The following is a 72,089-nucleotide window of genomic DNA, read 5'->3' on the forward strand; positions in this document are numbered from 1 at the left end:
AGGGGAGACCTTCATGCAGCAATCCTTATTCTTAGCTGTTTATAATATTCTTTCATCCAGTACTCCTAGCAGTCTTTCTTTCATTTAGGCTCCTCTATTTACACTTGATTCCTGCAGAGGCCCTTGGAGTAGTTGGTTTATCCTCTCCCTCTTTCTCTAGTCCAGTTCCCTAAGGCATCACCTTCCTCCCTAGACAAGTAAATGCCTTGAGGCAAGCAGACGTCACTGTTGTAGTCTCCTTTGCATGGGAAGTTGTCAGGCCTGATCTGACCTGCCTTTCCATCAGGATTATAAAGGTGACGAATAGTCAATTTCAGGGATTCATGATCCATTTTAGCACAGCGCTTCACCTTGCAGCTAAGTAATACGGCTGTGATAAAATCAGCCATAATCACTGCATCTTACTCAGCACTGCCTTGGCTGTAAATATTGCCTTCATATATTAAAAGAAAGAGAGAAAGAAAACTCAAATGGAAGGAGAGGAAAAAAGGAGCTCTGAAGAGAAAAGCTGTGTTGATCGTGACTGACCAGCGTGGTATTTCCTTGTATGCTGCAGGCTTTCTGCAAGAGGGAAGCAGGGCTTGAAGCTGGTGGGCTCCTTGCAGTTCGAAGGAGACAGTGCAGGATGCATACCTGAAGCGTTCCCCATTCCTGTGGGGTGGTTCACTAGCAAAGCTAGGCCTGGTATGTACACTGCTTGAGAAGCTAATGAACTTTGAGGATGCCTTATGAACAATCATCAAATAATGAAAATTATCAAAACAATTTCCTTGCTTACCTGAAAGTTCAGTCTTTGATTTCCTGAAGGGAGCATAATGACTGTCTTTCCTCTTTCCCAGAACAGATTACGACTGAAATGGAAGCCCTTTTGGCTGCTGGGGGTGGGGGCATGAAATTTCTTTCTTCTTTGGTACATCATTGCCCTGTGCAGCTGTTTGTTCACTGTTGCCCCAGCATCACTGATCTTTGGAGTAAGATCTCTCTCTCATGGTTCATTTACACTGTATAACCACCCTGTGCCTCAGGGAGTCACTACCAGATATTAAATTCAGATCTTTCATTTTTTGGACTATGTTCCAAATTGCTGCTGTAGTTTTTTTCAGTGACTATAAAAATACCATGTTGGAAGCATTAAATAGGTGACGTATGAAAACTGTCGTAATGCTGTCCTGGTCTTGTAGCAAAAAACTATCATCACCAGAACATATGTGAAGTATTTATAGCATTGCAACAGACTCAGTAAGGTCTCTGTCTAGCCACTTGAGGTTTCCTGCCCCTTAGTTTACTCCGTGGTAAGGTCTGATGCTGGAAGAAGCATGATGAAACACTGGCTTCAGTAGCTTTGTCCATGTCTTTAATGGGAAACCAAAAAGTAGAAGGACTTTCAGGAGCTGTCTCTGAAAGAAGGATTGATAGAGGCTCAGCTGCAGGTATCAAAATGGTTATGATGCAGTGATTTGTGTAGAGCAGAGGTGAATGATGCTGTTACACTGCGATTCCCTGTAAAACTGATTAGAAGTTGGAGGGTAGAAGTGGTTGCTGTCCTCCTCTGTTTTTGCTATTCTTTCTCCTATCTAACTGTGTCATCTACCGTGTTCATTCTGTTTCTTTTTTCCCCATTAATTTGTCAGTCCTTGTTTTGCTCATTTCATTTTAGAAAATAGAAAATGGAGAGCAGGACAAGAAAAAGGGGCACATTGTCCTGACTTTAATCTGGAAAGGGCAAAAGGTGCAACATCACAGGCAAGTTAAGTTTGAGTTTACATTATCTGAGGGAATACCCTGTACACTGAACTCCAGGGCTGCCTTTTTTGATATCTCATGACAAAGCGTGTTACATGGTGGTCTTTCAGATTTGCTTAGTGAGTCTACTGTGTGGAACTGCCTCTGTGCTGAACTTCAGTTGAACTGCATTGATCATCAGCATGCATTCTATCTGCTCTGGAAATTAGAAGAGAGAGAAGGGAAGGAGAAGTCTAGCTTGCAGTAAGGTTGTCTTCAATAAGAATTTAATTTAGATATTGCACAGTTACACTGTGTTGGTCAAATCACAGACCATTATGAGAGAGAAAAAAAATTACTCAGGTTTCCTGTTCTGTAACCTCTGGATAAACCCAAACTGCTTTTTCAATAGCTGTGTTCCCACTCTTCCTTGCTTCTAAGAGCAAAATAGACTAGTACATCTAGTGAAGATTCTGTTGGATGCCTGTATCCGCTATGAAGTGTCTGCCCAGACAGTAAACATAAAATAGATTTCATATGGTATCGCATGCTGTCTACTGGGCTGGCTCCCCAGCCTTGCTCCTTCTTGTTTGTGCTGTCAGGAAACTAGCTTCAGCAACTGATGGAGCAATTGTCCTTCCTAGGAGAATTTTCAAGTAGCAGAAAGTCATCCACGCAAACCTACTTCCGCAGGGTGAGAGGAAGAGACAGAAGTGAACGTGGCAAGTCTACCTTGTGCTCCTTGAAATCAGGCCTCTGTCTCACCATGCACAGATAAGAAATCAAGGAGATTATGTGAAAACCTCAAGGTCTAAAGTAAGGGGAGGAATGCACACTCACAGTGTGAAATGACCTGTGGAAGAAAAAGGTGGTTCAAGCTGATGTTGCTGTGACAATGGTTATTTATGCAGGGCTGGGTATTATGTTGGTCAAAAGGTCAACACCTTAGTGACATCTCTGATACTTCCTGGGCAGTGGGTGCTCTAAGGACCGACTGCCCCCCTCCCCCAAAAAAATCTATGTGAGGAAATGGATTCTCAGAAGATTAATTATAGGATGTAGATCTCATTATCTTGGCTTCCTGAATATTTTCTTCTTTGCTTTTCTTTTCTATTTTTTTTAATTATTATTTCTACTTTGATACTTTTCACCTACTTTAACGTTTAGTTGAGCAAGTGAAATGAATCTTGCTAAGCCTTAGTCCACATTGCTAGTAACTATTTCCATATTTCTCAAAATAATTTGGCTTCTACTGCTGATTTAACACCATCCCTTGTCCAAGCACCGTGGCCAGGAATTGAACAGGGTAAGATACATAGCTGCTCTGACTCTACCAGAAACAATTCCTTCAAATGAGAGAGGAAACAGGATTTAGGGGTAATGTCTGGGAGCAGGTCTGTACCGTGACTATTTACTCTGTGTCTTTAGGGAAGAATTCAGTCCTCAAGGCAATGGAGCCAAAATCATGCCTACACTGCAATCGCTTTTAAAATTTAGAAATCCTTCACAGTTATAGAAGCAAAAAATTTCCTTCCTCTCTCACAATGTTTTCTTTTCTCCAGGAAAGACAAAAATAAATGAATGGGAAAATTAAACGCATGTTTATAGATGCCACAAGATTAAAATATTTGAATCTCTCTTTATTTCTGAAAAACTTTAGCTACCACTTTGCTGCTGGTTACACACATCTCCTTACCGGTTAACCTGCTTTTCCTATCCATCTCTGGTTGTCCGTTCCGCTTTCTAAAACACTCACCCCTTTTTCTCTAGGGGAAAGTTGAAGGAAAGTGCTGTGGTGGTAGAGTGAGCATCATATTGCAGCAGCTTTAGGTAGAAACTACTTCTACTGAGTAAAACACTGAAATTGAAATATCTAGCTGAAGGGATGGATCCCTGCCTGACCCTGGTTCTGTCTCAGGAAGCACTGGCACAGGTAATATCACCACATTCCTGTGCTGCCACACCATAATAAAGACCCCAGGACCAGAGAGAGCATTGATTTCAGAGTAGCACACAGTGCATCTCCATTGTTTTCACTGGGATGGTGCCCAGCATATAAAAGCCTAGATGAATACAGGCAAAGCTCACTCTTCTTGCTGTTTTGACAGAGGAATAGTGATGGCCCTGGAGGATTAAAAGGAACAGCATAGGTGGTGTGGGGCAGTTGTTTTCTTTGGGATCAAAGCTGGATGGAAAAACAGTCTTCAGTATTACCTGCATGTTGTCAGTCCTGATGTAGAGGTGAAAGGCTGTTTTCCCCTGTTGGGAAAAGCTGTGTATTTGAGATGTTTAGAAGAAAGACAGAACAGTGTCAACCCTTTGATTCACTGATGAGCTCACAGTCTTTGGAACTGCAGTGAGGAGCACCCTGCCCAGCCAGCAGAGCACAGCAAAGGAAACGCTGTGTACATGGGTTCTTACCTGGGGTTCTTCCTGAAATGAACTGGCTTGTTGTAGTTTCTTCCCTCTGTGCTCTACGTGGGTTGTATTGCAAACTATTTGTGCTCAGATGGCTTTGTTAAAGTAGATGCTATCATTTGATTTATTAAATGTTGTCTTTTGGTTCACCTCCTCCTCTTGGGAGAAGAGAGACTTTCCTCCTTAAGGGTGTACTGAATAGAAGCTTGGTTAACACGCTGGCTGTATTTTGCTTGGACCTCTTTTATCCTCCCTTCCCCCTTCTTTGATATCCAGATCAAACTCCTTCTAGGGAACTCCATCTATCACAAGGATGTTTCTGTCTGTGTTCTGCTCATTCACTGCCTGACCCCCACAGCAAGTGGTAATCAGCATGTTGCTGCTTTTAGTTTAGTATCTTTACAATCATCTTTACAATCCAGAGGCCTTCCGAATCAAATGCATCCCTGAGGAAGAACTGCTGTCTTGGCAAAGGGATCAGTGCCAGATACAGAGTATGAATTTAGTTCTCAGTCATTAGTTCAAATCCACTGCATGTTAGTTATGACCATAGAAGGTTTTTTGGGGTTTGGGTTTGGTTTTTTTTTTTTCGTTCCCCCTGATGGCCACTTGGTGGTTCATGCATGTTGAATGAATGATCCCCTTCCTTCTCCTTCTGGGAAATGAATGCTCATGCTTTGCAGCATGTCTGGTGGGTCCCAGCAGCAGCAGTGTAAGCTTTCAGAAAAGGGCCTGAAGACTTTTCGATGAGCTGATTTCTTAGTGCTAGATCTGCTGTGCGCAGTGGGTTGGGAGAATGCAGACTGAGCGTACAAGACTGTACTACTGATCACAATAAGACAGAAACAGAAATATGGCATTGTTAATGGCTCTGCTATTGCCAGAGAGATGTCTATGTAATAATCTTTGACAGTCTGGCATTTTTCCTCCATTCCTGGAGATTTAGCTAGTAATAGAGGAAGAGTGATCCAGTTACTAGTTCCTCAAAATTAGCAGTAGTACAGGCACTCTGATGGTGCAGATAGCAGCATTTGGCAACCATGTTTTCCATCAGGAGCAAGTTTCCTCACACATGGACTAGTTCAAACATTTCCATTCCATTCACTTGCAGTTGTTTTCTTGTGGGTCTGCATGCCCTACATTTCTTCTGCCAACAGTATGAACACACGCAGCACTGAGATACAATGAGCATCCAGCCCTTCAGAGGCAAGCTGCCTACAAAGCTTTCTGTCACAGAACATGTTTTGTGGGTGTTGTGCTGTTGTGGTGGTGGTGCCAGAGCTTCCAGGATACAACTTCTGCTAATGGTGCCAGAGATCTTCCCTAGGCAGCACCTGTAAACTGGATGTGCCTAGCCCTTTCTTGCTTGTGTTTCAAGTATGGTGACTTTTTTGACTATTGCTAATTCCTGCTGCCTTAACTATGTGCTTGAAATGCAGTGACCTAGTAGAAATCACTGGCATGACACGGATATGCTAAAGGAGCAAGGTTGATGGTGGGTTGGGGTTTTTTTTGCCTTCATTTCAGAAAATGTGTACATGCCTCTGTCTAGCCTCAGAAGTTCATGAGAAGTGTTTTGCTAGCAGTCTTAGCAAGCTCCTGTAACAAGGCTTCTCAGGGGATTTTGTAGCCATTTCTTATTATTGGTTGAGCATTAACAATGCAAAGCTCTACAAATCACATGGAAAGGACACAGTGTGCAATTACAGATGCAGAATTGTACAGCAGAAGTGTGACTGCTGAAGTCTGAACATATGACTACAAAGATGTAAGCTGTACTGTTTTTCCAGAGTTATTTAGCTGTCTTCCCTCCAATCTTCAATTTTCCATTGCACAGAAATAAAGCCACAGTCGAGGAGGCTTCCTTTGCTATGGGAATGCAGTTAATCACCTGAGCAGCCATGGTTCATGCAGTTTAGTGGCTGTATCTCTTAATAGTGACCTAAGGCCAGATGTACTAGAGGAAGGTAAGCCGTGAAATAGGAGCCAAAGGTAGGGATAGAGCTATATCATACAACTGTTTAGATTTCCTACACTGACTACAGTCAGAATGCTCCAGTAAGTAAAACTTTCTGGGTGAAAAGGTGGCTGCCCTGTGAATGACATTATAGATTCACAAAGTAGGATTTTCCTCTTGAGCACTAAAACTGGTGCTCCAATTTTGGTGTCTGGCATGAAATATAACACCTGTTTACGTGGGTATACTTTGGCTTTTCATCTGGTGTGGAAAAGAAAAATGTGTTGGGGACTAGAGTTTGTGGTGCTTTGTTGGTGTTTGAGTTACAGACTGAACAGACACACGACGAATGTCAAAGAATATTTAACCCTGTCTTTTTAGAGAGGTTGATCACCTGAGCAGCTGTCATTCATGCAGTCCACTTGGAGGAGACAGGAGAGGCTTCGGGGTTTTGAGGATTTTCTGTTTATTTCCCCAGAAAACTGTTCTGCTGACTTCCCATTCATTTCAGTTCAATGTGGTTTAAAACAAAACTAGCTCAATGTTTTTGCAGATCCCCCCTTCTCACTTTTTAAAAAGCAGATCCTTAGGTACAGAGTCAGAGTTACAACAACTTAATGCTATCTGTAGATGCGCCCCCCGGTCTCCTGGAATGCAGTTGTTTGAATTTTCCACTCATCAGAAGATGTCTAGGGTAAAAAGAATATAAATTTCAAATGTTGAATGGAAGCAGGAAAAGAACCCCTTAGGGCTTATTTTACACAGGGAAATGAACTAGTAGAAGTATAGTGGAATAATTATACCACTGTGGCATAGCCATAAATGAGGCAGAGTAATTGTATCAGAGGCATCTTACTTTTATTCTCAAATACAGTGCTCACATAGGGAGTTCTGCTAATGCTATAGCAGATGACTATTATTATCATTAGTGTTGTTATTTATTAACCAGTATTTAATTTAGCACTTTTTTGCTGCATATTTCAAAACGCTTGAAAATTAAAACCGTATTGTCGTTTCTGTTTGAAGTGACACAGTTGTCCTTCAGCCCAGCTTATATGAACTCTAAGAAAAATCTTCAGACCTTCTTTATTCATCTTAAAAATGAAAATAAAAAATTGGCACATACCCAAGTTTTTTTTCCTTTGCAGATCACCTTAAATATACATAGCTAAGAGCCAAAAAGATAGGTTTTATTCTCAGCTCTGCTACTGACTCTCTGTATGTGACCTTGGCCAAGTTATTTCACTTTTACAAATGAGCCTAATAGTGCTGACCTTGCAGAGGTATTATGAGGTTTTATTTCTAAAGCTTGCAAAGCCTTTTGAGATCTTAAAGTAGAAGCAGATAGCAAAGTTTAAAGTACAACTATTATTAAACACATTTATCATATGGGTCGGATACAAGCATTTCAGCCATCTGATCTCGGTCTTATTCATTTTTAAACATCAAAGCCTAATTGAGATTTAGATTCTGTAAGTTTCACTGGTTGCTTCATTTCCAATGTATGGATGATACTGTACACTCTCCCTTCCTGCAGCCCTGTAAAAGAAATCTATGGCCAGCCTCTATCTATCCACTTCCCTTGTGGCCCTTCACCAGTAGATGGAAGGTGATGTGGCAGAGCTGACAAAATCAAGTGTTGTTAGGTCAGAGTAATCTCTGCACTGAAGATTTTAATTAGACTTACCTTCTTGAGCCTTCAGTGGCCTAATTGTTGCTGGGGCTCTTGAATTTTCTTGAGAGACTGGGTTGCAGTCTTTGCAAGGTAATGCTTATGATACCTTATCTTTGCTGCTAAAGAAAAAATATCCTTTTTGTTATAGTTTCTGAATGCTGTGAAGTGATTCCATAATGGCATCTCAGTAGCATCTGTACTTTTTGCCTGGTTTCCATCTCTAATGGCCTCTGGTTGGATGCCTTTCCTGCACCCTGCAAAGCAAATACCATACAGTGGGGTCTTTTCCTAGCAGAATTTTCTGGTTTACGTACCAAGTATATCTTATGCATAAGGAGATGCTGGGGGAAAAAAAAAAAGCTCTACATCTTTTACTTGAGGCAATCTATCTATTTTACACGTCTCCTAAGCAAAGGAATGTTTAAGTGAACAGTACCTGGTAACCCTGAACTGCCAGCCCCCCGTGCATAGACTCACCAGTGATTTTGACAAAGCAAATGAAACATAATTCAGAAGGGGAGCACCTGACAGAAAGTATATTCACTATGCTGGGATCCATAGTCCCACTGGAAAATTTGGAGAAATAGTACAGGGAGAAAAAAATTGAAAAACGATGCGTTAGAAGGTCCCAGTGTTGTTTTTCCATAGCTGGTGATGGTGCCAGTCTGAAACATGGGAGTTTTGTCTGAATGAGGCGCTAATCCAAATTCTTTGCACCTTTCTGGACATATTCTCTGCAACACCTCAGAGATGATGCATTAACTGCAGCACCTGGGTCTGATGTCTGGCAGACGATGGCACTGATTCTCTCTAACTCCTTCTATTGGCAATTTCAGTTAGATGTGGATCAGCTCTATCGTATGGTGGCCACCAGTTTCTGTATGCCACAACAAATGCTTCAGTAGGCATCTCTAGCTGGTGGACATCACACCCCCTCCTCATGAAAAGCCCTGTTCTGTTTGTGTCAACCAAATCACCTGGCGGAGACAATTCTCTTCCTTTGCTTACGCCAGGATAAAAGATGCACATGGAGTTCTCTTTAGTTGAGGATTTCTTTACGCTGGTATATCTTTCAACCAAAGTCCAATACTTCTTGTACTCAAACAGAAAGGTGATTATTAAAAGTTGAAGGCCTCAGATTCTGGCCACACAGTTTGCTCTGCTGCATCATAGAAGACGCTAACTTTATTTGAAAGACAAGGAAAAATTAGGGAATTACTGTTGGCATAATGGTGTTGAGTGAAGTTTATAATAGCAATAATCCTCCATGAAAACAGTTGTTATCATAGTTAATGTCTGCTTTGTCAGTGTGTTAACCTTCCTAGGCTTTGCCTCAGGCCATTAAATGACCAACCATTCATTAAACACCCGAGAGCGACCGATTTCAGGGGGAATATTATAGAGTTCATTTGCTACGTGAAGCACTTGAAATAGCATGTATGTGTCACTTGCTACTGCTTACGCATGTGTACCTGTACCAGCTCTCATGCATGCATGAACGTGGCCATAGACACATATGTTCTCGCATGTGGCCTTGTTTATGCTCTGGAAGCACTGATACATGACCTTCCGTGTTAGGCCCGAATCCAGGTAATACAGGTGGGCTTCTACGAGGAAGAGGGAAGATGTGCATCTGTGAATTGTTCTGACAAACTGGGAGAGGCATTACCCCTGTTTTTTTTCTCACCTTTCTGTAGTTTTGGCTTTTTCTGAATTTCAGTTTCTTTTGTTACTTTTCCTAAAACGGTTGCGTTTTCACCTACATTTCAACAGAACAGTTATTTGGATGCAGTCTGATCCCTGCTGAACTGCACTGATATTGTCACTCCTCTTACTCTGACTTGCTTTTTTCCCCAGAGATCAACTCTTTTCCAGTGCTTTTTACAATGTGATGCTAACTTTCCTTGGTATTTTTCATGGCAACTGAACTTAAGTCTTAGTCTTTTACTTTTGAGCTTGAGAATTGCCACCTCTTCTATTGTTTTCCACTGTTCTTTTCCTTTTCTCAAACAGCTGAAGTCACTCACTTTCCAAAACTAATAGATGAACTATGTTAGAGACCTAAATGCATTTTCCCCGCTGAAGAATTCATGCTGTCATGTAGCACTGGGAGCTGTAGCCCTCCCATATATTCCTGTAGGCCAGGCGTATATGGACTGACTTTCTCCAGGCCAAGGATTCAACTACATACCAGAAGAGTTGCCGTTCACACACTATGGGGACTGTGGATCCCACTATGTGCTGCTTTGCCTCTTTATTTGTGCCTGTAAAATGTTATGTAAAAATATAGAGTTTTATACCCTTGCTTGCTGTATGTTGTGAGCGTAAATCTGTTTTCTCTCATATCAGTTTCAGAGAGATTTACTGGTTTGTATAAAAATGGCCTGTGTACATTCTCCTGCTGATAACCTGTGCTTGCATTTGAGTCTTTAAAAGTTCCCCAGGGTAGGGATCGTGTCTTTCCAAGTATCTGGAAAGCAGCTAGAATGTAGCAGTGCTGATTCCTGCAAAGAGGAAAGGGGGCATGGGGGTGGGGGGAAGTTCTGCTGTATCATTAGGATTGCAAAGGTTACAATGCACGCTCCTATTGTTGAAAATTGAAATCTATTTGAAAATACAATGCTACACAGCACACTATGGCAGAAGCAGCAAGAGGGCACACCCACGGTCCCTGGCACCCCTTTGCTTGTTAAGGAAACGGTACCTTGTGCTTCAGATATGCAAATGCAGGTGCTCTTTATACTTCCTCAGCACTTCAGAAATTAAAATGGAGAAAAAGGTTCTTTTTCAGTGCCAGCCGCTCCTAATTGCACCTCTCTGTCTCAGCATGAATTTTGTTACTTTTTAAGGGCTCCCCTGCTTTCCTCCCTGCCTTTCTGGAATAGCAAAGTGCTCTCACTTGGCTGCTTGGACACTCCCAAGTGCTGCTCACTGCAGGTGTCAGTCTGACAGTTTATAAGAGCACTTCATAATCCCATAAAGAGAGAGGAGAGCACTTTGCAATGCACAGCCAGAGATGCTGCTTAGCTTCATGTGCTCTTCACATGCAAATTAGGAAGGCTGCTTTCACTACACAGGCCCTTCAAGACACACAGAAGTGCAAACATTTTCAGAGTCTGTATCTGGTAAGCAAACATCTTTAACTTTCCACAAGTGCATCTCCCTTGTCCTCCTATCAAATAAAAAAGCAAGGAAACTAAGTAACTAAATAAATAGTTATTAGGAATAGTTATATTGACAAAACTAAGTAAACTAAATAGCTGAATAACAGGATTTCCATCTTGTCCTTCTGTGAGGTTCCAGCCATAGCAGGAAAGATCCAGAAAAGAAGCACATGCACAAGCAGAAGTTCAGACCATTGAAAAGTTGGTCATCCAAGGAACCGAGATGCAGTGAGCTTTGAGATGATGTGGTTTTAAAACACAATAAGCCTAAGGCTTATCTATGTGATTCCTAAACCATTAGGATGCACTTGGTTCATGTTGGTTTAGCTTTTTAAGAATTTGAAAGATTATTTCTTTCTTCTTTAAAAAAACAGCCAAAGACAGAAGGAAGAAAAACCTGGGGGCGTGGTTCTCATCTTTAGGAACTAGTGATTTAGAAGTAAAGAAGACATTGTTTATACGATGACTTGTGCAGAGCCTGGCAAGATGACTGCCTTCAGGACACTTCATTAAAGCACAAATAGCAAGGGGATGAAACGTTCAAATTGCAATTCCTTCTTGCCACTTTGGTACATTTAATTTACTTTTAATATCATTATTCATTACTTAAGACAGCCAAATGTTATTTACCTAAATATCTATGGTATTAAAAAGTGTTTATCCAAAGTGGGGTCATAACCCTCAGTAGTTTCTGACATACCAAACACAGCTCTGTTTGGCAGATCTTTTTTACAGACATGACTTACGTGACCTCCCATTCCTGTCAGATAAATAAAGTAAGGTGAGAGCATGTTATTAAATGCTGTCCTGCCTATCTCTGGATTTATAAAACACTGCTTCTAGAGTTCTGAGCAGTGTAATGAGCTGCTTGCTCAATAGCCACTCACACAGCATTCTGTCACCCAAGCACGGAGAGCGTTTTCCACAAGCAAAAAGAGATAGTGGGAGGGGGGTTAAAAATACAGAGGGCTTGCTTTCTCTTCTGACTGATGTTAGGTGTAAAACAAGAGCATGTCCCTTTGGTGTCAGTGGAGTTAGACCAATGTTTTAGCTGTAAAGAATAGGAATCAGGCCCAGGATGTGCAGAAGTTTTGTAACGCTGGGATGTGTTGAGTTCTGGTAACTGGGCTTCTGTGGGTGATAAAAGTTCCCACGGTTCTTGCCTCTAGTTAGCAACATACGCAAATGAAGCTGTTATAATTTGTACTTCTAAGGGTGTAAGCGGCAAATTAGCAACTGATAGTGCAGGAAGGTATTAGCCAGCTTTCCCACAGCTAGTGCTGGGCAGGGCATTAGGGATTAAAACAAGAGCTGGGGACTGGATGGTGTTAGGGCCTGTAATAAGAGAATGATGGCTTCTCACTTGTGTCACAGATTTGAGTGCAGCCTAGGAAATGAAAGCTGTTAGCTAATTTATGGTGGTGTCTCAAGAGAATATATAGGCTTTATATCAGTCCTTTGTTCTTAAATGAAGGAATGTTGAGCCAAACAGATATCCTTCCACTAATTTTGCTGACTTGTGTGAGTTTTGGGCAACATAACGGGCAGGTGTGTAAACTGCATATCCCCAAGTTGTGAAGTCTCTCTAGAAAAGTCCTGACAGAAGGGACAAGCCTGAAATCTAATCTGTGGCCTGGAGACAGTCCGTGTATAACAGGGATATGTCTGCGGAATAGGGTGTGAAAAGCAAGTGTTGTTCCCAGCCCTGTGGATTAATAGAGGATTTCCTGGGAATGGTAGTACAGCACATTAAAGCCACCCCCACCCCAAATCAAAACCACCACCACCAAAAATACCCTTTATTATAAATACCCATGTAAGCAGGGCTTATCTGAATTCACATAGTTAGTTTGTTGTACCAGCCTATATATAATGTCCCTGTGTGTCATTTGTCTCCCTGCTGATTCTTAGCACCTTTTATCCAAGATTCTCAAAGTCACTGTGAAGCAGTAATGAATTAAGCTGCACAGTACCCCTGCTAGTTAGGTAAATGCCATTTCTGTTTCCACAGATGGGGGGGAAATGAGGCACAAAGAGGTTAAGTGCTTCACCTAAGGTCATGCTCTAATGCATCCTTGTCCTTTCTCTGCATGGTGAGGGCTCAGTCCCCCCTGCTGGAAAAACTGCTCAGAACTGCTCTCTGACTCCAAGCATATCTGAAGAATCCCATTCATACAGACAAAAAATGGGAGCTGGAATTATACTCTTGTCCTTCAGCTACCTAAAGCAGACTTCTGAAACTTGAAATAAAGGACACCTTTATTAGCTATCTGTAGTGGTAGTAGTTAATTAATGACTTATTAATACCTCTCTGAGGGTCTATCCAGTATAGGGCAACATAATCATTGTGTGTTATGTCTATGTAATGGAGCACATGTTAGAACTGTCTTACAACTGCTTGTTCTGTGGTACAGAAAAGGCCTTACAGTGGCTTGAAGCTTTCTGCTCCATTTCTGGATGTTTTAGGGAGATTAGCGGCATTCCTGAACACAGTAATGCTTTGTTTCTGTATTGATTAAACTTGTACATACGCTGCCATCTTCACAAATTTGTCATTCCCCTCCTTTCTCTTAGCCCCGTAGTTTTGGGAATGGCTGTCATCACCATCTTGCTGATGAGGGCAAATGGCTGAAATGACAGAAATGTCATTCTGTTTGCAAATAAGATGAAAGAAAACCTGAAACTCGAATGCACTTTCAACCATCAAGTGGAAAAAACTGTCATCAGATAAAGAATTGACAGTAAAAGATTCCTCCTGTTCTTATTTTATATGCAGGCAGATACAGGGAATGATGAAGACTAGAAAAAACAAGTTTCAGAATCCAACACCCACAATTCCCAAAGGGATGGTAGTCTTTTTTCTTTATTTTTTTTCCCTCTGTTTTGCAAGACTATCCAGGACATGTGAATGATCATACTTCTTCCGTGCCCAAGTAGCTTCAAGTCTGTTCTTCAGCTCATGATCACAGTCCTTGTATCAAAGCACAGAACCTCTTAATATGACAGCTCTAGGGGACAAGTCTGAGCTGAAGAAACAAAGTTTTGTCGGGCAGGTGTCTTCTAAAGACTTTGCTATTAGTGGAAAGATGAGACTGTCTTCAGAAATACTTGCCAAAAGCTGCTTTTTTAAAATTTTTTTATGTCCTGTTTTCCTCCTTGTTACCTTTCTGGCCAGTCAGTAGTGAGGGATTGCTGGATTGTTGTCTTCTCACACCTCTGTGTACAGTGTGCCCGTTGCTCCCACCATCTCTGCTGTGGAGCTGTTACATATGGCAGGTTGCTATGTCGGTCCCAGCATGATGAAAAAGAGCTTCATCAGCTTTTGGGGTTGGATGCAACTAATTGGAAGGAGATCTCTTGTTCCTCACGTAAACAGAACGAAAGGAAAGGAAGGAAAAGAAAGGCTTATACTCATCCTCCTACTCTGTTTGTCAGAACATCTTATCCTGTCTCACTCGCTCATGCATGTGCACACATGGACATTTATTATTAATCTGTTCCTGACATCACTGCTTCTGAAATTTGGGAGGTTAAGATTAGCTCTTTTCCCTTCAGGTATCTGTTTAACTAAAACTCAGTCCTTCCAACTTTGTCCAGAAAACATAGTGTTTTGTAGTAATGTTTAGAGACCAGAAGCATAGTGTGAGAGCTTTTCCTATAGAATTTGGTCTCATGTTTTTGCAGACTGGGAGGAAGATCTGTGTGTTGTTCCTGCACTGGTGTTCTTACTTTTTCATATAGACCTGCCTCTGTCAAGGCCAGTTGGAGAAGCAGGGACAGAAGTCACACACCCTTTTTGAATCTGCAGGTCACATATCATCAATTACTTTTTGACAAGGTCAAGTAAGAATCCTGAGAAAAGTCAGACTCCTTAATTAAATGCCATCCCCCAGGCAGCTGATGTGTACTGAAGGACTATGAAAAATATTGCAACAAACAAGGTCTCTCTTTTTGATCCTCCAAGCAACAGTTTTATGGTGCCAATGAAGCAGCTTCAAGAACTCCTCAGACTTCTCAAAATAGAAGATGAAGTAAAATAGGTGCAAGCCTTTAAATTACTTACACTTAAAGGTACAAAGTTGACCCTTGTGCTTTACATAACATCTCTCTGATTGCAGGCAGTAGAACTTTCTGGCTATTGAATCCCAGCTTCTTGAAATAAAAGTAGTCACTTTAAAGCACATCAGATTTTCCTGGATAAGTGTATTCTGATACAGACATACCCATATCTCCAAGTACATGTATCCATCCTTGACTGTAGGAATCCCCCTCTTTCTTATTCACACACAAATAGAGACGCACATTCATGCCCCCTCCTACTTTTCCTAGGTTTTGGACTAGTGATTACTGTAAAAACATAGGAGGCTGCGCTTTTGCCTTGGTCCTGTAGATACTGGACTTTTGTTGATAGTGACCACAGTAATATAGTCAGCAATGCTGTGATGGTGTTTGTGAAGCTATAAATTGTAAATGCTAATCGGTGTCCTTATCTTTCAGGTTAAGTGCAAGCTTAGAGGTACAGGGATGAAGCTGCTTCCCATCTTCTAAAGTCATGTTTTTGCTTTATGTTCCTTAAGTAGCACTTTATTAGAAGTTGCTAGAGAAATTAAGAAAGTTTTTACAAATGTATATGTACTCTGATAATAAGGTTTTCAGAATCAAAGTACTGAGAATAAAGTCCTTCATAAATGTATCCAAAGGACAGTGTATGTATAGACTCTGTGGCCCAAAGTTATAGTAAATAACTTAAATAGGCACATAAGTCCTCATGGAAGTTGATGGGAAATAGATAGCTAAGTTCTTTTGAACACTTGCGCCTTAAGCAGTTGCAGCAAGCTGGGATCCTGAAGTGTAGAAAACCAAGAGCTGTAAGCTATGTTTGTATTATTTAGGTGAGTCCTAACAGGGAGGCTTACAGTGAGGATAGAATTTCTTTCTTCTGGTATACACAAGGGGAAGCTTAAGGCTCAATAACATTAAAACTTTTTTTTTTTGTTTAAGATGGTCTGTACAAAAAAGATAATTTCCTTCAATAGGCAGGGAAACTGAGGCAGTGCTCCAGTCACTCATTCTGACAATAGGAAGCAAAACCCCAATTCACTGAGTCCTACTACAATGCTAGAAACTTACCTTTTCACAGGAGTGCACACAAAGGTTTTGGTGTAGGGACAAGAATGGGCAGAGTAAAGAATGCATGTCCTTTCCACTGGTTCTTCAGGTGCTATTGACAACCCTCTTAAATATTTTAACGTTTTCTTCTCTTTACATAGACAGGCTTAGAAGTTTACCTGCTTAGGTAAACCTCTTGGGCTAGAAAACTAAATTAACTACTGTGTTGGCTACTGGTGGAGGGAGATAAACAGCAATGATTAATCAAGCTCAAGGAAATTCAAATCATGCAGTTCTGTGAATCTCAGGAAAGTTGCAGAGTTTGTTTTGAGGTCTGGGAAGTGGTTCCAGCCTTCTTTGCAATTATCCGGGCAGAATGTGTTTATTGACACTAGCCAAAGGCATAAACTAAGCAGATTTGCCAAGCACAGCAGATTGCCAAGGGCATCCAAACATGCACAACCCCAGCTGCCTACTTTGCAGAGCATGGCCACCACCAGCTTCGAGAAGGGATGTGTGCAGCAGCGATTACCTTGGTGGTTGGAGCAGGGTTGCCTCTGCCTTCCTCATCTTCCCTTCAGATGCTGCAAGCCTGACCCATCAGGCATCTCCTCCCCTTCCTGGGACAGGAGCGGTAAGGTCTCAGCCTTCATCCATTGGATGGCAACCTTCAGTTTCCCCTAGGCTGCTGACAAACTTGGAGCTAGTTATTCTGTTCGCTGGCGATGATCTGGGTTCCTGGGATACTGTGTATGCTGTGACCAGGTATTGATGTGGACTTGACTAAACCATTAATGGTCCTGACAAGCTGTCACTGGATAGGTATGTTAGTCCTGATATATTTAGCTTTCAAGTCACTGACACCAAATAAGCCTACTCTTGAGCATTTACTGGCTGAGCTGTTGCTACGTAACTTTAGAGTTGCATATCTTCAGTCTTTGCATTGTGGAGTAAAAAACTGCACTTTACTCCTTGTACATATGGTGACCTCACCATGCATCCAACATCATAAACTCTTGTGTAATCTCTGCAACATCTTCTACATTTAAAGTCTTATTTGGTTAGAATCCTTCCCTTCTGATTCTTGCTTATTCTTAAATTCCCAGAGGACAGAACATAGGTCAGGACAAAGGAAATCAAGAGTGAAGAGCCCCCTCCTGGTTGTTCTGGCCTCCATTCAATGTCAGTGTGTAGAATGTGAGAGAAAAACCCTGAAAGATTATCAGTATTGGTGGGACCATTCCTTTCTGCAGGGCTTCAAAGAGCAAATGAAGAGTTAACGAGAAAAATGTTGCACTACTGGCTCTTTTTTTGCTTCTTTGTAAAGTAGGGTTGCAGATGGACCTAAACCCCTGTGTATAGGAAACTGGCCCATCGAAAAGTTTGAAACCAGAATTAAAGTGATATTTCTCAATCACAATGAGGCCCAGTCATGTGTTGCTGGTAGCGTGATGGATCATACTCCATTCAGGGTCAAATGCTGAAAGGAGAAATATCACCCTAGTGAGATATCCTTTTGGTGGTACATCAAAGGACCTGGTGGCCCTCCTTGATGTACCCCTTCTTGGTATATCACTTAGGAACCTCTCCTTGTCATGACAATGAGTTGCGCGTGTGAAATGGCCCCAGCTTCCCTTTAGATGCAGGGCTATTTTTGCCTTTAGATACATAGCACTGGTAAAAAACATGTTTGTGTCATTTAAGGGATAAATGAATGCAGGAACAAAATGTTGCAAGCAGCAGAGACCTTTTCCTCTTTTATTTTCCTTTTCTTTGTTAATGGTGCTAGTCTTGAGGATCATGTAAAGATTTAAATTTCATTCTTTGCTCCTTTTAGAGGTGTTTAGGGGAGAAGTAGTGAAGCTGTGGAAGTTCTTCTAGTGCCTGACCAAATGCCATCAAACATGTAGGAAAATCTGCAGGTTTGCTGAAAACAGTTCAAGTATTGTCAACAGAAGTAATTAATTCATAGCAACACTCACAGTGGTCAGAAAAATGTTCTTTACAATTTATTCCATTAGACACTGATTTCTTTTCCTTAAAAAAAATAATTTTGAAGGATAATGGGGAGTTCCTTTTTAGATATTTTTGAATACAGCTTTGATGATTGTTCTTGTTTAGAGTGACTTTGTATCATGAGAACTCTACTGAATTATTTAAATATTGGGGGGGAGTGGGGGGGGGGGGAATGAAGGCTGGCCTAAAGGGGATTTTTAGCATGTTTACTTGGAAGAAATTCTGAAGTCTGGATTTTCTGGTTTTTATTATTATCCCTCACACCTGCCTGAACATCTAGGAAAAATCTGCAAGACATCTATTCCCTGTTATGGCTCTGCTCCTTGTATTCACTTTTCTGTCCTACTCAAGGCCATGTATAAGCTCGTGACATTCAAGGTTTGCTTGTAAGTGATTTTCAGAGCAACACCTTTCCACCAGTGAACCATGACAATGACAGCGTGTGATGGCATTCTGGATGTATGTTCTTCATCTCAGTGCTCCAGTGATATTAACCCTGTTGCAGATGGTCTGCATCCTGAATAAGCACTGTATCCCAAACCAGGTTATTTGTGTCCCTGTGCCTTTGAGCTTGGGCAGGAGAGTTGAACATCATCTCCATAGACATCTCTGGTAAAGTGGGTCATTAATTCTTTAAAATGCTTTGCTGTCAAAATAGCAACATTAAGGGATGTTTGTTTTTTTTTAACAACTTCCTGAAGCTTACAGGAAAATCTTTCTTTCTTTTTTTTTTTTTTTTCAGCTTCAAAAGTTTTCCTGATAGACATACTCACCCACTTTAGGCAACAGTAATAAGTTGGAAAGACAAATCGCACCGTCACTGTTGTAAATTTTTTCTTCACTAACATTAGGGCAACATTTCCATGCTGAGTGTCTGTGTACAGGTGGGGAAGGAGGGAATGTGGGTCTTTTAATTTGAATTTAGGTAGATGTTTTCAGTGGTATAAATGGAAAGAAAGACACAGCTTACTGCCGGATGGCCATACCTGGGTTTATTACTTAATTGCTACTTTTTATGTACCTTTTTTAAAAACAACTCTGATGATGATTTTCCAAGAATGACAGGTCCAGCTCACTCTGTATACTTCTTCTGACACACTGGGGCCGGTCAGAAGAAGGAGCGTTGACAGCTTTGGTCTGCAGAGACAACAAATTTGATTAAATCTTCTTGAAGGACAGGTCCATCATAAAAAAAAAACAAAAAAAACCAAAAAAAACCACCAAAGGAGCACATTTTGCACCCCCTTTTTTTCCCAGGATCTTTAACACACTTTAATTTCCAGGTAGCTCTAATTGGGAGATCTGTTGTTGCCCATAAGATTATTTTAGGGATATTAATCATTTCCTCTGTGGCCAGTAGGGGAAGGTGCAGAGACCTCTGCTGCCTGCCCAAGGTTTGAGATAACCTATCAACTCTTCAGTCGTATTGCAAGAAAGTTTTACTTAATGCTTTCAATGTTGCTGGGTTTTCCACTGCTATTTGTCCTGATCCTTACACAGCTTTTTCTCATTTGTTGGTGTACACATTTTTCTGTCTGTCTCTGTCTTTATCTCATTCTCACATACATCCTTTTTTGTTTTTTGTCCTCCTTGTGCTTCATCTTTGTCTTAACTCAGTCTCTATTCTTTCTCTCTTGTTTTTCCCTTTGTCAACATGTTTTCCTTTAGTCTTTTTTTTCATGCATGCGTCTGCCTCTTCCTCTGTGCTCTCCCTTCTCTACTCATCCTTTATCTCTTTCCCACTCTTTCTCTTTTTTCCAATTCCATTAGCGAAAGTAGATAATAACTTGTGAATTCAAGTGGAACTTCATTTCTGAAACCGTACACTCGTGCTGGAACCCATTAAGCTCGATAGCGAGAAATGAGAGAAATCATAATTATCAGGCCAGTAAAATACATGAAACATAAAATTTGTCAGGGAAAGTAATTGAAATTATTGGAGCAGTTGGGTCCTGGTGCTGTGCAGACCCTCAGTGATAATGGAAAGGTTACGGGCGATGTTTAGCAATGCTGATGAGGCCCAAGGTGACTCAACACCACCACAGTCAGCAACTTTATGCTCTGCTTACATTAATTTGCTAATCCATCTTTGGAAATGGCCAGTTCTGAGCAGCACATCGGGGTTCATAGAACCCCTGCCAAAGAGCTGGTGTAGCCAATGTTGCAAAACTTTTGCTTTCATTTTCCTGTTACTTTACCTCCCTCTCTTCTGCTCCTTTTCACATCTCTGTTTCTTTCCTCTTCTTTAGCCTTCCCATCCATTTCCCAGTGGAGCCATTTTAGAGCCTGCCTGTACAGTCACAATATGTTGATTATTTAAAGCTTGTACTAAGGCAGTCCCATCCATTTCTCTGGCTTTCCCCTCTGAGAAGCTGTATACACTTGTGCACTACTGGGGAAGTCCAGGAGCTGTTGCTGATGTTTCCATATTCTCTCTTTGTGGGTGGGGAAGCTAAATCAAAGGAAACTGAAGTTGTCAGGATCCAAGCTGGATATAATATATTTATGTCTTTGGTTACGCTCTCCCTCACCACTACATCAGCCCTCATCCATTTCTTGACTACAGAGGCTTCAAGGACTGTTGCAGAGCGGGTGCAGCCTTTAGTGCAACTAGCCAGGGGATTTGCACCGATGCTGATTCAGTGCATGCTAAGTATCCCTTTGGATCTGTGTTGTATAGTAAAATGTTATTGCATTGGCTCCAGCATAGCAGCCTTGAAAAATTGGCACGAACGTTGATCAGACAAGGTACAAAATCTATTTGCCCACTCTCATAAAGACAAACACTAATGAACTATTTGTTCTGCGCGGAGAGAATGATTTTGCAGGGCTCCTTGTTTTTGAAAGGGAAGGAGATGAGGAAGGAGAGAGAGGAAACAGCATCTGCTTCTCTTTAGAGCCTGAAACAGATTGTGAGAGTTACTGAATCATCCAGCTCCCACTTTCTTTCTGAAGGGTTAACGTGATCTGGAGAGAATGACATAGTGTTCTCTGCACTTTCTCCTTAGGATCATTGTGGGGGTGACACGTGTAAGCTGCCATCAAAGCAACCTGGTCTCCTCCTTTGTTTCTGTACCTGTCATCACCCTCTTCCTACTTGTCTTCTGCCTGATGTGTCTGTCCAGGGGCTTTTTCACTGCTCTGGAATATCAACGCAGCTATGTGCAGTTTGCAGATTATTCATGGGCCATTTTCAGGGAGACTGAAATGCTCTCTGCAGGGCGCTTGCTTTAGTCCCATCTAGCACAGGTATCATCTCCCCAGTCCAGCAGCCTGCTGTCAGGCCTTTATGGTACAGGTTGAGGCTCTTCATTCTGAAAAGACCAGAAAGTCTAACAGGGCCCATCTACACAGCATAGGCATAAAAATAATCATACTGTTGCAATCCCTGTGGAAAGAGTGGTAGGTTCTGTTACATTGCCCGTAGCTTTCTTTGCCTCTCTTCAGCTCGGTGCTTTCCCTGCTAACTGGTTGCTGCCATGGAAGCAACCGCATTTCTGTAGCGTTGTGCAATAAACAGTTTTGTGGGCTGCTTTGACAGGAGGACTGGCTTATCCAACTAGGTGCACTATTTAAAAAAGAAAACCAGATAAAACAAAAACCACATTTTAATGAAATGAAACCCTCTCCAACAATTCTTCCCCAGATGTAGTGCTGAGCCTGTCATTTTCACGGCAAATACATTTAGTACTGCTAGATTTCAAACCGCAGAAAAAAATGGTGTTTAACGAACTGTCCGAACAGCTTCTTAGCAGCAGCAGTAGGAGTAGCGTAGCTTATTAAGGTTGATGCCTCGGTTCTAAGCAGAGCTCCTTATTATAGGGAATATGTTACACATAGTTTGTCTGAGAGGGCCAATTGTAGATATCTCTTTTATTACCATTAATACTTTGCTGATGGCAGTTACAAAACCACTGGGTAGGACTTTGCAGCTGCAATTTAAGAATAATCTATGGTCATTTATTCTGGCAGTACCCTCCGAAACTCTTGTTGGGCCCTGGATTTAAAAAGTCCCAGCACAGTCCCATCAGAGAACACAAGAAATCAACAGCTGTAATGCCAGTAGATAATAGAGAAGTTATATGGCATTGGAAGAAAATGAGGCATCATTACAAATAGCCTGGGAGCAAAAATTACCACCAACTCCTGAAATGGCTGGAAAGCTCTTTCTCCCCCCGACACTTGGGCAGATAGTCTTTACATTTAAGGGACTGAAGATTATATTGGTATTTCTGTCCCTGGGAGCCTGGTTTCTCCAAGTCGTTGAGAGAAGTTGTAAGGAAGCCCGAGGGAAGATGGAAGAGAAGGGATCATTTTCTTCCTCGCTGAATTGTTTTTTGCTTCTGGCAAAATCTGGCCCTGCTGTTCTCTGGCAGTGTAACCACTGCTCCTTCTGCATTGGCTCAGACCTAGGGGGTGAAAAATAGCTTACCAAGAAAAATGTATTGTCCAGATTCCTATATTTCCACCACCCCCTTAGAGGCAGGATTTTTACCCTAAGGGGTGTCTCAGAAGCATGTCCAATGGTGCCAAATATAGTTCTCCTTATTCCTAGGAAGCAGTGTCTGTCAAGCAGCATGCTTTCTGTTGGCGTCATGTTGCCAACTCGTGAATTTATGACGAGCCTTGTGAGCATCCTTCTTCCCTAAAAGACCCCAACAGCTGAAATGTATTTGTGAGAACTTCTGCTTTATTTTTTTAAATATGCAAAGTAGGTGGAAACAGTTTTCTGCTGTTCTGGTTGCAGAAAAATATAGAGAAATATTACATGTGTATAGTCTCAACCTTGATCTCAAAAATCTGAAAAAATGTTACTATTATTAATAGTGATTATTTATAGGGGGTGGTTTATATATATTTTTTTTAACTTGACAATAATTTGTCATATGAGTTTCAAAAGGATTGCTTCAAAATACAGATCTCAGATTATGGTACTTACTTCCTTAAATTCATTATGGGAACTGAAATCTAATGTTCTCTCTAAACTTTTGCTGTCAATGTAGGTTTTGTTAAGGTACTCAACTAGGGTAGTAGAAGTAGATTAATTTGTTTCACTGTAGCAAGCTATTTTCTCTCCTGTTATGAGACTTCATGCAGCAGCGCAGCTGAGAACTGTGTAGGTTGAAAATACTACAAAGTAAAGTTTAAATCCAAGAAAAGATCATTATTTTTGTGATGAAGAGATTAAGGGACAAATAGTTCTGAAGCTGTCTTTTTTTTTTCCAAAGGTAATCAAAAGCAGTTTTGGTGGTTAGCAGTGAAGTTGCCTGGTCTCAAAACTTTTTTTTTGTTCTTTTTTTTTTTCCAGTTTTGCACTTTTAAAATTAAAATCAAAGCTGCAGAAAAGAATACTCTCAAGTGGCTTAATCTGCGTATTTTCTCATTAAAAAGGAAAACATATAGTGGATTTTCATGCGATAATATGAATAGTCCAGATTTTTTTTAATGGACTTTAATTTTTAATGAGACTGATCCTGCAGTCTGGTTATTTATAACTTCCACAGCTTAATTAAGTCCAGTGAGAAGGACTGAATAAATGGAAGCATCTCAACCTGGCAATCAGAAAATATAAGTGATGACATTTGCCTGTAAAGGGATGTTTGATGCTTTAAATGTTTCCTTGTCCCTTTAAATCCATAAACTCCATGAAGACAGAGATAAGGCACTCCAAGCTGGACTCCTGCTTCTGGTGCTCTGTTAAAATGTCAGCTTTAAGAAAAAAATATCTCTGGGTCAGTCTTTTGAGGCCTGGAAATGTTTCTGCTTGCGTGGGTGCTGCTGGCAAGTTGTTCGTAGACACCAGTGCATCAAAGTGTCTAAACAATGAGGCATTGCTGGGAGCAAGCAGGAAAATGAATTGCAAAAGAGCGACTGTTTAGTGCATATTAAAACAACTCACAGGCAAGAAGAGAGAACAGGGCCTCGTTATGATCCACTTCAGCTTTCTCTAGTGCACGTGGAACAAGGGGGTGTGGATTAGAGAAGTGTGTTTTATCTATTTGAAGAAAAGTGATCCAAGCTGAAAGAGCATCTAGGCTCCAAGTATGCTGAGCCAGGCAAGATGGCAGGTGGTTTTGGACTTGCTGCCATCCCTACCCTTCCTTTTTAGTTGGTACTTAATGGGCCTTGCTGGTATTTTTTCAGCCTTCAGCATTGTATAGTAATTAAAACTCCGAAGGACTGTAACACTGGGAGACCTGGATTGTACATCAGCTCCTCTAGTTGTCCTCTTTAAATTTGTCAAGCTGCTTATCACTCTGTTCCTTAAGCTCTCTGATGGGCAGGTGAAGATGCTGAGGTAACTGTAGTGCTTTGGGACTCTCACTTCTCAGTTTACTAGAAAGTCCTGTTAAAACAATGTGGTGATTACCAGTGCAAGTGCATATTACAATCTTATTGCTGACTCTTTCCACAGAAAATCAGTATTTCACCCCAAGGTAAAACAAAAAAATAACTTTTAGGTATTTGTAGTGAACCCAATCGTTCTTGTATGGCAGAAGTAGACACAGCTAGTTAGCATAGGCAAACCAAATCATGTGGATTACTGATTTCTGGAGTACCTGGATCCCTGCACCTCAGTGCTTTCCATCCTTCTGGTGTTGCTGAATGGGTAACTATAAAGAAGCTCAAGGTCTCCGGAGTGGTGTGGTCACGGGAAGCTCCTAAAAAGGAAATCTGGGAAGGGATTTGCTCAGACCTTACTATCTGGGTCACACTGGAATAGGTCCTCCATCACTCATCTTTGAACACTAGCACAACTGACACTTGAGCATCAGTGGAATGCAAGTCTGCTGATGGCATGGATACTTTAGTAATAATCTTGTTTTCTGCAGGCTAAGAGTTTGTGTTCAGTAATATTTGAGTTTGTGCAGTCTTCCTACGCAAAGGTTCTGTATATCCACTTTCTTGTGAAAACTCTTTGTGGCCCTGGCACAGCTCTGTCCATGCCTTAAGAGCAGCAGAGGCTGGTCCCAGGAGGTGAATGAGCTACATTGTAAAGCTAACAGCAGCAAACAGTTCCTAGGATTGGGATGAAGTTTGGGATCTTTCCCTTGTTGATTTTTTCTTCTCTCCTCTTTGAGAATATAGCAGTATGAGGTAGGGTAAAGTCCCTGCTACTCTTTCAGGAGTAATTCCTTGTATTATTATGCTCCTCCTTCTACCGCTATACCATGCTATTACATTTAAATCAGTTTAAGCAGTGGTATGACAAAAGCTGTTCCCATACTGATGAACCAGACACATACCAAGGAAAATAACTGTATGTTGCAGAGTACTGACAGCTTGAAAGTTAATCAGTGGCTGAGTCTTAAGCCTATTCGAGCTGAGACAAATCCTGATAGCTTTCAGTGGACCATCAATATGCTTCTAAATATGATTTTGCTGTTATTACTTGATTTCAGAAGGCTGGGAAGGCTTGTGAGGATCTGCCTTTTAGAGAGAGATGACTAGTGGTATGATGACCTCTCCACGTCTATCATTGTTACCTCTTCCGTTTCGGAGTTGTGTGAACCACTGGAGGAGGAGAATTGATTTGACAAGTTTAAGATTTCCTCAGTTACTTGTCATTCAGAGTTACTTGCTAGCATAAAGACATTTCTGGATTTTGAATACTCTGTAACTAATAACATGTTTTCCATCAGTTCACTAAGTTACCGTGTGACCCTGATCTTAGCAGGGGATATTGCATTTCCTTAATATGGTTTTTAATTAATTTTAAAAAATCCTGTATTCTCTTGAAGTCACTGTTTTTATGAAGGTTCTTGGCAAGAAATTCACTAGCAGGTGAGTTTCTTGAAAGTGACTAGACAAATGAAGTTGTCTTACATAACATTTGTGGAATAATGTTTTAGCCATAATTGCTTAAATGTATTAGTTCTCTTGCATAGTTATGTCAGTCCTGCATGTCTGAAGCATCTGTGTAATACATTGTAATCACATGGCTTTGTGTACGGAAGCTGCATTGTTGAGCATCTAAGCTGTGTAATGTTGAGCTATTGGATCTTACGCTTGAGTACAAGTGCAGAGGCATATGTTTTCAAAGAAATAAAACTTGTGTTCCATCCTTGCAGATGTGTCAGACTTTTGAGAGGCAAAAATAAGCATCAATAAGTAAGCAGTTGTGTTGCATGATGAAAACGAGATACCCTCATTCTTCTGGAAGCATTGAAACATAGAATTGAAATATCTCACATGTAGGCTTTTCTCCGCCAAAGGTCTCTTTCACCTTAGGAGTTGTTTGAGTCTTTAGGTAACACATATCTATGTAGAATATACCAGTACCTATGGCACTGTGAGCTTTATGTTCTGTATACACCTGCTACTTACTGATGTACCAAAAAATCCACCGCAGAACTGCAGAACAGTTGTTAAGATGCTTTTACAGCATTTTACATGGCCCAGTGTAGGGGTATTTATTCCTTAGCTCACAATAATATGTACTCACCTCAAGCAACCTGGAAAGTTCTTTTTCTAGGTGCTGTCCAAGTATTGTGATTTAATGTATTTGAGAACTACACTAGGGGTGGGGAACAACCAACACAGGGGAAATGAAAGACTTCTGAATGCACAGGGAGATCTGCAGACCTTGATGAGAAAGCATCAGGCAAATTCTCTGAGACCTAGTTTCCAGGCAAGATAGATGGAAGTCAGTTGATACAAGAAGCTCAGGGAAGGTGAGGTGTAGGAGCCCTTCCTGCACACAGGATTCAGGATATGTCTTCGTACAAGCAAAGCCAAGGACAAGATAAAGGACACGGAAGAATGGTATTCTTGTGGGAAATTTCATTTGCTTTCTGTCGAGTTGAATAATTAAATGTAGGGGTCTGCCTAACTGAAACTACACTGTTCCTGGTAACAAGCTAGTTTTGATGGATATTGAAGGGCATGCACCTTCTAGTGTGATAGCATGTGGTACTTCCATTCATTTAGGTTTTGTGTGTTGAACGATGTGTTAGTGATAGCATCCATTACAGGAGGATGCTAATTATGTAATTAAGGTAATAGAAGCCAGGACTTACGGGTTCAATTTCAGTTGCAGGCATGTACTTTATCTGAGACCTTGGGAAATTTGCCTCTTGGATAAGAAAGATACAACCATATAAAGTAAAACCAAATTATTCTTCCCATCCACCTTTTCACTGTCTTGTCATCTTAAAGCTTTTTGAGGCAGGCGTTAGTGTCCTTCTTACTGTGCTCACGTTACAATATCTAGCACAGTGGAGTTCAGCTTCTTGAAACACGAGTTTCATGTAGCGCTAGACATTATCTGTAGAAGTGCACAGCTTCAGTTCTCAGTAATGAAGATGATCTGTCTGGACACTGAAAATGTCTATGGATTCTGGTGAGGAAGTAGAAAATTCCCATTATTGGGTGGGAGAAGGGGAGGAAATGCATGGAGTATCAGGGCACAAAAAACTTGCAAGCTGTTGTGCCTTTCCAATTTCCCAATACTATGTTACTTAAAAATTTTCCAATGAAGTAACATGCCAGTGCTGCCTACCCCCACATGACATCTCTTAGCAACATGTGGGTTGCGAACACCTGCTTGTACCTTATGCTGCACCATCCCGAGAACATGACATTCCATTTGGAACAGAATCAGCCCAAACATCTCAGAAGTATTGCTGCCCTGCAGCCCCCTTAGCACTCCCAGCCTGGGGCTGTCCTGGGAACCAACAGTATTCCATACCTCTTTAAGCCAGTATGAGATTTTGAAAGTGCTTGTGAATTCCTTTTGTGGACAGACATGAGCTGTTCTTTACGCAACTGCTCTGAACTGTTGCTGTTACATCTGTTTAACATTCCTGACTTGTTTCAGATTCCAAAGTTTTAGATATTTGATGCAAAACAATAAGGGGGAGAGGAGACAGCACCCTCTCACCAGTCATTTGTCTTAATCACAAGAGGTGCTCATCCCTCGTTTCCATGGTGATCATGAAACTCTGTGATTTGTTGAAGTTCACACCTCTCTCTCAGCTATAAGAGAGGAGATGCTAAAGGAAAGGCCAATGTAATTACTAACCTTCCAGCTATCCAGAAGCCCTAGGGCTTATCTACTTTCATCAAGGGAGGATTGTGCCTAAAATGTAAGGACCTGACAGTGAAAGGAGTTGTGCTTTATGGAAGGGTAAGGAAGAGAGGGCCAGGGGAAGCTGAGGGTGAAAGGTCTGCTTACCTCTTGAAGATACCAGACATGAGGTACACGTGGGACATTTTGTACAGCATTAAGCGCTGCAGTTGGAAAGGTCTAAAATCTGATCCTACACATATATTCTGCCTCACACACATAGGTACTCACATAGAGAATCTGGAATAGCTCTACTTAAATAAGCACAATTATACTTCTATAAAGCAGGAGAAGGTGGGAGGAAAATTGGTCTTTTTTGATGGTAGTTTGCAGCAATACTGCATTTTCATTTCCCTTCCTGAGAGGGTGTTTCTAGAGCGAGGAAATGAGAAGTTAAAGGTGAATTAAGAAAGCATTTAACCTCTGTGAGCCCGAGCACTATCTTAGATCAAAATGGAAAGGTGACTGGTCACTCCACCTTGCAAACGAGGGCTGGATCCAGAAATCAACATGAACCTCAGGTACCTATTTAACATGCAAGAAGCCAGGCATGTTCTGGGAGTGACAGGACCTTCCCTTTGAATGTAAGCAGCAAAGTGAGACATTTGGTATTAGTGTGATCACTGATGGGTATGCAAAATAAGCAACAATACATAGTTTGGGGACCACAGTCAGCTATGGAAGAAGTGATCACAGCTCTTGAGAAAATTCCTGGTTCTGTTTCATTCCTCAGATGGTGTGAGTGATGTTGCATAATAATTGAAGGGAAATATCTGGAAGGGGAGGTTATTACATATTCTAGCCTACTAGCAGTTTCTTTTTTTTTTTTTTCTTTCCCTTGCTGCTATGTGTCAAAATAAATAAAAATAAATTAGGAGAAAAGGAGTTCAGTAAATCCTTCAGTGGGCAAAAAACAGTGGGTGGGACAGGAAGGACTACAACCTGGACTCCCCTTGAGCTCTCTAGGAGCTGCTAGGCACTGTGAATTCACCTCACCATTAAGGCCCCTGTCTGGACTTGTTTCTGTCTCCTCTTCCCATGATGTGGGGGAATGCTGAATGACTCCCAAGATCTCAGCCTCTTAATAAGATTTGACATCCTTTTCTGTTCTCGCTGTCTTTTCAAAGTGGTTATTTGTCTACAGCAGTAATAAGTGTTTGTATTTGGTTTCTGCAGTTCAGAGATTTTAAGAAGGGCCAAAAAATCTTCATAAATTCATTGGGTGTCAACGACTTGATATTTGCTTTACATCTCTTAACAATCCTGCTCCACTTCCCCCTCTCCCTCTGTATTCTCTATTCAGCTTGGAAAAAAAAAAAATCATGTTTGAGCCACAGGGGATTTACATGGTAAAAGTTCACTTCAGCCAGATATTTTTGTTGTTGTTCTTCAAGTGTTTTGAGAAAGTAAATTCATAGAATGAGAAAGCTCTGGGGAATTTTACTAGATTCAGAAGGGCTTGAGGTAGATGAACAATGCTGGAAATAAGAAAATTTTCAGAAAGGAACCCGCGCAGTACCAAAGACTGGAAATTTCATGTGAATAATGTCCGTGGTGTGGCCCTTTTTAGGCCCAAAGAGGAGCCACTGGCTGAGCAAACTAATGGGAGTAGAAGCGAGTTTCACATACCTAGACCAAAGTATTCAAATGCCTATAAGCTTCTTATATTGTTATATATATATATAAAAAATATCTAGATATTTTGTGTTTCCTACCTTCAAAATGAAAAATACACGGCCCCAAGTCCTGTACTAAAAGCTAAAATTAGAGACATCATTTTTAATAGGTTATGTCTTTTTATTTTTTCAGTTTATTTTCTCAGCCCTTCTTATCCCAACTAACATCTTGGATTTTTATCTGCCAGGTAAACCTGAAGAGAGCAGAATAACTCATTTTGCTGCAGTGAATGCATCTTCTTAGCTCTTAGGCCTTTTAACAACTGTGCTTTTCATTTAGCAGAGGCTGATGCAGGGCCTTACGTGACTGTAGGACAATTCAGAGGTCATTGCCAGCTGGGCTAGGTACACGTTCCAGAACTGACAGCAGGAAAAATTTCAATCTCAATGTAGTTCAAGATGGATAGATGAGTCTTACTGTGTACCCAGTCCAGCCACAGTGGATCACTGAGGCTCCCTGTGTGTCACTTGCACGTTTCAAATCTTCATTGCTGCTGAGGTGTTGTTTCTTTCCCAAACCTTCAGCTTGAGGTCATTTGAAGTTCTTGGAGTGTTGCTGGTAGGAACATTCCAGTGAATTCTAAGTTGGCTGCAAAATACCTGGGCCTGACAGGTGTGCTAAGAGCAGAAGTGCATTGCTTGTCAGGTATTAATATCAATAAAACTTTCCCAAGATCTTACATATAAATCATTATCTCCTTTCTCCCCTCTCCTCCCCTACACACCAGCTTGTTTGTAGATGTGGACAGTCACATAGTGACAGGGAAAGACTGCTTCTGGCTTTTGTTTCTGGAACACAGTTAATTAGATATGAATGTTATTTTAGGAATACTATTTCCTTCCAGCTTCCTGTAACTTCACCTACAAAACTGGTAGAAAAGCATGCAAGTTTTATCAGCGATTCCGTAACTATTGTGGCATCAAACCTTTTCACCCAGAAGTCATTGCACTAGTCATCATGTGATCACAACATTGAAGTGTTGACCTATTGTCCACAGCAATTTTCCTCAAAGTACTATAGAAACTATAATTTTTTTAGGGAAAATAATGTTTTACCCATTGGACCTGGAAGCACTCGGTAGTGTTGTCCACAGCAGTGTCAACTTTTACAGGAAAATTGCTACTAGTTCAATTTAACTTGATATTGATGCAGGTGGGAGACTGAGCAGACAAGGTCATGGTAGCCAGACTTGGTTTTTACAACCATTTCATACAGTTTGTACAGTATTGGTTTCAACAAATGTAAGTGAAAATGGCAGGGTGAAATCCTTAGCTCTATCAAGAGTAGGACACTTGGGTTTTGAAGTGCAGTCAGCTGTGTTGTACCTGACTGACTGGGAATAGTAGAGTTGGTCTAACAAGCTTCTTGCTTATATGATAAATAAAAAATAACTGACTTACACTAGGTCTGAAAATCAAAACCTAAAGTTAAAAGCCTGAGGAATACAGGAATTGATTTGTGGAGATGATCTGTCTCTACATCCTTATTTTTTCCACGTTACTCCTATGGATTTTTTGCTTGAATCACTGCCTGGAACTGGTAGTGGGTGACAGAAGGTGCAATTGGGGAGACAGAGAAAAAAACAAATGCTTTGTTTCTGTGAGCATCCATTTCCAGTTTTACAGAAGCAGCATTTGACTCATGCAGACACAAGACAGGAACTCTCATCTGTAGGAATTCAGGAAGAACAGCTATTTCATACAGAGGCAGAATACCTCTGACCCAAGGCAGAGTTGGTCAGAAGTATAGTGCTCATCTGCGAGCCCTCATGGGCTGTGTGATTTCACTTCTAACACTCTTTGTAAGACAGGACACACTTATTCACATGTGAGGTTGGAAATTTTTAGAGAACATCCTGTGAGAGGCACGGTGATGACACTTGTTTGCTTGCATTTAAAGCATTATGGGCAAAATCTAGAGGAGTAAATGGTTATGAGAAGGAAGATATTTTTGTGTAGTATAGAGTTCCAGGCTTGGACACATTTCCTCTTTGTTCAATATAATAATTTGAATTTAACATTTTTGTTGATTGTGCTTTATTTTACCTTTACTAGCCCTGTGGTCTTCGAGCTGACATCCCCAAAATCTGAAACACTAACCACACATGTGTGCATAAATAACAAATAAGAAGAGGTTGAGATATGACCAAAATGAAGAAAAGTTGCAAACACGAATAAATCCTTGTGGGTTGCATTTCCTAGAATGTATAAAACATTTGGTTGTGTCTTGGAGGAACAGAAGAGTTTCAGAATGCAGGTAAGGTAGACATGGTGCTTTTCTTCATGAGTATGCAAGTGGATTAAAAAATAGTAGAGCATGGGAGGGACAAAACCTGAGAACTTGGAGCTCTGTTTGTCTTCTAGACTGGAGAGCATTGACTTACCCAGATTTGCAAAAGGAAAAAGGTTTAAAAAACGGTGTTCTGGTGAGTAGAAAAACAGCATGTCACGTTACCTTGGAAACCTGAGATGCTCTGTGTTCAAAGAGAGATAAGGAGAGTTTTTAAAAGTCTTGAGAAAAGTCTTCACTACAGCTGGTGTGTTGGTGAATGGCTCTTCAGAGCAGCAGTCACCTGCATGCAGGCGTGATAAGACTTTGAAAGGCAGCTGCAGTATGTCTGGAGTCTCTTGTGTGTGTCAGCAATTAAATCTGTGCAAAAAAAAATTTGCAAAAGTACATGTGAGTTGCAATCTTTCATTCTCTTTAGTTTAATCATCTTTCTTCCTGGGGTCTAAGGTATTTCTGTTCATTGATTTGGTGAGGAACGAATAGGTGCTTCTATAAAACATCCTTTTATTTCCAGTCACGCAAAATTTACATATAAAGCATACTGCAGATAAATATAATTCATCTTCAAATTCTGTGGTGGGCATATTTCTTGTCAGTAGCAAGGTGACCCTTTGCATTGCATCTGAAAACAGCACTCCTTACAGTAAGACAAAGTAGACAGAAATGGCACCATTTGGGTGTGGAGAGGGGGGACTAAAACATTCTTGGTTTGGACTATGACAATACTCTTAAGTTCTCTACCCACTGTGGAACAGTCCCCATGCTTATGGAGGGGGGTATAGTTTTGGGTACTTCAAGGGGTCTCCTGAAAATCAGGCTGAGACCTTTATGAGAGCAGAGCTTAGAGAGCGCATGAGTGTGTTGGACTCTCAAGAAGTTTTCTAGTCCATCCTGAAGCTCAGGAGAAGGTCAGGTTGCTAAGGCCATTCTGACAAGTTTGTCAAACCTTGCCTTAAAAGAAAAACCTGTTAGAGATATTGTATAGCTGTCCAAGGTAGTGAGCTTCGGGTTCTTACTCTTAAAGGTAGAAATTTCTTTTGAACATCTAATCTTATTCTGTTCATTTGCACAATAAATTATGTCCTATTCCATCCTCAGCAGACATGGAGAAAAGAACTGATCATTTTTTGATCATCTTTGCTGCATTTTACATAATGAGAGAGTGTTACCGTGTCATACCTCAGATTTTTCTAGACTAAACAAGTCATTCTTGTTCTTTTTTTTTTTTTCTCTCTTCTGTATCCTTATGTCCCATTTCTTAAACTTTTTACTTTTCTCAGTGCTGTGCTCATGACTCTTGTTCATCAAAGTCTTTGGGTGCAGAGCCCAGTACCGAACAGGTGATGCTCAGAAATCTGAATACAGTTGTGGTATGATGCTAGGGGTGATATGTTTTCAAAAAAATAATGACAATAAACATAAAATGAGAGTTTCTGTCACCTGTAACTTATTTGGAATAGCATTCTTCACAGCCAGTAGAGGGTTTAAACCCACATATTAATATGTAGTCTACTTCCTTGAATGCCCCACTATATTAGCTGGAAAGATTATTTTTCATTTCTTTATAAATAAAAAAAACCAAACCCACAACATTACTGTGCTCTTCAGGAGGACTAGCAGCCAAGTTCTTTCTCAGAAATGAATACTTATTAATGATGAGTGGGGTAACCAGATCTTTTTTTGCCCTGCTGGAAGGAATGGTAACGTGTGGGCAGAGGACTGGGAAGTGAGTAGAATAATCTGTCCAGCCTCTGTCAAACTAGTTGCTAAAGTCAAACACCAGCAGAAATGGCTCTGGGTCACTGAAGAGCTTATCAGTGTCACAGATTGTTTGAACAGATAGTAATGGCATTAATTCTAGCCAGCATCCTTCACAGATCCACATTCCTCTTGCTCCGTGAAATGATGCTGGAGGAGGATGTTTGGCTGGTTGCAACTTGGGCACCCCAAAATCAGTGCTGCCTCCAGAGAAGTGGCCATTCAAATATTCATGGTTTAGAAATAACTATGAGAGGCTGAGGGTAACTTTTATTCACCAGGGTGTTTTGAGCAGCCGTAGATGAAGAATCCATCATGAACTTATAAAACAAATTTCACCCTTCTTTCTGGGAATTGTCTGTGAACAACGAACGTGTGATCTTCTCGAATTATTCAGCATTCAGAATAATTTGTTAAATAATTTCTATGAATAATTTTTTACTTGCAGCTTGTCCATGATCTGTTTATGGCGACTATTTGAAATCAGATCTGACTGATTAGCTCTGATTGCACACATTGGTTACCTAGGGCAGTGCTAGTCCCTGATGGGATGAGCCCAGGCCTTTGAAGCACATTTGCACAGTGAATGCTTATGATTAAGAATTTTAAATTCACTCTTCACAAATAATCTCCAATGGCCACTAAAATTTGCTGTTTCTGTGAACATTTCTGCCAGTAAACTCATTAGCTAGAATAATTGCACCAAAAGAACACAAAAGGGGGAGCAAAGCGAGGCAGACCAATTTGTTTTCAAATCAGAATGCTGAACTATTCCACGCTTCCCCAGTCCTTTGAGACTTAGCTATGTAAGAGTATTTTGTGATCTTGATAGGCTTTTATTCCTGAAGGTTTAACAACCCCTGTCTCTGGCAGGAAGGGTCTTTTGTATGCAGTGTTGTCATGTCCATGTTTCGCACCCCCCCCCCCCCGCCCACCTCATACTAAGCAGATAGAAAGACAGAAATGGATGATTTACAAGCTGGTTAAGCAACAGTATATATTTTCTGTATAACCAGAGAAAAGCAGAGGGTTAAACATGGCATTAATGGATATAGTTACCCTAGATAATTTGTGCCTGATTATTCCACAGTGCTTTAAGAGTCTTTGGTAAACATACAGAGCAGATACTTGCCATTCCAGGGATTCGATGGGTTTTGATTTTATTGCTTTTGGTTTCTTTTACTTTTCTGCACAAGAGGAGAGGATAAGACTCTTCTTTAATTTCCTTCAGAACCAGAAGCCTGTTTTGGTGTTGGCTGATTAGCTTTTGGAATCATGCATAAGTAGATGCCGGGCTGTAAATTTGCCATCATTCTGTCAGCTTTGGTTCCCTTTGGTTTGGTCTCTTTCCTTCTTTTTCTCTTTTCCCCACTCACTCAGGACATAAACTTTAATGATGAGATTTCATGCTCAGTCAAGTTTTTGAAAGCCACTTATGTGAAGCATCAATCAGATTATATACCTGCCCTGGCTGGGTGGCTGCTTTTCCCTCCCTACAAGGGGCTGATGGTCAAAAATACATAATAAGCTACCACTGACAGCCTATCAGACTGCCACCTCTCCCTCCCTTCCTGCCTCAAAAGCCTTTGCAAGTGGTGGCTTAGCCTGTCACCATGGAAATTGTTACTGCTTGACATTACTTGAGAAAGTATAATTGTGTTTCCTTTGCTTCTTAACGCATCCACTGACACATTGGCTACCTTGCAAGTCTTTACAGAGATGGCCTGGTAAATCTGCTTTTTTTTCCCCTGTACTTCCACCACTGACTTGGCATTGGATCTCATGTTTCTCAGTACATTTTTACCGCTCTTTAGGTCAAGAGTCTTGTTTCTGTTAGCCTTACTGCATGGCCTCTGGTACTCTGAAGAAATTAGGAGACTATTTCTACAAAAAATAAAATTAATTCTGTCCTACCAGTGGTGTTGATGATTAAGGATAGACCCTAATACCTTCCAGTTCATGTTAGGTAAATATGGTTTCTAAACTGTAGTAAAAAATTTTGGAAGCTGCTGAAGACTTGCCTGTGCAAGGGCTTAAAGCATCAAGGTTTTTACTGTCCTAGCGGCATGACCTGCAGAAAAAAGTCTTTGTTCTTTCTGTGCCTTTTCTTCCTGTGCTGGACTTCGGTGCTATGCATCCTGTTCTCAGTTGACAGGAAGAAAAAGACCATGTTTGTGTGCGTGCTTGCGAGCTGCCTGGCAATAAGCTCTAGCTATAGGTTGAAGTCATCTATATAAAGGGGTCTTGCCACATGAGCACTTCTGTCGGACTGCAGTGCAACGTTTCACAGCCATTTAAGTCACCAATGACTGCTAAGAATGTGTGGCATTGTGGCACTCGCCCCTTGCCACATGGTTAGTTGTTGCCAGTGGAAAAGGATGTAAAACAGGAGACTAAATGCTACTACATTTACTGAACTTTGTCTTTTTAATCCTGATGGCCCAGGAACAGCATTCCCTAACTTTAATCAGCTATGGATCTCTAAGGTCAGCCTTATCTCCTGCACTGTGCTGCTTCACTCATTACAGTGTACTGAATATTGGTGTTTGGTCAACTTTTTCTGCCCACTCCATTTCCTGCTCAGCATTATTGTTTGTAACATACTGCTGTTTAAATGACCTTTCTAAATGTAAAAACAATAAAACATAAATATCTTCTACTTAATAAGGAAGTACAGATATTAGATAAAAGTCTCATTACCTTGCTCTGAATTAGAACACAGCAGCTATGTCATAGCCCATTTTGACTTCTGATAACAATATAGAACAGGAACTAAAAAAAAAAAAATAGTTGCCATTTCAAATCATTGAGAGATTTCACAGAGGGAAAAACCCAATTATCAACATTTATGTCTGGTCAGGACACCATGGCAAGCAACCATAACTCTTGCAAACACTGTCTCAAAATGTATTAGTTCTATAGCTGATATAAGCAAATCCTCACAAACATCACATGTAGTGTTGGACCAACGCCTGATGATTTTGAAGATTAATTTTGTTCCACTAAATACTAAGCATTCTCTTTGACAAATGAATGTGGATATTTTTTTGTGTGTAAGATTTGATTCTTTGAGGTAAGCAAATTTTATTTTATTTGTAATCTGTTATATCCTTGGAGTATCACTAATCTGTAAGGTCTGCTCTAAATGAGTTGCTGATAGCTTAAATTGTCTGGGCCTCTGCTTTGCTGCTTTAACAAGTTGCAGAGTAGAATTAAGCTCATTAAGGCCTCCCACTCCAGAGAGGAAACATGAAAAAGAAGCAGCATGATGAAGGCCTGTTTAGCATTGCTCACCAGCTGAAGGTTTATTGCACGACCGACTAAGAATTGGGCTATGAGCTCGCTTCTACCCTTCTGCTGGGAATGAATTCTGTGGCAGTGTTTGTTTCTGGAAATAAACGGTAGCCCTTGCTCTGTAAGTACTTCATCACACCAGTAACTTATGTTCAGATTCATCAACAACATCAGAAGAGTCTCTTCTTCCCACACTGTTGTGTGCAAGCCTATATTCTGTAACATCCCCCTAGCTGAGCAAACAGAATCCCTCTGACAAACAGCTTGTGCTTTACACAAGAAAGAACAAGATGGGACTTCCAACCTGCATAATATAAAGCTTGTGCCATGAACTGTTCGGCACAGGCTTGCCCCTGCTTCAAGTCCTGAAATCAGAAATGGTTTTATTCATCAGAGGCTGCAGTCTTGTTCTCAGCTAATCCCATGCTTCTGTCCCTACCACCAACTCTGCTTTGCCTTTCACAGTTCTGCTGTGTAATGGACCTCTATTTAATGAGTTGATGAGCTGTTTTCAGAGATCAAATACCCTCTTCAGTACACATGTGCCTTCATCTACTAAAGCAAATTCTATTGGCTTCAAGAAGAGAAGGGTTGGCAGTGTAGAAAAAAAGACTGATAAAGGGAAAGGCTGTGTGATTGCTGAGCATTCAGATTTGGGAGACAAGAAGGGCTAGTATTTTATTCCTCCAGTGTTCTGTGTATCCATCACTCGGACAGAATCCCTGTTAGTGGAAATCTAATTCTTCAGTGACTAGCCAAAGTTAATTAATTTTTAAATATATTTCATCTTCTAAGCAACAGAATTTTCCAAGAGAGGAGCTGATAGAAAGAGCAAAGGGGTTACAATGTCATGTAATACTGCGTTCATCCCAGGAGACTGAGGTGACATCAGCTAGTTCCATCTCCTCCACCAACAACCCTTCATAGCATGGAAATACTGTGATTAAAGTGAGGTGTAAAGGCTCTTGCATTGCTCCTAGTGCTTTGTTCCTGAGAGAGTCCATCTAGAGCTGTGTTTGTCTAGCTTTGCCATTTTTTTTAATGGCAGTGTCTCCTCCCAGAGGTCACATGTACCTTCTACCTTGTACTGCTCTCCCTGCCCCTTGGTTTCCTGATTAGTAAGAAGTGATCTGGTTGTCTGAAAAATGTTGCCTTCAGGGGCACTGGATACATGTATGTGGTTCTGAGATGCCAGTGCTTCCATTGAAAGACCCTCTGAAACTTGAGAACAGGGCTAACAGGAGTGTCATTAAGTTCAGCAAGGACATGTTCTGCATCTGTGGCAGAATAATCCATTGTCAGTACAGACCAGGAACCATTTCTTTCAGTATCAGCCCATCTGAGAAGGACCTAGGGGTTAAGGAAACAAACTCAAAGCTGAACACGAGCCAGCAGAATAGACAGTCATCTTAATGTAACCCAGTATGCGAAGTGTAGCTAACAGACTGAGGGATGCTCTTATTTCCCTTTGTGCAGCCATCCTGAAGCTGCATGAGGATATTGTGTCCACTTCAGGCTTCCTAGTTATACAGGGCTGGGGAGAAACTTGAAGAAACTGGGGAGGGTACAGTGGAGGGCAACCATGATGGTCAGCAACCAAGAAAGCATGGATGATGAGGAAAAATCGAGGGAATTTTGTTCATTTTGTCTGCTGAAGAGGAGACAGTGGAGTGAACAAATAGTAGCCAACAGCTACTTGTGGAGTGGCAAAGACAACAGAGCCAGACTCCTCCCAGTAACGGCAAATGACAAAACAAGGCACAGTGAACACAAGTTACAGGGTTCAGATGAGACATAAAGAAAAACTTATTCATTGGGAGGGAAGTGTTGCATAGGGAAAGGTATCTTGGTTGTTGCAGTATCTCCATCCCTGGAGATTTTTAAGACTTGGCTGAACAAATCCACAGCTGATTTGATCTAGTTTTGAGCGGGACATTAGACTAAATGACCTCCAGGGTTCCCTTCCGAGAAGCATTTCTGTCATTCTGTCTGCTGAAATTGTTCGTTTTGATATTAATAAAAACAAAATCAAAACCCTTTTAAGTTGAAGTTGCCAACATATAAAATGACCATCAAACCAAAGGTCTGCTCTTCTGGAAAAATGACCTTCCTGCAGCAGAAATAACGGTGTCTCTGTACAGCAATTGTAGGTTGTCTAGGACTCAGTCCTGGTCCATTTGCATTGTGAAAATCTGTTTTGACAGAGAGGAAACCATGGTTCAGCTTCACTTAAATAAGAAGTTTTATGAATTAGATATACAATTAATGTATTATGGGCGTTACCTCTCCTTATGTTGTTTATTTTGCTGTGCCATTTCTTAACTGATGATCTGGGACTACAAAAGAAGCTGACACCACTAAAGTAACCCAACAGTGAAGTAGTTGGCAAAGTGGGCATTTAAATCATCATAATTAACTTTGGTAGTCAACATAACTTTTAAATCAGAGTTGTTCATTGCTTTGGAAAATAGCAAAACAGATGATCAGAAGAACCTCACTGAGCTGACCTGCACTTTGTTCACTTTTTCTTTTGAAAGGTAGAAGGGTGAGAAACACTGTTTAAAAATCAAAGTCCAGATTCCAGTTCTTAAGACTCATGAGCTGCATGAATTCTGACCATGCCAATCAATATTTCCATATCTTCTTTCTTTCCCTCTCTCTTTTTCAAAAAGTCTAAACATTGGTTTAGGTGTCTCTGGTTTTATTTTTGATGTTACTTACTGATATTTTAACACGTCATTAGGGCATTTATTTTGAGCAGTGGATAAATTCTTTATGCAGTGATGAAATACGTATTTCTTTCTCTCTGGCATAATGCAGTGCTTATACTGTAGATAGTATAAAATTTATGGCACCTTAAATTGTTTACTTTGAGGCTTCTCAGTGCTTGTAAACAAAGGGAACAGGAGGTACTTCTCTTAGCAACTTTAACTAGCTTTAAAATATAAGGGTTTTGTTCTAGAACTTCTCGGTTTATTTCACTTTCAGTTTTTCCTCTTCTGTTAATAAGTGATGACATAATTTGTTAAATTCTTAGTAAGTGGGAATGAAGGGTCACCAGATTGCTAAATTAAAGAAACAAATTAAATATCAATATTAAATTAAGGTGTTGGCCAGGCTAGAGAGAACCGAAAAACAATATCTGTACTCCATTAGCAGCTTGGAAATTGTGGAAAACTATCTGTCAGCCAAAAATCCACTGTCTTCCATATATCATCCACTGTCTTTGATGTGGCGTGCAAAAGAATTCACCAATGACAGGTGCTGTCACAGAATATATTTATTCCACAAGTTTTTATTTTATCCATCATCTACAATGATGGACAATCATGTCTTGTTTCCTGAACGGTGGCAATTTCTTAGGGATTCCACAATTGCTGCCCTTGAAGACTGCCTGTTTCGTGAACCAATGTCAAAATCTATCTATATGCCTGTATAAAACACTTATCACTGTGGTATTTAAGCACTCTACATGGATTAAAAATGAACAGTGAAGCTGCCTGGAGGATAGTCAGTAAAATCTACTTAAGTTTTGGATTCTGTGATATAATGTGATTTCATTGGGTTGACAGAGGGACACAAAGAAACATCAGACACTTCACAAAAAATTTGGAAAAGAGCTGTTCATATTTTTTACCTCAAAAAGAGATTAATGTATTGAAAAATCTGAGAACAAATTCTACTTGTCAATGTAACTTAAACCTTGACATGCAAAAGAATAAGAGGTTTTCACTTGTTTGTATGACGATGAGAGGTGGGTTTGTAATCAGCCTATAATGGGTTTTGCCACTAAAATGATACCTCAGGAGAGAGAAACCTCTCCCTGTCCTGTCCTGTTTTTCACCTCATCAGTACATTAGTTGTATTAAGAAAAAAATATGGCAGCAGGTTAAATGATGGCTTCAGAATGCAAGTTCTTTGATTTTCAAGACTTCATTAAGCATACTGCTTCCAAAGGCAAGGTGCGTGTCCTCTCAGATGGTGGTCCAGCAGCATATTTGGCTCAACAAAGTATAAAGCCTGCAGTGTAGGAAAAGGGACTTTCAGCTAATGACTCAGCCGTATTCCCGTTAACTCAGAACCCCAAATTTTGCCCTACTACGCCAAACAGTTTATAATTTAAGAATTGTTTAGAAAATCTTCTAAGGATTGTACCTGTTCTGAACAATCCAGGACACCCTAGCTATATACCGTGCATGTATGATACATTTGATGTTATATACCTCTGGTATCTTTCTGTCAAGGTATGAATGCCCATTTTGTTTTCAGAGCATTTTTTTAACCACAAAACTGTTCTGCACCTTTGCCTTGACTGTGTAGGCTCCATACTCAGTTGAGACACACAGGAAGAGGCAGGAGAAATTAATGCACCTGGCCAACATTTAAAATACAGGGACGCTGATCCTTGTTGGGTAAAAAGCACTGAGGAAAAGATAAAATTTGTAATAGTGACAGAGGATTGCTCGTCATTGTAGAATAAAACTTTGTCAGGCTGTTGGCTGAATCAAGATGATGGAGTTATTGGAGTGAAGCAAAATAATTAAGGATAAACTTGAGGGTGTTCCTTTAGAATTAAAGAAGGCCTCTGTGGATGGTGGTGGCAAAGGCATGTAGTTCTTACCACTCCTTTGAGAAGTTTCTTTTCTGTTAAAGAACAGATATAAAGAGGGAGCTGAACAGGCTCTGGGAGTTATGCAGGAACTGGAAGAATCAACAGTGGCAGATGGCTCCCTACACCTGTGTCTAGGGCACACATAATTAAAGCAATATGTGAAAAGCAAAAATTTCCATTACCTTACAAGAATTATTGACTAATTCCAAGTATGTGCCGATGATTAAAGCATCAGAAAAATTCTGGCTTGTCCTTTTGAGAAAAGAAAATTTGTATATGCCTTCAACCACCTCCTTGGCAGTTTGAAGAAATAACACCAATTTGTGTTGTGTTTGGCATCTGCTAAAGAATTGTGTTTTGGGGTGGTGCTGGAGATGCTAATAGGGATGCTTGCCACAGTGAGGGAGTATGTAAATTCCTTGGGATAGACAGTAACTGGGAGCATGTACGGACAGATCTGAAGAAGAATCGGGCTGTCAATAGCAAGCCTACGCTGACAGACCAAGGATGCATGCAGCTTGGTAAATATATGGCATTGTATCGGTGTTCAGATCAGCAACTGGAGATCATATTAATGCAAAGATGCCCAGTAGAGATAGGATACATGTTCTCATGAAGAGTTAGAGAAATAAATGGCAACTAACGACCAAGGTCTTAACAGAGGGCTAGTAGAAGCTACCAGAGCAGGTACTAGAGCGTTTATCTCTATGAAGCGTTCAAAATTGAAGGTCAAAGGATTGTGTATCACAGCTGCAGCAAAACCTGAATCTCAGTATACACAACTGAAGAAAGATGTCCTAGCTTAGCTCATGGTTATGAAAAATTTCCAGAATGTATTTGTTGGAGGCTGGCATTAGCTGAAACTGACTGCAAGTCATTCATTGCAGTTCCCAGGAAGGACTGGGCAGACACCTGCCAGGCATAGAGGAATTATTTTTTCTGTCCAGCTGCAAATGTATGATTTGCAAACTGAAAAGTAGAGGAAGAGGTCTGGTGACTGCAGTTAAACTCTTGAGCATTTGCAAGAAAAAATTATAGGAAAGCACACAGCCAACCAGGGGTATGTCAATCTGAATAAAGAAAAAAAAAAAACCAAACCAAAACCAAACCAAACCACCTTCCTAATATCAAGAAAATATGAAGAGTTGTCTTGATAAAACAATTAAGTAATAGACTTTTTTAGAAAATCATTGAAACTATTAGCCAGACGTTTGTGCCCAATCTTTTTTTAGGGTTAAGAAGTTCTCAGTGCTGCAAAGGATTTTGTTTAAGGGCACCAGAATGATGGTCTGAAACATGTTACAGGGGAATATGATTAAAATGATACATGAAGGTCATTTAGGGCTTGAAAACTCAGAGAGAGGTCAGAGGTATTTTCCACTGTTCCTCAAATGAACAGTGATTCTGAGGAAACTACTAAAGTGTCAGAAATAGAGGTCAATGCACTAAAAGAGACCAGGTTGGCAGCACAGGAAAAATTTGTCCTTGAGCAAAAGAGGCATAGATTTGCAGAAAAATGTACTCATTTCCTTTGAAAACTTATGTGAGAATGCCACAGCCAAGCAGGTGTTTCATCTGTCAATCAATTTTTGCTGCAAATAGCACGTGATAGATTCTGAAAATGGTGAATTGCTTATGACTGTGAAATGTATTGCTCGCCACTTACAAAATAGAGGAAAACATACTTGTATGTTCATCCGGTGAGGCAACACGAATATCTGCTGTGACCCTGGTCCTCAAAAGTGTTCTAACCTCCATTACTTATGCAAGTTGGATGTGGTCTCAGGGCATTGCTAGCAGGGACTTTTCGGTTAGCTTCAGGTCTGGAGTGGAAATGCTGTTAAAGACTTTAATGGAGCAAATAGGCCACACGTGCATCTATCTACTGGAAGAAGGTCTTTGGAGGTAGAGTGTCCTGAGGGGGCACCTTAATGAGATTTTGGAGTTCCCCTTAACTTTAGGGTGTATAGGCTGAATTAAGACAGCAGCACAGATGCAACTCATGAGTCTGGTGAGATTTTGTTTTTCTTTTCAGAATTAGATGAATACATTGAAAATTACATTTCATTTTCAAACCCCAAGGATCTCTGTAATGCTGTTTACAATGTTGAAGCCCAGGTCTTGCAGAAGTACAGTAATGATCTATATCTATTTGTACTTTTGTGTGAAATGTGATTTCATTAAACATGTAAAATAACACTAAGGAATATCATACAGGAAAAGAGCTGGAAAATGATGGGGAAAATCTTCGTGTGTGGTTTGTTGGGGATGTTTTTAATATATTTTGTCTGCATGTGGCTTTTTTGAGTCTCCACAAGTGCACAAAATACAGAATTTTGAGACCAGTGCCAATGAAATCGAGGGCCTTACCTTTTCAGGAAACGCTCAGGGCAGAGGCAGCCTTCATGGGGGAGGCTGTACCACACCTCTGCAGCACTAGCCAGGGTAGGACCAGGTTGTTCAGCCCTTTAGCTCTCTGCCCATTTTAAATCCACTCCTGATATTATCTAGATTAGCCATTTTATACTTTTCCCACTTGTCAACTTACAGTCTCATTTCAGGTCTTATCTCTGATTATCCCTCTGATTCTTTCCTGCCTGTGCCACTTTGTCTTTTCCCTTCTATAGTCATTTATTATTTAATACTCTTTTGGAGTTGTGTTTTGTTTTTAAACCCTGGAAAGCTCTGCAGAATGGTGTGCATGAAAGGAGTGGTGCAAGCACACTGTGTTGTAGCTGTTTCACCCAGGTATGGGTTTTTCCACAGCTGGATTATGTCACACAAGTTTAGTCACTTCTGCATCAGAGAACTGGAGGCAAAGTATCCAGCGTAGCACCCATGAAGGCAAGTTGTAAAAGCTTCTGTAGCTGCAGATGAGCAGTAGAAACATGCTAGCACGTTTATGGCCTGCAGTTTATTGATGGAACAAAATAGGGGTGACATCAATTCAGACTTTCATTTCTGGGAAGGAGTTATTAGCTTGGAATTAGTGTGGAATATATGTATTAGATCTTTGTAGAAAGCCTGCCAGTTTTCATTATTTCAGTCCAAAATGTCCACTCCTGGGGTATTCAATATAGCTCCTGCATCTATGTTCTTTGTATACTTTAATTATGTAAATTACATGTCAGTAATATGAAATCCCAGGTGGTGGGGAACAGCACAGCATAGGCAGTCTCGTAACATTAAGAGAGAACAAATGTTCCTTTGTATGTGTGCTTTCAAAAGCTGGCAATATTAGTGCTCACAGAAACTGAAACGGACAGGGGAGAACAAAAAGTATTCACTGTTTCTAGAAAGTCTCTATCTACCCTAAGTCAGGAAACAAGAGTTGATAGACAGCTGAACAGACAAGGTAGCACGAGATAGCACTCCCAGCGTACTCTACTGGTCTTCAGGCCTACCCAGTTTGTTTCCCTTTATACTTAAGGAGTAACTATTATTTAAGAAAGCAATACAGGGATGCTGAACACTGTAGGAATTCTTCATACTGTCTTGGTGGTCTTGGAGGGAGGGAGATCACAATTTCTCCTTTTGTGTAAAGGCTTGGAGAAATCATGCTCTGCAATAAAAGTCTGAACAGCCGTTGCATTAGGATATCAAAGGCATGAACTGTACAGTATGGGTGTATAAGCAGTTTCCATGCCTGTCTGTCCTTTGTGCTGACTGGGTTTAGAGGTGCATGTATCTGAGACACGCGGAGGATTTTTCCCCCTCATTCACTTCTGTGGTCTGCATACAATATTGACATAGCTATGGCAGGGTGGTGTAGATTCAGATCCTTGTTCAAATGAAAGCCGTTGCTAGTGATGGATGGTATGGTCAGCTTCTCAGAAAAATATGTTTCCAAATATTTTATCGACTGCTCTGTTAAACATTTGCTACAAAGCAAGTTTGAAACTGAAGTTAGAAGAGTCTAAATTTGTTCATAAACCTTATCTTTTAACAGAAGTTTCCTCCCCTCCCACCTAACAGCTCCTTCAGGGGTCAGTGTGTGAGTAACCAAGTCTAAGCACGTAGAAAGGAGCCAGGGTCATTTCTTCTGCATCTGCCATAGACTTCTTTGTCCTTCTGCCTCTCCATCAGCTGTGAGATACTGTCAGCATCCCGATAGCACCTGTATCTATCTTCAGGGTTGTTGTGCCTGCCTGCGTAGCCACCCCCACACACACCCCCCCCCCCCCCCATTTCCTCAAAGTGCTTCTGGCTTGCAGGTGCAAGGAGAGGGACATTGCTTGAAACTTCTGTGGAGATCTTAAAGGAGCAGGGAGAAGCTGTGGGAGACATCTCCATTCCAAAAGGTTTAGGCATATACCCCCCATTTTAATTTCCTCCTAATTTCTATTTTCCGGGAAAAGAAAAAAAAAAGAAAAAAAAAGAAGAAGAAGAAAAGAAAAGACAAGGACTCAATTGCTTGCTTTGCCACAGACTTCCATTGTGGCTATAATGCAAGTTGCTTTGTTTCTCTGTGTTTTCTACCTGTATAGGATGATAGTAATGTTCTTTCCTTCATAAGGATTTTCTAAGGTAACATACAAGACTTTGGAAAGGTAAAATGATGTGGTGATAGGTATGTAAGCTTTAAAATCATCTAGAATTATGTACGGTGATTAAAGCATAAGAAAAATTGGCATGCCACTTCCCTGCCCCCCCCCGCCTTTTTCTTTTTAAAAAAAAGTGGCCTAAATTTACAAATAGATTGTAAAATTTGAGATAAATTAAAAGGCTCTCCATCCTCTATGGACAAACCACTGTCTTGATTTGTTTACTCTGTGAACTCTACAGGGGAAAATGAAAGAAAATTATTTAAAAAAAAATAAAAATTAAACCTTCAGCAGTGACTGGACATTGTATCTTGAAGCTGTTGTTTGATGAGCCATCTGTTTGCAGAAGTTTGTAGTCTCTTAAAGTTGTAGATAAAACTACTAACTTCTGGTCCGAGAGTCCAGAGAATATGGGGGTGGGGTGGGGAGAGGGTGGTATTTTATTTTTTTTTAGTAGTATTTTAGCTACAAGACATACATTTTTAATGGTTACATGGACTCCAGTGATCAGTACTATATTGCAGGGAGTTGCAGTGGCTATTTTCTGTATTGTTGGGAATGGTCCAAGGGAATGATTTTCTGGGAAAAGATTTTTTACAAAATTGAAACTTTCTGTTGGGAAATCAAAATGAAAGACTTCATTTTATTGTCAGTTCATCCTAAATCATAAAACTTAATTTTATAGAAGTGAGCCAAATGTTTTATTTTGACACGGTTCAATACGTGTTTAATTTCAACTTTTCAGTTAGCTGGGGGACCAGAATGAATGTTGAAATGTCAATATTTTTGACTGGATGAGAATGTTACCCACCTGTACTCAAAGTGTAGTTGAAAAACTCTTCTACAGGTATCATAGGCCAAAACTGCTAATTCTGAGGCTATTTTCAGTATATGCTTTATTGGCTGGGTGGTGAAGGAAGCAAGTCAATCTAACAGTTCTCTTCCTTAGTTGTAAATCAACAGGGGAACTTAAGCCTGTGACACTTAAAGCATAGGACCTTTAAGCAGCACCTTAAAGCTCAGGCCCATACTGTGTGATTTAAAATGTCTTTTTCACAGACAAAACTGCAGCAGAATCATTTTTTCTAAATTTTACCCAGGCGTTGCTGGCAGGGAAGGGTTGTCCCTGCTAAGCTGGTCCAAGTCATCTTCTGTGCCAGGCATTTCTCCATTTCTGCTGTCAGTGGCTCAGCTCCATAGATAGTGGTAATTGGGAATGCTCATCCACTCAGCATAACATGTAACTGCTCGTTGTTCTAAGCAGGGAAAAGGCCAGTGGCCATCAGCATCAGAACCAGAGCTCACACCAGCCTGGGGAGGCAGAAGAGGCTGTAAAACTAACTGAATGGTTCCCAAGCCAGCTCTAAAATCAGTGCACCCTGCTATTGCTGTCTTCCCCCCAGGAGCAGCACTGCCTGGGTTCCTGCCTGCTTTTCCTCCTTTTTTCCCTGCCTGCGCATGGTTTGTCCCCTGCAGTCCCAAATGTGGCATCAGACTGTTGTTGCAAACACAGAAGTGAACCTTTACGTGTGCCACCAATAATTTTGAAAGATTAAATGGCATCTTATTTAACACAGCTTTTAAGAGTTGTTTGTGATCCATTCAAGCTGGTTTCCTTACATTTCTCTATGGGGTGTGTGTGTGACTGGTTTTTCCAAGCCCTTCTGCTGTTGTCTTGCCTGCCGAGCCAGGAGTTGTGTTACTTCAGTCTGTGGGAGCCTGTCATCATTTGGCATTTGGTAAGGAAAAGAGAGGGTGAAGAAGCAGTTTTTCCCTGTACTTTTCCCTCAGCCATTACTGACTCATTAAAAGCATTTACTTCTTGATAATGCAACATGGGCAGTGTCTGAGCTGTAGCTGTGATGGGAACTAGAAAAATGAAGGCTCACATATTTGAACAGAGTAGCCTGCAGGAGGGAAGATACCCTCTGCCTTTCATGTTGTCTTAACACATGCAAGTCAAGGTGTTATTAAACAAATGCATCTGCTTCAATAGGCTGTCGAGGGTGTCAGCCTCTTCCTTTTTCTTTGTGATTGTCCTAAAAGCAGGTGTTTGATCAAGATCCTATACTTTGTCAGGGGAGATCCTACATTACCCCCCCACCTCCTCCTCCCACCCCCGAAAAAAAGGTCCCTTTAATCAGCTGCTAGAGTGCTGTACCAATTACCTCCCTACAGGGTGACCTTTTTATCTCGTAATGGCATTTTGGAATCCAGTCGCCCTAACCACACTGGGAGTGTATGCATGTCACATTTCCAATTCGCTCTCTCTTTTTCCCCTGCTGTTGTTGGCACTGAATACAGCCTAATATATTCATGACCTAATTAGAGTAATTTTTGCATAATAACGACCTCCCAGGGGAAACTTTTTTTGGGTGATTTTCGCATGTGCATGTGTGTGTGTGCACGCTCAGACTGTTCAGACACATTAACTGGAACAAGTGTTTTTTAATTTTTAAGTGTTTCTCTGGTTATTAGAAGTATTTTTATGTCATTTAAAATGGAAATGATGCAACAGGAGACCCCAAAGGAGGCAGAGATTATTTGTTTTCTTTTTCTGCTGTGTATTTCTCTGTTACTGTGAAGCTTGTGTCCTCTCTTCTGAATGTCCAAGACAGCATCATGCTGCCTCGTCGTCATTATTGGATCTCAGTGCTTTCAAGGCTTCCTCTCATCTTTGCCAGCTTCATCCTTCCCCTCTGTCACTCAGCTTCTTTGCCTCATGTCCTTATTTGACCTTCAGTTTTCAAAGGAGTCCTTCATTTGCTGCGATGGTCACTTACTTGACCTTATCTTCACTGAAGAGCTGTGTTCTCTCTCTCTGTCTCTGATATCTCAGTCCAAGCCTGTATTAACTGCTGTAGTGGTAGCCCATCTTTGCAGGCTGTCTCAGCCCATAATAACCCTTATTGCATTACTGTCCAACTTACCCTGGTACTTGGTGTCTCCTCCATTCCTTGCTGGCCTGTTTTCCCTCACTCTGTGGGTTCCATTTCTGCTGGTCATCTTTCCCAGAACACAGCTTCCACTCCCAGCCCTCTTTCCTCTAGCCTCCAGTTCTTCCTTCTTTTCTAGTCCTTGCTGTTTCTTAGCTACTGTTTTCCATTTTCAGTTCTCTAAAGAATGTAAGTGCAGCCCTTTCTGGCGGAGATCATGGGCCACATTCCTCAGTGTTTCATTGGTATAAATAAAGTTAAGTCTATTGACCTTGACAGTGTTAGTGGAGATTTATACCAGCAGGACGTGTTTATTTTCATAAGCATATTAATCGTATTTTCCCTAAACCGCTGTTTAAAGAGCATTAAGGGGTAGTGTTCAGAGCGCTTACTTGCTCTAAAATGACAGTACACGATGGGTTTACTGAAAAATTTATTTTATTTGTTCTCTGTTTTCCTATATGTTTATTTTAGGTGTAGTAAGTAGTTCAAGGTTTACATCAATAAGGAAAAGACAGGCTTTCCATAGTCAGATGTTTTGTAGTGTTGAAAAAACTCATGCCTTGCTGCACTCTTGTTCTTCCAGCTCTGGGCTCTCCAAGCCCAGCTCTGCTGACTTTGTCCTGTATCGCTTCCTACAATTCCAGGTTTTGTCCACTTCCTTCCTTTGAACACATGCATCCAGAAGCCTTACAAATGCATGCTGTTCTTGACCTGAGCATACCACCGTTTAATAGTCAGGATGAGCCTTGCCTGGATCTGCAGATCCATCTCCTGCTTCTGTTACAGTTCTTCATCCCATACTGAACTCTGCCACCTCGCATCATGCCTGGCTGACAGCATCCCCTGTCATTTGCAGTGTAGGTACATGTGCCAGCAGAGGATGGAGAATTAAATAAGCATACTCCAAAACACTTGTTACCAGGTATTTTATTTTATTTTTTTTTTCCAAAGGCTGCAGGGATGTATTGGTCCACATGAAAAAGCTCCATGAAACATTCTTCAGTGCTGCTCACTGTAACACGAATGTTTTTTGGGATAACTTCAAGATACATTATGCAAAACTGGGGCATCCATAAGATTGCTTCACACAGTGGCATCTCTGTGTTTTGATGTTGGTTCTTGCATTGCTTTCTCATGTACCCAGGCCTTCGCATGTTCAAGGGAACATGCATATGATAAATGGGAAGCACTGCAAATGTATGATGCAGTTGGAGAATTGCTGTCATCTCTTGAAAGCTGTAGTTCAAATGCACCTTACATTTCATCATCCTCATCTGCAGTTTCAAGCTAGACACATGGACTGTGTATTAATACCTACAGATTGTGGGCTAATGGGCTTAGGAGCGAATAAGAAGGTGCAGATGTCGAGGCTCCCAAAGCTGCTTGATTAGCGTATAAAACTGAAGGTACTGCAGGAACAGGTGGGCTTGGGTGTGGGGAAGGAAGAGAGAAAAGGAGGTGTAGATAGATTTGAGGCAATTCTGAATATTTTCACAGCAGTTCTGCCTAATGCTCCATCTGTGCTTGTGCGCTGCACACAGAAGGGATGATGGCATATACCTTTCAGATCACTGGAGGAAAGGTGATTTTGAGGATTGTGATAAGCTCTGCACATGGGGAAATAATTCATAACCAGAACAGAAGAGTCTGTAAGAGTCTTGCAGGCCAGTATGCCAATTAACTTTGGTAATCTTTTCAATCTTGCTTCTGCTGTTTTTTTGTATTTTTTGTTTCCTTCAGTCAGGCAAAATTCGTATGTTATTTACCCTTTTCCTTCTTGTAACACCTAACAGTGATCTGAAGAACAAGCAGCTCCTGAGCTAAAATAGAAAACAGAGGGGCAGAAGGGGACCACTGTGTGTAAATGGGAAGCAGTAGAGAAGTGGAAAATACATATTTTGATTCATTGCCATTTCAAACCAGTATTCCTAACTTTCCAGAAGTTGCATAAGGCCTGAAACTTTTCTTCCCAGAATCTTCAGAGCTTAGGTTAGGAACACCAAAATGGGTATGCTTTGAATCTGAACTCTGACCACTTGAATCTGTGTATTTAGGTTTTTCAAAGCTGACTTGCTTAGGAGGTTATACTATATATATGCTGCTTCTGTCCCCCACTCTTTTAGAAATTATCCTGGTACTTCTTCCTGTGAGCTTGACCAGGATCAATAAATACCGTGACAGCACGACAGTGACAGACACAGAAAGGCATTTAAACAGCATGTCTTTGAACTGGAAGCAAGATCAAGGTTTGAGTTCATTTTGGGGTTTGTGGTGCCATTTATGGAGAACTTTGATTAAACAAAGTCACCATCCCTTGCTTTTGGCCTTATTATGTGCTTTAGCAGGGAATAATGTGGAGTTTCTTAATCTAAAGTTCTGATGGGTGCTCAGTTGCAGGATACTATTATCAGTCTCTTCAAATGTATGTGTTGTTTTTGCAGCATCACAATCCTGTTGCTCTTAGATGCTCTACATTTACTGGAGTAAAGGTGTTTTTTGATTAATTCCTCTTATTGCCCTTTCCTATAAAGATGGCCCTGGTGACAAAGCTGAGCATATATTAGAAATCAGGAGCTTTGGTTTGGCTGTACTTTATCGTATAAAGAATTAACAGTGACTCAGGATGCACAAATTAGATTTTCCAAAGAACGTCAGAAGTGCAAGGCTTGACATTTAAAGAACAATGAGAAATCCAAATCGCTACATACTGCTTCCTTGACACCAGGTGCTTCTTCTCGCTGTGCCCAAATGGAATAAATCTGGAATAGAAAAGGAGATGACACTTGAGCACTCAAGAGAGTCTGGAGCTCCCAGAAGCAAGAAAAAAAAGCAAAAAAACCACAACAAAACAAAAAACCAAAACCCACAACAAAAAACAGTGGTGCAGAAGCAACTATATTAGGCTGAATAGAGGAAAAAATCCAATTTATCATCCCCTGACAGCTTTCTAATACTGATCACAGTATGGTACCAAGAAAGCATAAAAACTTTCTCTTGCTAATTCCCACTCCCCAAAAATCTGGAGATGAGTGAAGGTGTGAAGGCAGAGAAGGCTTGCTTCCTTTTTTTGTAAGATTTCCACAGATACATAATTAATCCTTAAATCTTGTATCTTCCGTTCTGCTCTGACTATATCATTTGAGGTCCAACTGTTTCATCCTCTTGAGGATTTCTAAGCGAACAAAATCTCAGCCTGGAAAACCTGGGCTTCATTGCTTTGTCTCACTTTGCCTCTTTTCCCGATTAACCACAGCAAGTATCTCGGGGAGAGAGGAGTCTGTGCCTGCCGGGTAATCTGGTTCAGAAGGTTTCTTTAACAGCTGGATCAATAACTGCTTCTTCCAGATGCCTGTTTCCTTGATTGATCTGGTTGACTTTTTCCCTTTTCATCATCCTTTTTTTCTCTTGGCACTTCATTTTAATTCATCTACGAATGACCCTCCCCCTCTCCAGATGCCTCTCCATATTTAACTGCTGCCTGGCCATTCTGTGGCCTTGGCACATCCCTAGCCCCAGGACTCTTACAGAAGAAAAAAGCCCCAGGCTCTCATTAAATAGCCTTTCTGAGCAAGGCAGTGGACTGCTTGGTCCTGACCTTTCTTGCAGCAGCCAAGCCTCACCTGAGAAGGATGGCGGGTCGGTGCCTCGCTGGGTCGTGCAGAGGCAGCACAGACCTGGCAGCGTTGATCAGTCTGGGCTCTGCACCTCACCTCACTCAAAAGGGACACATGATTCCCTGCTCTGCTGCCAGCACTTTAGCTCTCCCCCCAGCCTCACCTCCTGTATGTGCAGAAGGCACCTTTGGGTGCTGACAGAGGAGTAAAACGTGCACGTCCCTCACCCCGTCATTACCCTTGATAAAGCATGCTGTGTACACATCTATAGCCTTTTCAGATCACAGCAGGGAGTGACCATAAAGCTCTCCCGCACCTGTAAGAACACGCCACGGTGCTCCCTGGTTTATGAGACTGCACGCTGTCGCTAGATCCTCCACCCACCATCCAATAAAACAGTACACAAGCCCCAGCAATTGGTTCCATCTCCCCTTTCAGCAAGTGCTTTCATCTGGTGCTTGCAAAGGCGATTGACTTTCCTGACAAAATTTTTGCATTGGAAAGTGCCTTTTGCTGTTGCAATGTTCATTCACAATGTTGTTTTATCATTTCCGAATCAAAAAACTCTAAAAATGCCTTGATTTCATCTAAATGCAATGTTTCCAATGCTCTAAACCAAATGTTTGCACGTGTGTTAAAATTTTATTTCACAGGAAATGTCAAAGTTGTTTGCCTTTGTTCCGACTTAGAATGAAATCAAATCTTGATGTTGCCTCCAGTATGGGGAAAACAAACTCAAAAAACCAAAAGCTCTCAGCACGAAATGTCTCCAGGTCTCTAACCTACTGTAGAAAAACTAGTATTCTTGTCTATACTGGGATTTCCCCAAAACTCCCCCATAGTACACATACCTCTGCTGGTCACGGACATGTAGATTTACCAGCATATTGGGGTACCAGAGTTCCCTATCATTAAGTATCATCTAAATCTGTTGCGTAGGCAAAATACTGGGAATTGGTCTGTCAGCACGTCAGACTACTGGAGTTGGACTCAACCAAAATTGTGCAAAAGTGAAAGATACAAAATATAGCAAAGCTCAGCAGAGCCGTAACTTGCCAGACAGAGATGCTCATTTGCTTTTGGCAGAAAAGCCATTACACTCCTGTTGCCAACACTTCTTCATTCAGGATTACGAGAGTCCCTTTTGAGTTTGCTGTGGAATCCTGGTCTGTCATCGGGCCGAAGACCTTTGTGCATCCCTTCCATTGCTTTGATTAATTTGGGCAGCAGAGACACATGCACAAACACATGCATCCAGTGATCCAAGCTGAAAGCATTCCATTCCAACAAAGATTTTGAAGAGAAATTGCCTCTGGATTTTCAGATTCATGAGTCTTCAAGGGGCACCTTTTGAGATAAACTTAATTAAGCAAGTCATTCTATTATCAGTTCTAATTACTCATGCAAATCACAAGTGCTCTGGCCTGTGGTTAAGTGAAACCTGATGTGATCCCAAGTGCAGCCAGGCTCAGTAAGTCCAGTGGGTATTTGCAAGAACGTGCCTTTACTGATCTTCCCACTTCTCTCCAGGTACAATAATCTTCTGGAGTCTGTAATGGGAATTGATTAGTTGTCATGGGCCATAATGCTATTACCCTAAACACTGGAAAAGAGGAGGTGAAGCGCAGAGTATAGAGCACATGAACTCTTTCTCTCTCTCTCTGTGGTGTACACATGTGAACCAGTGGACATGAGAAGGTCAAAGCTATGGGCACTTAACACGGAAGGCTAGCTACATGTGTGAAAACTCTTGTAAATGAAAAGAGCCGTTTACCCCTTTCAAAGCATAGATCTGCTGTGGCTGTTTCCTGGGAACCAGGGAGCCAAATTTGTCAAAGGGATGTGACTCGGAGTAGGGCATGATCCTGTGTGACTTGGGGCCCCAATATGCCATGCTCCATCTTAATCCCGCTATGTAAGACAGCTGTGAATAACTCAGTATTAGGCTGGCAGCAAACACGGACAGCAGAGGTAAATGAGTGACTGATTGCTGACTTCACCTTGATTGATTTGCGTAACACAGTCCCGTTGGTTAAAGGGCTGCGAACATGGGTTTGTTCTTTCTCTTGCCTTTAAAGTGTCAGCAGCATAAATATTCATTAGCGTAAGAGCAGTGTTAACACTTCAAAAAGGCTCCTGTTTCACGGAGTCTCAGCTGTGAGACCTAGGCCTTTGATTGCATTGGAGCCCAGAAACTCCTTTTGCTTGGCCTGGGATTTCCCAGGAACCCGGCCGTAGTCACCATCTCCGATGGACTGCACAGAGGAGGCCAGTGGAGCCAAGAGCTTTATCAGTGCAGCTTCATGGCAGAGCACTCACTCCAGCAGCGGGAACTGCTGTCTCATAATGCATCTTTCCCTAACCTGAGCTCTGCCGCTGGCTGAAGATCCCTCACACAGAAACCCAGGCTTCTGTGTTTATTATTGTTAAAAATTTATTTGCATGCATGCACGCTAACTCTGCACGCACGCATCCATGTGCATTCTCCCTCCCTTTCGCACTTGCTTGCATGACTGGGAAAATGAGCTACAAGCAGATAAAAATTGAAACACAGAAGAGAGCAAATTACAACATGTTCAATTATCTTTTTCGAAATCATTCTTCATCTGTGCTCTACTCAGTGCCTGGTAATGTTCGCTTTGCAATCTGACAAGGGCATTTTTTTTTCTCCCTTGTTTTATCCCTTCTCTTGGGTGGCAGGGTGCTCAAAGGAGCCCGGACTCGGGGAGAAGTTGTGTAGCAGGCCCAGACAACTCAGGCTTCCTTAACTGGAGTTCCAAAAGACCAACGCTTTTTTGGTCTCCGTTCAACAGCCTGCATACGGAGTTCTCTCTCCGTTAATTGTAAATGTTTCTTTTTGTTGCATGCAAATATTACAGTGGCAAACACTGATTCCCTCCCCACTGCTTTCTTGCCAGGGAGGCAGGCAGAGATAGCTTTGCCTTGTTTACTTCCTTGCTGTTGTATTGTAAATTGCCACCCACTGCCAGCTTGCTGTGGGCCTCACCAAGGGCTTTGCTAATTAACGGGCTCCCTCTCCTGGCTCCTTGCAGCAGCCCTGCAAGATAAAAAGGGCTCAGGGCCCCAGGCAGCCCTAGCTGCTTCCAGTTTTGCTTCTTCTTTCAAGGGCTATGGATTAGTTGCTTCATCTCTGACTCTCTTGGGCACGGAATTTTACTGTTGTTTCTGGATGGACAGTGCTGGTGATGAAATTTTTCTGCCTGTTTACAGGAGAGATGCTCCTTCCGTACCCCTGAAGACTGGCACAAAGGAATCACCTTTTGGGTTGAAAGGAGGTTTTGTTCTTTATGGTCTATTTAGCTCTTGGCCTCTCTGCTGAGAAACTGTCAGTGAATATAGTGTCAAGTGTGGTAGTAATAGTTTTAATAATGAGGACACCTGTCTGCAGTAAAATAAGATTACATCAAGACATTTTATGCAGTTCACATGTAAGTTAGGAATGACTTTTGGTGATGCCAGCAGGGATTGCATTAGAGGATTGAACAATAAATGCAACAAATTGCCCATTAAAATGGGGAGAAATTTCTTCAAGTAATGAAACATATTTAAACGTGTGTATTATAAAGGTGAAACGGTTGAGCAGCTTCCAAGTCATATTATGTCTGGTAAAGAGCCTGATCAGCTTAAATCTGGAAAGGAGTATTTTGTGGTTTAAAGTAGAAACATTTTTTCTAATTGTTTGTTACTAGTATCAGTGGGACAGAGTTAATGGGATGTCATCATACAGATAAGAAGAGACTCGAGGAGGACTGTAAGCAACCCAAAGCACTTGTAAGCAAATATCTAGGCAAGAAAAAGGATAGCAAGAAGAAATTGTTTTCATCCCTGTTTGTGGGAAGACTGACTTGCTCACAGTTGCTCAAAGACCTGTTTGGAGAACTGGAAACTGATCCCATCTTTTGGGAATCTTAGCCCAATATGCAGCTCTAAAATCGTGTTTTCTTTTGGTTACCTTCTACGTACATCTTACTTATGGAAGACTTGAATCTGACACATTAGTCATCCTCAGTCATTCTAGTAGGCATGAAGATATTGTTAAACCATTAGTCCAAAAACGAAAATAAAAGAGCAGCGTATTGATGCTAAAAACCAAAGAGCACCTAATAAGAAAGAAATGGTTCATTTTACAACTTTGCAAATATTAAACCACTGGCCCACAAAAACAGAGCAAGTAGATATATCCTTTTGTATTATCTCTAGTTAATATATGGTGAAATACAGACATAATAGGGCTGTTCTTTAACCAACATCACACGCTAAACCAGGGATAACTTTTTAAAGAATTAGATATTATCAAATATCTCATTATTGTTCAAGCCAATAAAGTGCAAAATACAGACAGTCATGGTGTTGTGGAAAATATACTTGAGATGCTCCTGAGTTGTAGATGAAAGCACCTTTAGGAAGAGGCTTGAAAAACTGAGTCTCTAAATCACTAGCCATTTATGCAAATTTAGGCCTAAGGTTTTTAAAATTCACTTCTAATAATTTAAAGTGTCATCCAGGGAAGTAACATTTAGGTTTAAATTTATGGGGCAAATTGAATGTGTGATATAAATCTATATCATTCAGCAGTTACCCCAGGAGTGAATCTTGCAGAGATTTTTATCTTGATAGTAGCCCTTTAAAAGAAAAGGAACGGGAAGGTATTGAATTGGAACAAACCAGCATCTCTCTTGTGTTTGTCTTTGGTAAACACTGCAATTTATTTAAAGCACATGGAAGGAAGAAAAAATATGGCAAAGTTAAATCCCAACAAATTGTTTTATATTTACAAATGAATTAGATTATTTGCATTTGTTGTGTTTTTTGGGTTTCTTTGAAACTGCAAATTAATGAGAAAAAATTATTTCCGAATCTTATTTTACTTAAAGGCGAGTTTAGCGAAGGCAATTTGCATGTAAATCAACGTTTACCTGACGCGTGCAATTTCCACAGTTAGATAAACCATAACATGAAACAGATGAAAGACATGGGAACTGTATAAAAATTCTTTGAAAGATAATAGGCGGCAGTTTGCAATAAATATTCATTAAGTGTGAGGGTGCCCTGTTCTCTCTCTATGCTGCTATCCATACAGCGCTCACCTATTTCCGACAGCCTCCCTGTTAACATATCTTTGCTCTCCCATTTCTTCATTATTTAATCTGTCTTCCTTCTTGCAGTGTTGCATGGGTCACTTTCATTATGGGGATGCTCTGTGCGTTTCTACCATCAGCCTGTGCTTGTGTGGTTTATAATGCAGACCAGGAAGGAGGAGGCATGTGAAAAATCAGCAGGGAGGTAAGAGCTGGTTCCAGGCCTGGGCAAAGCAAGCAGTTGCTGGAGGCACTAGGCCACCGGGATAGGAGGGCTGCTGTGACTCACCTGCCAGCTGAGGGAAGGTTGGAATGTAGGGCAGGTGATGGTGATGTGCAAGAAATAGAGGCAGCAAGCTGGGCAACCACTTGGCCTCCCAGCCTAACCCTCTCCTTTCTCCTCTCATGTTTGTGAAAAGAGACACTTTTTCCCACTGGTCCAGTCCTCATCCCTGAGGCAGCAGTGTTTCATTTGGCTGATCCAAACGTAAAAGGTCTTAAACTAGCTTTCTAGGGCACAGCTGCAAATAAAAGGATGTCTGAATGAAGTACAGACTCTGCAGAGGAAACCACATGCCAAGTCTTGAATGCCTCAGTGGCACGGATCACCACCCCCTTGATGGTTCTTCCATATGCAGCTAGCATCAGAGGTGTTGCCAGAGTCTTTAGAAGTCTTTGGGACTTCTGGGAGTAATTGTGCATGCTCATCATTTCACCCAAATATTAACTGAGGTAGATCAGACAACAATTGTCACACTAAGAATATGACTGATGTTCTAAAACCTGCAGTTTTAAAAGCAGCTGGTATGTGACCAGTTGAAAGATCAAATGTTCCATGTTGCAGTGAATTCACACTGCATTTTATTGTATGTATCTTCTGCTGCCATTATCACTGTGGTGTCTGAACGCATGCCTAGAAAACCATCACAACCTGTGTTGTATGGCCAGATAGTGGACTGGCAATATGCTAGGAAATTATAATAGCAGGAGGTTTGCAACGTATCTGTGAGGGCTCTTTTCCCACTCCCCAAAATAAGCTATCTTCTCAAATGACTGACCGCACATTTGATAGGCAGTATGCTACTCACGTGCAGCGCTGAAGGATTTCCACCCAAGCAGAGAGGAAACCCACGCTTGCTCAGGTGGCTCCAGCAGAGCAGACCTTCTTTAGGATAGACCTTGCTGAAGCCCACCACTTCGCACCGCAGCAGGACTGTGGGCTGGCAGGACACTGCTGTCCTTACTATTGAAGTGCGTATCCCATCGCTTTGTCGGTTGTGTAAGAGTTGTCTGTCATCTTCCTTTCCTAAATTTCATCTTATTCCATCCCACCAGCCTGCAGGACTGCAGCCAGAACGTGCCTCTGGGGCTTAGTCTGTCCTTGGGAACAGTCGTCATCTTGCTTGCTGCTGCTTCCTGCGCCTGTATTGTAAAGCTCTGTGACCAGTTTCAGACACAAAGCCAACTCCATTCGCTTACACTATTTACATTTAATATCCTTTAAATGATTAAAGCAAACATTCCTAATTAAATGTTAACGTGCTGTAAGTACCTGCAGCCAGCGTACCGGCCACCCCTCTAATCTCATATATGTGGACATAGCACCTGGACTTAAGGAGGAAATTACTTTTTGAAAGTTTGATGGGGAAAGCACGAATAACTTATCCAGTCATCCCCATTAAGTTTACTCTTTGCCCTTGGGAAGATCATCATGCTGCTGGGTGCTCAGTACCCTAGGACTGATGCCCGTGCGTGCCCAGGGCCTCGTGTGGTTTGCTCAGCACAGGACAGAATCAAACCTGCAGATACTCAGTGTGCAAACCTCCCAAAAGTGGGCTGAAGGAACAAGGACCAAATCATGTCATTATACAAATGGGAATTAGATGTGGATTGAAATAGTTATTTAATAAAAAAAAAAAAAAAAAAAAAGCCATTTGCTCTTTAAAGAGACACTAGCAGGTTAGGTTGTTTGCATTTCTCAGTTTGCTTTTAATTCCAATTTAGCAGTAGAGTTTTGCTGGTTTCCTTTTTCCTCCAAAAAAGGGTTCCTCCCCACCCTTGTTAGACTGTGCCAACACCTTTCTGTGGTGTTTTACTATTTACCGTGACACCCATTGCTCTAGTCAATGTAATTACCGGGGAAGGTGTTTCTGCAGTTTCACTCCCTCTGCTGACTACTTCTTCAACACCAACATTAACAGAGCTTCAAAGGTGGTGAGTTTTGCTACAGTCCCAGAATACACGTTGGGCAGTGCTGTAACCATAATACAACTGTATTATGTGCCTGTGTGATTCGCTTTCTTCCTTGCACCCCAGACCAACCCTGAGAGACAGACATGAAACTGTTGCACTTGTCCATTTATTCCACTTTGCTTGCTGTCAGTCTTGCCTTCAAAATTTTGAAGTTTGCTGTACTGTGAGGTGTTTCAGAGACACCTTTTACTTGCAGTTCACTGCAGTATTAGAAATGCGCTCCTTGTTCTTGCTTTCCTTTGTGGTACATGGCTTTATTCTTGCATTATTTTTGTTCCTTCCGTGTTAAAGGTCAAAGTCCTGGGAATCATTTGTTTTCTTTTTATGCAGACAAGACAGATTAGATTATGTTATTAGTCCAATATATGTTTCTCTCCAGAAGCTTCCCATGCACACTGTTTTGGCTCATCACAATTACAACAGTGTTCAGTGTTTGAGGAAATGAGTGATGACTATTCATGTCTTGGCTAATGAGAAAAGCTGAGCTTACTGAGGATCCGAAACAATAGACTGTGTCCTCGTGTGGTTCAGTTCCAGTATGGCTCTAGTGAACTGTTGATTCTCAGCCTCAAGTTTCAGATCCTAAAGCACTGAAGTATCAGCCATAAAAATAATTGCAAGCCATCTCCAGATGGAACAGTTATTGAGGGGAGGCAAGGTGGCCACAGGAATACTTTTCTGCTGTCAGGAAGACAGACAGTTGCTTATGTGTGCTTCCTATATTGAGGTTGTCATCTAAATCTTTTACCATTATGCTGGAGATGATGATGATGATTTTCTTTGTTTCATGGCACAAGGTAGTTTGTTGGATTCTACTCACCTAGGAGCTCCAGAGATACAGAAAAGGTCTTCTGAATTTGATCAAGCCTGCTCTTTGAGGTGTTCTACGTTTTATTAAAAGAGCTGCATGTGTTCATCAGGCTAGAGAAAATTCTGTCTCTGTAGTCCCTGGGCCATGCCAATCATCAGAACTGTAGACATACATGAATAAATGATGGTACCTACTAGTGGCTGACACCACAGAGCAGGCAAGAATCTACTCCAGCTATTAAATAAATAAGAAATAACAAACCAAATACTCACTCATCAAATACTTGCTTAGTTGGAAAGGGCCTGTGGTTTCACAGCTGATGGTTCAATATCCTAATCCCATCCCTCCAGATGTGCCTGTGTCCTTGTGAATGAGAAACTGGATATATTGCCCAGGTAAATAGAAATGAGCTTGACGAAGTGTAAAAGCTGTGCCTCTTGTGTGCAAAACTAGGGTTTTTTTTCAGCTTCCCCATAGTAACAGCTAGGTCCTGGGGTACTAGAATTACTATATTCGTTGATACTGAATGGCTCTTTGCTGGAACTTGTTTGGGACTGTTTCAGGAAGGGTGAGCAAGGCCCTTTATGGCTTTGTTTTAGAAGCCTTACAAGGTAAACTCTCAAGTCACCTTCATTCGTGTCAAGTTCCTACAGGAGAAAAAACAGCATGAAACAGAAGCTGCAGTTGCAGCTTTTGTTTAAGAGGATGCTGTCAAGCCCTTTAAGTACAAATACAAAACATGTCTTCAAAGTTCTGAATTCTCCTGGGGACCATGCTCTATATTCCACTACAGTAGTCTTGCTTTTTAAAACCAGTCCTCTGGTATTTAGCAATCTGAAGGAAATACAAGACCCTTTCAAGCAGAGATAAAAAAAACTGCTCACAGTTGATAGCATGGAAAGCTAGTCTGGTATTCTGGGCAGCAGCTTAATTTTGTGAGGTCTATGTTCAAATCCCTGATGCACACAGGTGTTTTTTAACAGCAATTCACATGTGTGCTTATTTTTCCCTGCCTCAGTTCTCCATCCGTAAAATGGGGTGATAGGTTTGTGTGGACAAAAGCTTGCAGTGTTGTGTAGAGTTCACATCCTGAGATGACAGAGTTGTAAGCAAGCAACTAAAATTCTCCTGAGTAGAAGTCAAGGTTTCACATCACTTCCCATGTTCTTTAACTGCTGCTGAGCATTCAGGTGATTAAAGTTAAGTATTTGCATGCTACTGTCAAGTTTTGATTAATGTAAAAATATTTACTCGCACAAGGAAACAGATTTCAAAAGAAGTGGTATTTCATGTATTTTAGTTCACCAGTTAGGAGACAGAAGCTGTGCTATGTGACTCAGGTGAACATTGCAAATCAACTATTTAATAGTTACCTGGAAGTTGACTCTCACTAGCTCAGGAAAGGCACAGGGGCTATGTTTCAGCTACGCTGGAGAAAAAGGCTCCTTCTGACTCATTTGAAGAGGTCATATGCAAGGTACAAAAACTAAATTAGGGAATGCGGTTTAAGGAGCCGAGTAGATGACCTTGATTGTTTCATCCAAAGGTCATATGACACTTTCTGATAAGTCCAAAGAGAAACATAAGTCCTTGTCTTTTTCTCTGCAGTTTACAAACCAGTGCAACTGCTAAGAATATTATGCATTGCACAGTTCATCCAATACCAGAAAGCAGCACCCTTAGAAGTGTTATTTATGCAATGTATTAAATACACTTTTGCTGCATTTCATAAATTTCCAATTTTCACAATAACTGATATTTTTCAAAGTCCCGCCTTAGAAGTCCTGTTATTATGGTATAATCACAGGTTTCTTATGTTTGAATGGAAAATACTCTTTTTCTTTTTGTAGTTGTGAAAAATGAAAGCATGACTCATAAAGGCTCAAAACCTAAATTTCAAATTAGAAAGCCACCATGTATGTTTTCAAATCTCACGGTCTTTAAACCAGTCTTGGGATTATTTTTTTAAGCTTAGCTCATTATTTTTGACTGTTTGGGGATGGCAATTCTGTAGGCGAATGTTGAAGGCTTGACTGCTTCCACTGCGCCTGTTCAGCTTTGCGTGTGTATGCTACAGTAGCTCAAGTAAGGGTTGCAGTGGTGACGTTCATGTTATTATTAAATGTCTGTCTGATATTTTGTTCACTTCACTGGGGAGCCATATCTTTTTTAAAACAGATTTAAATGAAATGCTTAGGGTGTCCGTACCTGCAGAATATTCACACTGTCTTTTAGATTGTTCTGGGATTGGGAATCACAGCCAAGGGGCAAATATTAACATATCTTTGAACCTTATGAACCTCCTGAGAAATGTTATAGCACTAACATTCAATATCCACCAAATTATTGAGAATTATATGACACCTATCAGTCACTTTGATGTTCATGGGACCTGAGCAGTTTGTATCTGGCTTACCTCTTGCCTTGTGATCAGTCTACCCTTGTGCAAAGTGATCCTCTCTTCCAAGCCTTCCTTGCCCATTGCAGCATATCTTTCTTTTTCATGAATCTGTTTCCATGGCACTTCTGTTCCCTCTCACAAAGCTACTTCAGCCCAGACTGTCTCTGCCTCTGTGCCTGTTCCATTCTCCAGTTGACAAATCTGCAACCCATTCTGACCAGCAGAGCCACAGCGCCATGACTAGCTCCAGTCACCTCAAGATGGTTGTTCTTGTCTTTTGTGTTTGCACCGCTTTTGCACCCCATTGGGGTGGCTCACTGGTTCCTCTTCTTTACTGCCAGTGTTAGGCTACTAGGACCATAAAGCAGCATGCACATTGCACAGCCAGGTACCCCCAGATGAGTGCAGCACTGATCTCTTCTTGCTGATTTTACTAGCCGTCAGCTCTTCCTTGCCTGCAGTGTCCAGGCATTTTTACTTAGCTTAAGCCAAATTGACTAGTTCTGCAGCATGTAAAGGAGAGAGTTTGTTTATTTTAGGAAGTCAGCTGTGTCCCCACCCATGTGACACTGTAATCTTTCTTCTGTAGAGAGACCCTTGGTAATATATTAGTGGGAATCACGCAGGACTTTTTTAACCTACTTGAGATTTATTTAAATCTTCACATTTCATTTTGGAAAGAATCCAACTGATTAAAATCCACAATATTTTCAGTTACAAAAGTTTTGACAGCATAAATCTAATTTTTGCATTTTCTTATATCATTAAACTGTTCTACTTTATGCTAATGCTTAGTAAAGAGGGTTATTAGCACTGAGGGCGAACCTTAAAAGGGTTGGAGGTTTGATTCATCTATGAAGCACCGACAAATTTGGATTAATTATTCAAATCTAATCCAAACCTCTCGATTTTGCAAAATTGGGCTGAAAGTCTCAAGAGAACAGGTTAGCTTGTGGGATTTCCGGTGCTGCCTGCCTGGCTTTCTGATAAGCCTACGTAACCAGTGAAACCTTTTAAATGTACCACCTTTTTAGAATATGTGTGTATTTTAGATTCAGCACCGTTCAGGTGCAGCTGGTGCTTAAGCTTTCCAGCACGGGCAGTCCTGCCTTTGTTTTGGTACTGTACCTAGCACCTCCATGGCATCAAGGGTCAGGAAGTTTCAACAGCACAGAACAGACTGCTAAAACCATGCCGCCTTTACAAAGAGATATCCACAACCATCTTTCTTACATTATCAGAGGTGTAAATTGCCCCAAATATTCTGAGCTATGGATTTTTTTTTTGTTGGGGAGTGCTTCTGAGGTGAAAAGGTTAGTATTTGTTTAGTCTGACAAATAGCTTTGAGATTCCTAAAGCTCACCATTTAAAACTGTGTACCTACTTAATATTTGATCCTAAATCTGCTTCCAGTTAAGTCCCCTGATGATTAGATGTTCTAGGCCAGTAAGAAATAGTCCTGTGAGCAAAAATATATAGCCTGTCAAGACAAAAATTATGCTCTGAGGGACAAGCACCGAGTCTAGCTTTATGTTTGTAGAGCAGCTAGCACAGCAGGGTCCCTATCTTGATTTGAGACCTCTAGGAACTACTACAAGATAAATATCAAATGATAACTCACACCATTCTGCAAGAGGACTACAGATTTTCAAGGAACACCAGGGAGTTTTGATTTTATGACCCCAAGAGGAATAGCACAGACTTTTCTCTCCATATAATGGACAGGGATGGTTGGGCTTTCTTCCTCAGTGACAGGCCAGCAGGCAATGCCGACCTGTGCGTCTGACCTGTTATCAAAATTCTTCCAGCTTCTCAGGCACCCTGTTTTCAGAGCAGTTAAAAGGAGGTTCAATGGCACTCTGTAGAAGGTAGGATATTCACACCTGCTTCTGGGATGCAGGCAGAAAGCGTCACAGCTCATGGGTTTTGCAGTAAAAGGCAATTAATTATCACCTTGATGACCTCCTTTGCTATCAAATCACTACTCAAATGATTTTACTACTATTTATAATGAGGGTAGATCCTTACTGCTTTACCCAGTGATTTCAGTGAAAGGTGGTGGGTGCTCAGCACACTAGAAAACCTCTTATTTTATCGTTGTGCTGCCTGGCTTCAGGGATCTGCTTTTGCACATGTGTATTTTTATACTGCTCCTCTGGTCTGCCTGCATGTCATTTGGGAAGTCTGGTGCTTAATATTATCCTTTGAAAATAAGGCTCAGAATATATCAGTATATTCTGACACTCTTTGTGGCTGGAGATCCGAGTAAAACCTTGCTTTTTGTGCTTTCAAGCACTTCTGGAAATCAGAAAGAGGTTTGTTTGTTTTCCCATTTTTAAGAGAATGAATCATCCAGCCACACCCCTGATTGAAAATGCTTGGGTAGACATCACTCTACTGATAAGTTATTATAAAAGACATTTTGTAAAGCAGCAGTTTTTAACGGTAAGGTTCACCTTGGTGAGGTGTGTGACTGGGAGCAGCAGCTTTATGGATTCTCTTCCTCTGCCCTCTCCTTTTCTGGATAAGAGAACAGTGGCAGCAAGGGCTGGAGCAGCTGCCCCTTCTCCCTTCCACTGGGTTTCAGTGCTGGCTCCCAGCTCTGTGGAGCTCTGCGCACCCTGGAGATCCTTTTTTTGCTGCTTCTACTTCTCTGGCAAGTCCCAAGGGCAGAAGAGTCAGAAAAAAGGAGACAGCAGGCAGGCAGACCAGGGCACCCTATTTCTCCTAAGCAGTTATTTCCTTTCTCTCACCAATGAGCAACACCACACTCTGGTGCTGTCACAGACACTTCCCCTCTAATGCCTTTCAAGAGACTGCAGTTCTTATAATCATTCCTGCACCTTGCACAGCGTGATTTCAGTCCCCACAGCTGCTAGTGTTTCACTCCAGTGGCCCCAGTAAGATCTGAGTCTCAATCTCCCTGTCCAGCTCCTTGGGTTGCAACGATGAAGGGAAGGAGGGAGAAAAGAAGCTGTGGGAAGCGTAGGTACAAAAGATGGGGGATTCAGTGTTAAATTAGAGGAGAGTGGGGATAAGAGAACAGGGCAGGGTTGGATGCAGATGTCTGGTGAAGGCAGAGAAGGTAGTAAAAAATAATGCTCTCTAAAAGGGATGGGAATTGAGTCTAAAGGATCCATTGTCAATGGTATTTTGCCTGTATCTGTAGCTGAAACAAATAAGCAAGCAAACAAACAAAACCACACAAAACTCGAAGGTAACAACATGCATAGCCTCATTAAAATGAAGGAAGAAGGAGCACAGAGCCTCCAAGCTTCTAAAGAAAGGCAGAGAGGTTGGTTTTTTTTTTTTTTTATTTTCAGGTGAGGGGAAATAAAGAAAAGCTGTGCTATCTCTGCTCTACCCATGTCCCATCTCTATTTTAGGTACAGGTAAAACTAAGGGGAAATCAAAATTGTTTACTCTTTCCCTTACTGAATTAGGGTCTGGAGGCAACACCTCCAGTTGTTAGTAGAGTCCGTCTTCTAGTTTCTGTACTACCTGTTGTGCTTAAAGGTCTGCAAGTATGGTTTGGAAGGGAAGGGATGTGCCCAACTGACCATCCTTTCCCTGGGGCCATTGTTCTATGATCTCTTGAGGAAGGAGGGTTTGGGTCCTCTACTCCTTAGTCAATTAGCAGGTAAAGAATTAACTTGTCCTATAAGAAACTCAAGTCTCTTTTCTCATCTAAGGAACAGCCTTGGCTTAAGGATGACTCAGGTCCCAGCGTGCCTGACCAAGTTGTCCAGCATAACTTCTTTCTATCTTCCTTAGCTAAATTGTACTGCCTGTCTGTCAGTTTTTCTCAGCTCCTCCAGCTGCACATGGTGGCTTTGGTAGGGCCTGGATGGGAGGGAGGAGCTCACTCCATGGGGAATATGTATTCTTCCTTCAAAGGTGTTCATGGTTTGGGGTTTAGGGTTGGTTTGTTTGTTTTTCCATATTCTGTGTTCCTGAGTTGTGGTAGTGGCCCCACTAACAGCTGTCAACCCCCTCAACAGAGAGACAGGCAGAGCAACCAGAAAACAAACAAAACACGAAAAGAAATTCAAAATGTGTTCAGAGAAACATGCTACTTCAAAGGCAAGCGTAGAAGTCCCCCCGGAGCTCATTACTGTAGTCAGTGGAGGAGAGAGGTAAGGGAGAGCGTGGAGTGGGAAACTGTGAATCTGTGAATCCTTTTCCAGCAACTACAATGAACATTGCAGCCTATGAATAACACCCCATCTCTTTCTGTGGGCCCAGAGATCCTGGTCTCCCTCAATCTTAGCACCTCAGACTCCTCAGAGATGGTCTGGGCAGATGTGCTTGGGAAGGACACCTGCTATCAGACATGCTTACACGAATCCTTCTCCAAGTAAAGTATGCTTCACATAGACAACCTTCACTGTAGTAGTGCTTGCCAGTGCCGTGTGGACACACTGGAAGCCTCACCACCAGGAGGTGAGACCGGTATCTGGCTTCTTGGTCTCTCCTGTGACTGTCAGCCAGGGAGGTGAGTGAAATCTGACTGTGGTTGTGGATAGTGTGCCCTTTGGGCATTTGGGAATTGGTTTATATGAGACCTGTCAAATTAATTTTAGATTGACTACTATCGGGGGATTGTAGCCTTTCTGTGAATTCCTTTAGCCAGTGAGCTTATAGGTTCCCCTGAAAAAACAGAGGTTATTCTGGAATGATCTGTATTTTTTAAAAAACTCTCCTGGCTCCTGTTTTGTAACTCTTGTCACTTCAGTCTGTTCAGCTAGTCTTTCATGACAGCTCAAAAGAAAAGCGAGTAAGGCAATCAGATAATGGATCATCTCACAAAAAATTGGCCCTGATTCTTTAGTTCTTACTGAGGTAGACATTTCACAGTACACAGAGGTAATTTCACTTATGTGAGGACTATATGATGGAGGGATATGCATTTTATATCATATATGAAAGAGGGAAGACTTGCCGAAAGATAAACTGTGCATGGATTGTGTGTCAGCACCGCAGCATGTTCCTTCTTCGCCGGTTGCCTTGTATGCTGTGCCGTGATGTCTGTGAGTAAAATAATGAAATACTGTTATAGGACACCCTGGAGAGGCAGAGGAACGGTGGCATCATAGACAGTTTTTTTGGGGTTTTTTTTTGTTGGTTTTTTTTTTTTTACTGAGGGAGTGTTAGTGGAGAGCACCTGAGTTCCTGTGCACAGAACTGTGTGAGCTGGTAAGAGCTGTGATAGCGAAGGGAGAGTTTGTAGCACTGTGCACACATTGCAGGGAAAGCAAGAGGATGTTAGCACAGAAGGGCTATGTGATCTTGCAGGCTTTGTGTGGAGTACTGAGGTGGTGATAACCAGCCTGGTACATTTGAGCCTGTCCTCAGAGGTAGTGGGGAGATGGCGTGTGCGATAATGCACATAGATGTGGAGTGTGAGAGCGGCTGTGAGAAGTCAGCCGGCTGGGAACCATGTGCAGCAGATAGTCTGGTGCTGTGTATCAGTGGAGAGAGAGTACAACAGAGCCAGCCCATGTTTCAAGGCTTCTAAAAGCATTCCCTTGGCTTTGATCATTTGCTGCTCATTCTCCCCATACGCAGGCAAGACCCACTGATCTGGGAAGCTATTGCAGCTGTTGCTGTAAGCCTCCAGAAGGATCTAAAAAGCTAATTGCAACAGCCAAACCAGCTGTTAGAATAAGGACTACATTCTCTGTCCTCAGATCCCAGCATGTCCCTGTGGGATGGAGTTTCTTCTTCAGCTCTAGGAGGCTGAGGTGAAACAGCTGGGTTCTTTGCTGAACCTGCATTAACTAGGCTGGGAGAGACATTTCTGCCAATCAGGAGAGTAAAAACTGAACAGCTGCTGTCATTTCGGGCCAGAGTATGGAAGCTTTTACAAGGGACAGGGATGCTGCGTTCACTCCATGCACAGTGCAGTTTGCCTTTTTGTTTCTTTTAACTGTTTCCTTTCTCAGTGCAGTAGAGGCTGACTGGACTGAACCGCTGTAGGTTGTGCCATAGCTATGAACTTCGCCAGGCAAATGGCATTTCATCTCCCACCTTTCCTTCCCCTAAAAGCTAGTAAGGAATTTCTGCCCGCTGCATCCTGCCCTTGCTGTAGCAAGACCAGAGAAGAGCATCTGTGATGCACATGTACACTGCCTGAACAGGACAGTGAGGACAAATAGAAAGATCTTAGAGGGTAATAGCAGTAATGATGGGGAGTCTGCTACCTACAGTTGCCTTGTATATTTTTATTTACTTCCTTCCAAGCTTGATAACCTGGAATTAATTTCCCCCATTTAACCTCTTACAGGGAAAGGTTTTTCCTCACGGAGTAGGGCAAGAATGGTGAGCTAAGGACACAGTGAAAGACAGCGGCTTGTATAATCACCCTGCTGTGTGGGCACCTCTGACAGCCAGACGATTGCATGCAATCACTAGATACTAGATGCAGTAGCACACCTGGTTCCGCAACCTAGTTAATAAACTCCCTTGGACTCAGATAGTTTTTTATGGAGGCACTGGACTGTGCTGGCCCCACAGTCCCTAGGATGATCCACTTACTCAAATTATCCATTTTTAGCTTGTCCTGTAGAGCATCCCTGTTATCTTCCCTGCCTATTATCCAAGATAATAGAGAGCTGACTTGCAATAATGCAGTCACAATGGCTCCATAGTGTCTGAATGATTCCCATGTGATTGACATTGTGTGTCTGTCTGAAGCTTCCTGAAGAGCAGTTCTCCATCAACACTTCTTTCATCAGTAGGCATTAGGCAGAATGGGATCCTACAGCACAAGTCTATTAAAGCCCAAGAAAAAATCTCTTTCTCTATGGCAAACAGAAGGAGACCTGAATTATACAAATGGTTAAGACAGCTTGGAGGATCACTTTTGTGTGCTTCTGTGACTTACTGTAGCTGTGGATCAAGGTCATATGGGACTGGGGGTCTCAGTTTCAAGCAGCCAGGTTTCCTCAGCTATCTGGTCCTGTAAAAGACTACAGATAAGCAACAGAAGGAACACAAACATCTCAAGTCTTTCATGTCTTCCACTAGGCATAAGCAGAGCGCTCAACTGGAAGTGACAAAGGGATTTAATCCCAAACCATCGTGACTCCAGTGTGGTTGTTCTTTTCAGTATTTGGAGATTCCGGCTCATATCAGACAAAGCATTTAGGAAGATTTTGCCTATTTGTGCTTTTGTGAGTTCCAGGTTTTCCTTCTCATCTTATTTCCAGCCCAGCAAGCAGCTCTGGAAGCGTGGGAGGAAGACCACATTGCTAGCTTGGTTTTGCTAACTCAGTGAAGATGGGCATTAATCTCACTGAAATTCTAGTTTATCATCAGAGTTGAGGCTCGTGACGTTCATCACTAGTAATCATGTCCTACTGAGGTTCATCTCAGCAGCATGATAGCATTGCCTTTGTGCTGTAGGTGAACAGATGGGGGAATGAGAGCAGGCTCTTCTCTTTTCTACACCTTGTTGAAAAGCAAAATCTGAGCTCTGTTAGTAACCAGCGGGGGGTGGGGTGGGGATGGAGGGGGTATCCCAAAGCCCTCCAAGGTTTGCAGAGCCCTAAGGACCTTCAATCCAGCTTTTTGCTTGGCCTTGGCATCCAGAGAAACACGAGCAACATTTACACTGAATATCACTGTAGGCAGAGATTCTCAGTGAAGCTGAAAATGCAGTGGAAGGTTCAGGCCTTCATCTGGCATAATTCAAAATACTGTTGACACAGGTACACTGACTTACACTGGCAGACTTAGTGGTCTAAAGTTTATTACAAAATCAATACGCTTCCTATTCAGCAAATGTTTTGTCACTGGATATTCTTTTCCAAATAATACTACTTTTCTTGGACCTTTAGCTGTTTCTAGGCCTTATAGCTTTGACTGTTTCTTTGCTTTCTCAGAGCATTTTGCAACTCCTTAGCTTTGTGCTGTGGCACTTGCTGCCTAAGAAGCATGCTGTGATCTGTGTGGTATGAGTGGATGGCAAAAACTTTAAAAAAATAGAAAGTGAATTATGCACTTTCCAGAACTAATCTTCAGACACTTGATCTGGGCTAAAATGCATGAGGCTTTGGGGATTTGTGAACATTTTCATGAATAATAAGAGCTTCACAAATAACAGGAGAGTGAACTTACTGATCTTATTCCCAAATCTTTTATACATATAAGAGATACGATCGGCACTAGTTTTCAGAAAGAGTTTGGCAGCAGGTCACTTTTTACTGATCAACAAAGAATAGGACATGTGGGAAAGGAAAATGAACTACATTATTTGCAGGGCTCCTACATCCATGAGTATTCTTTGACTTTTATAGGGTTTTTTTTCAGTAAATTAGCATAACTACATTATCCAAGATTTCTTGCAGTTGTTTTCCCTTCCAAAGTAGATGTGGCTGAGAGGGAATGTGAATGCAACAGCTCAAAAAGAAGAAGGGAGGAAATTATCATATTTAATATTGTTTATACAGAAACTGGCATACTTTATGGAGCATCATCTGATTAACTCATTTCCAGCCCTGCGGCGTGTGTGCGTGTATGATGGCAGGGAGGAGAAACGAGAGCTAGGCCATGTTTTTTCCTGGCATGAGGAACTGTTGCTGTAACACTTCTGTGGCTGGCAGCATGAGACATAATATTACCTAGAAGAAAACTTTTAAGTGTTGGATTAATTTCCCACCATCTG

The sequence above is a fragment of the Falco cherrug genome, chromosome 5, assembly GCF_023634085.1.
Source record: "Falco cherrug isolate bFalChe1 chromosome 5, bFalChe1.pri, whole genome shotgun sequence".
NCBI classification, from domain to species: Eukaryota; Metazoa; Chordata; class Aves; order Falconiformes; family Falconidae; genus Falco; species Falco cherrug.